This window comes from Pempheris klunzingeri, chromosome 7 (genome assembly GCF_042242105.1).
Source record: "Pempheris klunzingeri isolate RE-2024b chromosome 7, fPemKlu1.hap1, whole genome shotgun sequence".
NCBI lineage: Eukaryota > Metazoa > Chordata > Actinopteri > Acropomatiformes > Pempheridae > Pempheris > Pempheris klunzingeri.
The window spans coordinates 4,327,543-4,399,371 of record NC_092018.1 but is presented as its reverse complement, the minus strand read 5'-3'; the positions used below and the strand labels follow the sequence as shown (position 1 = coordinate 4,399,371).

Genomic DNA, 71,829 nt, shown 5'->3' with positions numbered 1-71,829 from the left:
CTAGAGTGGAGAGGAGCAGAAAAATCGTCTGAAGATTTCGGGAACAACTCGCTCTCATGCCCACAGCGTGTCACTCAGACTCATAATTCATACAGAAAAACGTAGGACTGCTCGGGCCGGTCGCAACGATGCGACTTCGGACACACAGAGACGCACGCAGCAGCCCCCACGAGCCTCCAAGCGACGGAAACTCACAGGAACTGCTGCATTAAGTGCCATGTTAACTGGCAGCTCAAATCTGAGGAGGGAGGGAGACGCAACCACTTTTGTAACCTGCTCTAGCTCTCTCATTTCACAAGTTAGAGACCTGAGGAAAGAACTGAGTGTTCAGGAGACCCTCTGAAGTCCATAGGTCCACATGTTATGGCTCTGACACTTACTGGGTTTGAGTAAAACCGGCATTTTCAGAGGCATGTCACAGCTGAAATCTCCATGAAAAGAGCTGTGTCTCCCCAGAGTAGCTCCGCAGGCACTATCGCCATGACGACCCCACAGCTGCAGCTGGTTAGTGACCTACAGAGCCACTGAGCGTGCTCAGTTGGTGGGAATCAGGTGATAGCTTTACTGTCACTCTCTCACACAGAGACACAGACAAACAGAGACACAGACATGCTCAGTTGGTGGAAATCAGGTGATAGCTTAACTGTCACTCTCTCACACACAGACAAACAGAGACACATATACACACACACACACACAGACAAACAGAGACACATACACACACACACACACACACACACAGACAAACAGAGACACATACACACACACACACACAGACAAACAACTACAGGTGTTGACTGACAACAAAGTCACAGGAAGTCTGCCCGAGTCTGATTTCAAAATAAAAGCCCTGTGCTTCTCAAAATAAAGTTCACCAGATACAGAAAAACAACTACACATGTTGACTCGCAACAAAGTCACAGGAACTCTGCCGAGTCTGAATTTCAAAATAAAAGCCCTTAAAAAAAAATTAAATTTAATCAGATACAGATAAACAACTACACATGTTGACTCACAACAAAGTCACAGGAACTCTGCCGAGTCTGAATTTCAAAATAAAAGCCCTTTGTTTTTCGAAATTAAATTTCATCAGATTTTTCATCTGTACATCTTTCAACTTCCTTTTTCATGTTAAACCTATTCAGAAATGCAGAATATTCAATGCTTTTCAGTTCAAAAGTCAGCTATTCACTTTTCACCCTTTCACATATTCAGATTAGTACTTTATTCTTTCATTCAGGTATTCAATGATTTTCAGTTCAAAAGGGAGCTATTCATTCTAGCGTAAGCCATTCATTTTCACCCTTTCATATATTCAGATTAGTACTTTATTCATTCATTCAGGTATTCAATGATTTTCAGTTCAAATGGAGCTATTCAGTCTAGCGTAAGCCATTCAACTTTACCCTTTCATATATTCAGATTAGTACTTTATTCATTCATTCAGGTCTTCAATTCTTTTCATTTCAAAAGGGAGCTATTCAGTCTGGCGTAAGCCATTCAACTTTACCCTTTCATATATTCAGATTAGTAATTTATTCATTCATTCAGGTATTCAATGACTTTCAGTTCAAAAGGAAGCTATTCAGTCTGGCGTAAGCCATTCAGCAGCCAGCAGAGAGCGGCAGAGAGCATTCACACCGCAATTTCTTCAGAAATTGCACTTTCTAGTTATTATTTTTCTTCCGTCATGTTTTTTTGCCGCGCTTCTTCATCCACAGCTTTCAAAATAGAAAATTCATTCAAAGTTCAAAACGTGCGCTTCAATCGGGAATCGATTGCTATGACTTTTCTCATCCGAAACTTCAAAAATGTGCCATTAATATCCATTTTTCTGCCAAAAATTCCTCATAGAAATGAATGGGAAAAAATTTCAAAACTCCGATTTTCTCACCAAACTTCAAGCCCTCACAGTTCCTACATACATTCAGCCAGAAACTTCATTCAAACTCTAAAACGTTCAGCCTCTCGACCTCTTTCAGACCATACTTCAACCTCCTTCATTCCATTCACCGTTTCATCACACTCGTCTTTCAAAAAAAAAAACTTTCTCACTCCATTTTCAGATTTAACATTAGTGTGTATGTGGCGGAATGTTCAGAGCTAGAGTGCGTGATGTCATCGCTAGAGTGGAGAGGAGCAGAAAAATCGTCTGAAGATTTCGGGAACAACTCGCTCTCATGCCCACAGCGTGTCACTCAGACTCATAATTCATACAGAAAAACGTAGGACTGCTCGGGCCGGTCGCAACGATGCGACTGCGGACACACAGAGACGCACGCAGCAGCCCCCACGAGCCTCCAAGCGACGGAAACTCACAGGAACTGCTGCATTAAGTGCCATGTTAACTGGCAGCTCAAATCTGAGGAGGGAGGGAGACGCAACCACTTTTGTAACCTGCTCTAGCTCTCTCATTTCACAAGTTAGAGACCTGAGGAAAGAACTGAGTGTTCAGGAGACCCTCTGAAGTCCATAGGTCCACATGTTATGGCTCTGACACTTACTGGGTTTGAGTAAAACCGGCATTTTCAGAGGCATGTCACAGCTGAAATCTCCATGAAAAGAGCTGTGTCTCCCCAGAGTAGCTCCGCAGGCACTATCGCCATGACGACCCCACAGCTGCAGCTGGTTAGTGACCTACAGAGCCACTGAGCGTGCTCAGTTGGTGGGAATCAGGTGATAGCTTTACTGTCACTCTCTCACACAGAGACACAGACAAACAGAGACACAGACATGCTCAGTTGGTGGAAATCAGGTGATAGCTTAACTGTCACTCTCTCACACACAGACAAACAGAGACACATATACACACACACACACACAGACAAACAGAGACACATACACACACACACACACACACAGACAAACAACTACAGGTGTTGACTGACAACAAAGTCACAGGAAGTCTGCCCGAGTCTGATTTCAAAATAAAAGCCCTGTGCTTCTCAAAATAAAGTTCACCAGATACAGAAAAACAACTACACGTGTTGACTCGCAACAAAGTCACAGGAACTCTGCCGAGTCTGAATTTCAAAATAAAAGCCCTTTTAAAAAAAATTTAATTTAATCAGATACACATAAACAACTACACGTGTTGACTCACAACAAAGTCACAGGAACTCTGCCGAGTCTGAATTTCAAAATAAAAGCCCTTTGTTTTTCGAAATTAAATTTCATCAGATTTTTCATCTGTACATCTTTCAACTTCCTTTTTCATGTTAAACCTATTCAGAATAGCAGAATATTCAATGCTTTTCAGTTCAAAAGTCAGCTATTCACTTTTCACCCTTTCACATATTCAGATTAGTACTTTATTCTTTCATTCAGGTATTCAATGATTTTCAGTTCAAAAGGGAGCTATTCATTCTAGCGTAAGCCATTCATTTTCACCCTTTCATATATTCAGAGTAGTACTTTATTCATTCATTCAGGTATTCAATGTTTTTCAGTTCAAATGGAGCTATTCAGTCTAGCGAAAGCCATTCAACTTTACCCTTTCATATATTCAGATTAGTACTTTATTCATTCATTCAGGTATTCAATGATTTTCAGTTCAAATGGAGCTATTCAGTCTAGCGTAAGCCATTCAACTTTACCCTTTCATATATTCAGATTAGTACTTTATTCATTCATTCAGGTATTCAATGATTTTCAGTTCAAATGGAGCTATTCAGTCTGGCGTAAGCCATTCAACTTTACCCTTTCATATATTCAGATTAGTAATTTATTCATTCATTCAGGTATTCAATGACTTTCAGTTCAAAAGGAAGCTATTCAGTCTGGCGTAAGCCATTCAGCAGCCAGCAGAGAGCATTCACACCGCAATTTCTTCAGAAATTGCACTTTCTAGTTATTGGTGTGAATGCTCAAGCATTCACAACATATGTTCTTGTACTTTATTATTATTATTATTATTATTATTATTATTATTATTATTATTATTTTTCTTCCGTCATGTTATTTTGCCGCGCTTCTTCATCCAGAGCTTTCAAAATAGAAAATTCATTCAAAGTTCAAAACGTGCGCTTCAATCGGGAATCGATTGCTATGACTTTTCTCATCCGAAACTTCAAAAATGTGCCATTAATATCCATTTTTCTGACAAAAATTCCTCATAGAAATGAATGGGAAAAAATTTCAAAACTCCGATTTTCTCACCAAACTTCAAGCCCTCACAGTTCCTACATACAGTCAGCCAGAAACTTCATTCAAACTCTAAAACGTTCAGCCTCTCGACCTCTTTCAGACCATACTTCAACCTCCTTCATTCCATTCACCGTTTCATCACACTCGTCTTTCAAAAAAAAAAACTTTCTCACTCCATTTTCAGATTTAACATTAGTGTGTATGTGGCGGAATGTTCAGAGCTAGAGTGCGTGATGTCATCGCTAGAGTGGAGAGGAGCAGAAAAATCGTCTGAAGATTTCGGGAACAACTCGCTCTAATTCCCACAGCGTGTCACTCAGACTCATGATTCATACAGAAAAACGTAGGACTGCTCGGGCCGGTCGCAACGATGTGACTTCGGACACACAGAGACGCACGCAGCAGCCCCCACGAGCCTCCAAGCGACGGAAACTCACAGGAACTACTGCATTAAGTGCCATGTTAACTGGCAGCTCAAATCTGAGGAGGGAGGCAGACGCAACCACTTTTGTAACCTGCTCTAGCTCTCTCATTTCACAAGTTAGAGACCTGAGGAAAGAACTGAGTGTTCAGGAGACCCTCTGAAGTCCACAGGTCCACATGTTATGGCTCTGACACTTACTGGGTTTGAGTAAAACTGGCATTTTCAGAGGCATGTCACAGCTGAAATCTCCATGTAAAGAGCTGTGTCTCCCCAGAGTAGCTCCGCAGGCACTATCGCCATGACGACCCCACAGCTGCAGCTGGTTAGTGACCTACAGAGCCACTGAGCGTGCTCAGTTGGTGGGAATCAGGTGATAACTTTACTGTCACTCTCTCACACAGAGACACAGACAAACAGAGACACAGACATGCTCAGTTGGTGGAAATCAGGTGATAGCTTAACTGTCACTCTCTCACACAGACAAACAGAGACACATACACACACACACACACACACACACAGACAAACAGAGACACATACACACACACACACAGACAAACAACTACAGGTGTTGACTGACAACAAAGTCACAGGAAGTCTGCCCGAGTATGATTTCAAAATAAAAGCCCTGTGCTTCTCAAAATAAAGTTCATCAGATACAGAAAAACAACTACACGTGTTGACTCGCAACAAAGTCACAGGAACTCTGCCGAGTCTGAATTTCAAAATAAAAGCCCTTAAAAAAAATTAAATTTAATCAGATACAGATAAACAACTACACGTGTTGACTCACAACAAAGTCACAGGAACTCTGCCGAGTCTGAATTTCAAAATAAAAGCCCTTTGTTTTTCGAAATTAAATTTCATCAGATTTTTCATCTGTACATCTTTCAACTTACTTTTTCATGTTAAACCTATTCAAAATAGCAGAATATTCAATGCTTTTCAGTTCAAAAGTCAGCTATTCACTTTTCACCCTTTCACATATTCAGATTAGTACTTTATTCTTTCATTCAGGTATTCAATAATTTTCAGTTCAAAAGTGAGCTATTCATTCTGGCGTAAACCATTCATTTTCACCCTTTCATATATTCAGATTAGTACTTTATTCATTCATTCAGGTCTTCAATGCTTTTCATTTCAAAAGGGAGCTATTCAGTCTGGCGTAAGCCATTCAACTTTACCCTTTCATATATTCAGATTAGTACTTTATTCATTCATTCAGGTATTCAATGACTTTCAGTTCAAAAGGAAGCTATTCAGTCTGGCGTAAGCCATTCAGCAGCCAGCAGAGAGCATTCACACCGCAATTTCTTCAGAAATTGCACTTTCTAGTTATTATTTTTCTTCAGACGCGTTTTTCGGCTCGCTTCTTCATCCAGAGCTTTCAAAATAGAAAATTCATTCAAAGTTCAAAACGTGCGCTTCAATCGGGAATCGATTGCTATGACTTTTCTCATCCGAAACTTCAAAAATGTGCCATTAATATCCATTTTTCTGACAAAAATTCCTCATAGAAATGAATGGGAAAAAATTTCAAAACTCCGATTTTCTCACCAAACTTCAAGCCCTCACAGTTCCTACATACATTCAGCCAGAAACTTCATTCAAACTCTAAAACGTTCAGCCTCTCGACCTCTTTCAGACCATACTTCAACCTCCTTCATTCCATTCACCGTTTCATCACACTCGTCTTTCAAAAAAAAAAACTTTCTCACTCCATTTTCAGATTTAACATTAGTGTGTATGTGGCGGAATGTTCAGAGCTAGAGTGCGTGATGTCATCGCTAGAGTGGAGAGGAGCAGAAAAATCGTCTGAAGATTTCGGGAACAACTCGCTCTCATGCCCACAGCGTGTCACTCAGACTCATAATTCATACAGAAAAACGTAGGACTGCTCGGGCCGGTCGCAACGATGCGACTTCGGACACACAGAGACGCACGCAGCAGCCCCCACGAGCCTCCAAGCGACGGAAACTCACAGGAACTGCTGCATTAAGTGCCATGTTAACTGGCAGCTCAAATCTGAGGAGGGAGGGAGACGCAACCACTTTTGTAACCTGCTCTAGCTCTCTCATTTCACAAGTTAGAGACCTGAGGAAAGAACTGAGTGTTCAGGAGACCCTCTGAAGTCCATAGGTCCACATGTTATGGCTCTGACACTTACTGGGTTTGAGTAAAACCGGCATTTTCAGAGGCATGTCACAGCTGAAATCTCCATGAAAAGAGCTGTGTCTCCCCAGAGTGGCTCCGTCGCCGTAGCGACCTCGCAGCAGACCAGCAGAGATTTGAACTGAACACACTCACTCACTCACTCACTCACTCACTCACTCACTCACACACACACACACACACACACACACACTCAGTCACTCACTCAGTCACTCACACACACACACACTCACTCACTCACTCACTCACTCTGCAGCTGATTAGTGATCTCTGACCCCCACAGAGACACTGACATGCTCAGTTGGTGGGAATCAGGTGAATCAGACACACACAGACACACACACACACACACACACACACACACAGATACACACACACACACACACACACACACACACACACACACACACAACATTGGATTTAGACAATAGCCATACACATGTCCTTCTAACTACAGCTGCAGCCTCCAAAATGTTTGCCATAAACTAAACTGGAGGCTATACAAATCATGTGAACACTGAAAATATGTCATATTTCATTAAGAATCAGATTTAGTGAGACTTTAAGATTTCTGTGACAACGCTGGAACGTCCGACTGTCTTTGAACGCCCCTCGCAGCAGCCCTGCACGGGTCGTCGGACCCGTAGTGGTACTTCTTCTCTCATCTTCAGAGGTAGGTACACGAGGCTCCTCACTGTGTGATTTTTTAACAAATAAACCCGAACTTTGTGTGGTTTAGACTATTAATAAGCTAATTACTGATGTGATAACCTATGTGGAGTTCACACATAGCAGGACATAGAGCAACTGTTGTAAATTGTAACTTTGTCACTCTGATAACTGATAGCTGTTAACTGCTAACCGTCAACGGTTAGCTAATGCCATGCTGTAAAAAGCACAGTCATTGTCAGATGGGTTAGCTAACGTTAGCTATGACGCTAATGGCTATCTAATGCGAACATTAGCGTTTTTTAAGGCTAGCCGTTAGCGTCATAGCTAGCGTTAGCTATGACGCTAACCGTTAGCATGGCGCTAACCGCTAGCGTCATGCTAACGGTTAGCATCTGACAATGACTGTGCTTTTTACAGCACGGCATTAGCTAACCGTCAACCGTTAGCAGTTAACAGCTATCAGAGACAAAAGAGCCAGTACTGAATATAGCAAGGATTCAAGGAACTTTATTTGGCATAGCAACACACATTTACACATGGGGAGGTATGAAATGATGTTCTCAGGTCCTGTTTTAAGCCAAGATAAACATGATATAACAAATAAAATGTAGAAAATAGAGGTCCTATATAAAGTAAAATAGAAGTATTTGCTGCAGGTAGGTGTGTGTGTGTGTGTGTGTGTGTGTGAGGGGTGTGTGTGTGGATCTACAGAACAGCACCAGAGTTCAGCAATCTAACAGCTTCCTCAGCCTGCTGGTCTGCCTCCAGGTGCTCCAGACGCAGCCGCCTGCCCGAGTGGAGAGGGCCGAAGAGAGTGTGTGCAAATAATAAATATGAATAAATAAATGAATAATAAACATTGTGTGTTTTTGATGTCTGTGCTGAATTGAAATATGAACTGAGTTTATGTCCATTCTTTCACTCATGTATTAAAACAATGACACCTGCCACAGCTACGATTTAGCAATACGTGCTAGCTGTCTAATACATGTGGTCAGAGTGAGAGGTTTGAAATGTATTTTTGTCTTTTAGACAAGAAACCGCTCCAAGAGCCTGTCCTGAGGTGAGTAAAACAGAATCTGACCTGATGATGAGTGATTCTCTTGGCTGTGGATAACTGATTAGCTGTCTTACATCTATTGTAGCCATCTATCCAGCAAAACTGTTTGATCATAGTGGGAGACTTAAGCCACCTCACCTTTTGAGATTTTTAAATCACTTGGCTAAACATACAGTTAAATGGTATCCAAGTGTAATTGTCAATCATGATTTTAGTGAATGATTGTTGTTTTCTCTGTGATCTACAGTCCGAGAAGAACAAGCAGAAGAAGACGACCTGTGTCCCGTCGGCCCTGTGTCAATTCCAATTCCCCCAACCCTCTATCCTATCCTCTGTCCTGCTACATCTGCTGTCTCTGCCTTCTTTCCCTCTCCCTTTATTTCACACTATTTTCAATCTTGAAAAAAGCCCTTTTTGATGAATGGTCTCCATACCTACCTGGACTTGAAACCTTGAAAACCTTGAAAAACCTTGAAAACCTTGAAAAACCCTGAAAACCTTGAAAAACCTTGAAAACCTTGAAAAAACCTTTTTTGAGAAACTGTTTGAAAGAATTATTGTTCAATACTCTTGAACCACTGAAAACTACCTGAAAACGCTGAAAACTACCTGTCATCATGCCCAGAAAAGGGAAGAGATCTCAAGCTCAAAAACTACGCTGGCAAAAGTTTGGTGAGTCTGAACCCTCTGTACAAAACGAACCCAACCATGAACCGACTGTGTGTACTCATCCTCACAGTAACATTGATATGAATGTTCCTGAACCATCTCATGCTAATGTTTCATGTGTGTTAGCCTCCCGCAGTCAGAGGCATCATAAATATGCTGAATCAAACAACAGTCAGTGCACTTGTAACTCTGCATCATTTCTAGCTGTCTTGCATGAGAGACAGCACCTACAAACAACAGATCTTGATCTTGTTTTGGACAGAGGCCATGTAATGTATCAACTTACTATGGCTCAGTTGAAGGCTGAAGGACGAATGGTTCACAATTACTTGAACACAGAGGAAATTCCTGAGATTGTGTTTGGATACAGTGAGCAGCATTTAATAAAGTGCGAGTCCATGTTTGGTATCTTTACTGCTGATACAGGAGATTACCCAAACCTTCCCAACAGACTTCAGTGCCTGTCATCAGAGGTAAACTACGCTTTGCTGATAATGAGTTCTCTCTGCATTGCTGTTTTCCGTGACCAACAAGGAAGGTATGGATTTTTTGACCCTCACTCCAGGCAACCTGATGGCTTACCCCCCCATGGTCAAGGTGATACTGGCACAGCTGTGATGTTTCTATTCACCCATTTGGATGATCTGATAGCAAAGATTGTCACATGTTTCAGAATGGCAGGTACCAGTCCAAACACTCCATACGAGCTAATGCCTGTGATGTTTAACACTCTACATGAAGTCTCTGTGGATGACAATGTGTCTCATGTAAACGCTGATGTTGAACAAGACCGTAACACTGAGTCCGGTGTTACACAATGTGAAATCGAGACGTCTTTGCCATCATGCCCAGCACCCTGTTCTGATATTACACCAGATGAAAGTGATGTTGGTAACACTAGCACTGCAGTGGAATGTCCTACATCAGAGACACCACAGTGTAACAATGATCGTGTGCTGAATCTGTCAAAACTTAACAAACAACAAAAGCGAAAGTTTCAAAGAAGAGCTAAAGAACTGGAAAATAAAGAAGCTACACATGGTAAAAATGCTGAAAAAATCAGACGTAAGGAAATTCAAAAATTGAAAAAAAATCTTAAACAGCGGGAAATATATGCTAAAGATGCAGTTCTTAACAGACAGAAAAAAATCTATGAAATTGAACGTTACAGGCAAAATGTTGAGTGCAGAAAGAGAAAGATATCCCACATGACAAGTTGCTATCGACAAGACTCCAACTTCAGGCAAAGACAGAGATCATATATACGGAATCGTTACAGTCGAGACAGTGGCTTTCAAGAAAGACAGAGATCATATATAAGGAATCGTTACAGTCAAGACACTGGTTTTCAGCAGAGACAAAGATCGTATATAAACACTTGCTATCAATTGAATGCTGGGTTCAGACGAGCCCAGAAATTGTACATCACCAGCCGCTATGCAAAGGATCCTGCATTCAGATCCAAACAAAAAGAAACAATGAGACAACTCATGAGAAACAGAAGTGTAATGACTAGAACCGTGCGTTGTGCATCGTGCGTCAGAAAACAGAGAGCTTTCTGTCCTCTCCACATGTCACAGAGCGAGGATCACAGGATCACAGGACCTGGCTGACATTAGCCCAGGACCAGGATCACATGAGCCCAGGACCAGCATCACATGAGCCCAGGACCAGGATCACATGAGCCCAGGACCAGGATCACATTAGCCCAGGACCAGGATCACATGAGTCCAGGACCAACATCAGAGGATGTGGACTCCTGTGCAGCTGGACTACAAGTCTGTAAGTACACTACAGGGAACTGTGGGGAGGGTTAATGGATAAAGCTTCATATGTGTGTGTTTACCCTATTGTGACATCTATCCTGAATCATCTTCACAGCTGCTGGGGAGAGTCCTCAGCGCCAGGAAGAGTTCAGCTCAACACAGCCGCTGCCTGATCGCAGCCCTTCATCATCCAGCACATAGCACAGGACCCATCGCTGGTGAAGCAGAGACGGGTTCTTTTCAAGGACATACAGCTCTGAACTGAAGACATGCTCAGCCGTCCTGGTAGGGGATCCCTCTAAGACTTGGCCTGCCTAAAGGTTTCTCCCTTTTTTTACCTAACACAGGTTTTGAGGAGTTTTTCCTGACATGCTTGGAGGGTCTAAGGCTGATGATGTCATTGAGATCAGGTCATCAGACCTGACTGATGCCTGAATCCAGCAATCTTTGTCTTTTGTTTTTGTTTGTTTTATTTTGGATGCATCCTGTGGTAAAAGGTTGTTTCCTTGTTATTAGAGTGATTAAGACTGACACTGATCTTCACTGTGAGACAGACCAACAATAGTGAAACACATACACACCCACATATGCATCCCAGCAACACATACATATATAGATACATACATACATGCAGACACACAAGCACACACACTCACTCACCTCACACAGACATACAGACACTCACACACGTACACGTACACACACACACACACACACACACACTCACTCACACACACACACACACACACACACTCACTCACTCACTCACACACTCACTCTCACACACACTCACACACACAAACAAACACACACACATACATACACACATACATACACACACATACATAAAAAACACACAAACACACATACATACAAAACATCAACACACACTTTCTCAGGTTGTGAATGATTGCAATCCAAAAAGTTTTGTTCACAGATCATGTATTTGTCATTTGTCTGAGCAATCATGATATTCGAGTCTTTCTGTAATCACATACTGTAAATCCTGTGTCTCCATCACCTATGCACACTTTTGGTTTACATGGTCTGCAGGAAAGCATTAATCTTTTTTATTTTAATCTTTTCGTTCTTTTTTGGCTGGTTGATTTAAGTTTACATTTTCTGTTTTGTTCTTTTGTTGATTTTTATACTTACACATATTATACAATTTCTCTGTTCTGATACAATGTTAATAAAGACATTGAACCTTTTTCATGTTCAACCTATTCAGAGTAGTAGTTTCTTCATTCATTCAGGTATTCAGTTCATTCAGGTATTCAATAATTTTCATTTCAAAAGGGAGCTATTATATCTAGCGTAAGCCATTCATTTTCACCCTTTCATATATTCAGATTAGTACTTTATTCATTCATTCAGGTATTCAATGATTTTCAGTTCAAATGGAGCTATTCAGTCTAGCGTAAGCCATTCAACTTTACTCTTTCATATATTCAGATTAGTACTTTATTCATTCATTCAGGTATTCAATGACTTTCAGTTCAAATGGAGCTATTCAGTCTGGCGTAAGCCATTCAGCAGCCAGCAGAGAGCAGCAGAGAGCATTCACACCGCAATTTCTTCAGAAATTGCACTTTCTAGTTGGTGTGTATGCTGAAAGCATACACAACATATGTTGTTGTACTTTATTATTATTATTATTATTATTATTCTTCAGCCCATGTTTTTCGGCGCGTTACTAGCCCCACGCCATTCAAGATAGGGCAACCGTTCAAACAGGAAAACGTGCGCCTCAATCGGGAATGGTTCGGAATGACTTTTCCAAGTAATCGGAAAGCACGTTTTGGCGCAGCGCGCCAAAACGTGCGCCAAACCTCCCATAGAAAATGAATGGGAAATATGTTCAAAAGTCACATTTCGTCATCAAACTTCAAGCCCTCACAGCTCCCTCATACGTTCAGCCAGAAACTCCATTCAACCTGTAAAACGTTCATCATCTCGACCTCTGTCAGTACACCATTCAACCCCGGTGGTGGCATTCACCGTTTCACCACGGTCGCCGTTCAAAAAAAAAAAGTTTTTCGCTCCGTTTTCAGATTTAACATTAGTGTGTGTGTGGTGGAATGTTCGGGGCTAGAGTGGGTGATGTCATCGCTAGAGTGGAGAGGGAGAGAAAAATCGTCTGAAAATGTCGGGAACAACTCGCTCCCACGCCCACAGCGTGTCACTCAGACTCATGATTTATACATCAAAACGTAGGCCTGCTCGGCCCGGTCGCGATGGTGTGACTTTGGACCCACAGAAACGCACGCAGCTCCCGCTACGAGCCTCCAAGCGACGGGGAGTGAGACCAACTGCCGCATCAAGTGCCATGTTAAATGGCTGCACAAAGCTGAGGAGGGAGGCAGACGCAACCACTTTTCTAACCTGCGTCAGAGCTCTCATCTCACAAGTTAGAGACCTCAAATTACACGTACGTGTTCAGGAGACCCTCCTCTGTCCACTGGTCCACACGCCAAAGCTCTGACACTTACGGTGCCCATGTAAAAGCTGCATTTTCGGAGGCCTTTTAGAGGCCTGTCACAGCTGAAATCTCCATGAAAACAGCTGTGTGTGTGGACCAGCTGGCTAGTCACCATGGTAACCGGACCGCTGGAGGATATCAGCTGATTTGTGACCTTTGACCCACAGAGACACCGAATTTCAAAATAAAATGCCACAGATGGTAAATTGGTGCAGTCTGGAGGATATCACCTGATTGGTGAACTGTCACTCACTCACTCACACTCACTCTCTCACTCACACACACACACGCACGCACGCACTCACTCACTCACTCACTCACTCACTCGCACATCCTTCAACTTCAATTTGTGCTGGTCGAAGACCAGCACAAATTGATGTTGAAGACACAGACAGACAGACAGACAGACAGACAGACAGACAGACACACACACACACACACACACACACACACACACACACACACTCACACTCATAATGATGAGAATTTGAATTTAATATTGATAAGTAAGTTGGTTTAAAAGGTCCAGACTTTGAGTGGTGACATTTCCTAGTTGACTTGAACGCACCATGAAATGAGGTAAGAACACAGGGAGTGCTGCAAACTAATGAGGTGGGGCAGCGGGGCAGGACAGCAGGGCAGTTTGGCATGAGCAGGGCAGCGGGGCAGGACAGCAGGGCAGTTTGGCGTGAGCGGGGCAGGACAGCAGGGCAGTTTGGCGTGAGCGGGGCAGGACAGCAGGGCAGTTTGGCGTGAGCATGGCAGCGGGGCAGGACAGCAGGGCATTTTGGCGTGAGCAGGGCAGCGGTGCAGGACAGCAGGGCAGCTTGGCGTGAGCAGGGCAACAGACAGCATACACACCGCAATTTCTCCAGAAATTGCAGTTTCTAGTTGGTGTGTATGCTGAAAGCATACACAACATATGTTGTTGTACTTTATTATTATTATTATTATTATTCTTCAGCCCATGTTTTTCGGCGCGTTACTAGCCCCACGCCATTCAAGATAGGGCAACCGTTCAAACAGGAAAACGTGCGCCTCAATCGGGAATGGTTCGGAATGACTTTTCCAAGTAATCGGAAAGCACGTTTTGGCGCAGCGCGCCAAAACGTGCGCCAAACCTCCCATAGAAAATGAATGGGAAAAATGTTCAAAAGTCACATTTCGTCATCAAACTTCAAGCCCTCACAGCTCCCTCATACGTTCAGCCAGAAACTCCATTTAACCTGTAAAACGTTCATCATCTCGACCTCTGTCAGTACACCATTCAACCCCGGTGGTGGCATTCACCGTTTCACCACGGTCGCCGTTCAAAAAAAAAAAGTTTTTCGCTCCGTTTTCAGATTTAACATTAGTGTGTGTGTGGTGGAATGTTCGGGGCTAGAGTGGGTGATGTCATCGCTAGAGTGGAGAGGGAGAGAAAAATCGTCTGAAAATTTCGGGAACAACTCGCTCCCACGCCCACAGCGTGTCACTCAGAGTCATGATTTATACATCAAAACGTAGGCCTGCTCGGCCCGGTCGCGATGGTGTGACTTTGGACCCACAGAAACGCACGCAGCTCCCGCTACGAGCCTCCAAGCGACGGGGAGTGAGACCAACTGCCGCATCAAGTGCCATGTTAAATGGCTGCACAAAGCTGAGGAGGGAGGCAGACGCAACCACTTTTCTAACCTGCGTCAGAGCTCTCATCTCACAAGTTAGAGACCTCAAATTACACGTACGTGTTCAGGAGACCCTCCTCTGTCCACTGGTCCACACGCCAAAGCTCTGACACTTACGGTTCCCATGTAAAAGCTGCATTTTCAGAGGCCTTTTAGAGGCCTGTCACAGCTGAAATCTCCATGAAAACAGCTGTGTGTGGACCAGCTGGCTAGTCACCATGGTAACCGGACCGCTGGAGGAAATCAGCTGATTTGTGACCTTTGACCCACAGAGACAACGAATTTCAAAATAAAATGCCACAGATGGTAAATTGGTGCAGTCTGGAGGATATCAGCCGATTGGTGAACTGTCACTCACTCACTCACACTCACTCTCTCACTCACACACACACACACACGCACTCACTCACTCACTCACTCACTTACTCACTTACTCACTCACTCGCACATCCTTCAACTTCAATTTGTGCTGGTCGAAGACCAGTACAAATTGATGTTGAAGACACAGACACAGACAGACAGACAGACAGACAGACACACACACTCACACTCACACTCATAATGATGAGAATTTGAATTTAATATTGATAAGTAAGTTGGTTTAAAAGGTCCAGACTTTGAGTGGTGACATTTCCTAGTTGACTTGAACGCACCATGAAATGAGGTAAGAACACAGGGAGTGCTGCAAACTAATGAGGTGGTGTAAACATGAACATGCAGGGCAGCGGGGCAGGACAGCAGGGCAGTTTGGCGTGAGCAGGGCAGCGGGGCAGGACAGCAGGGCAGTTTGGCGTGAGCAGGGCAGCGGGGCAGGACAGCAGGGCAGTTTGGCGTGAGCGGGGCAGCGGTGCAGGACAGCAGGGCAGCTTGGCGTGAGCAGGGCAGCTTGGCGTGAGCAGGGCAGCGGTGCAGGACAGCAGGGCAGTTTGGCGTGAGCAGGGCAGCTTGGCGTGAGCAGGGCAGCTTGGCGTGAGCAGGGCAGCGGTGCAGGACAGCAGGGCAGCTTGGCGTGAGCAGGGCAGCTTGGCGTGAGCAGGGCAGCTTGGCGTGAGCAGGGCAACAGACAGCATACACACCGCAATTTCTCCAGAAATTGCAGTTTCTAGTTCTTATTCTTATTCTTCCGCCGCGTTTTTCGCCGCGCTTCTTCTTCCACAGCTTTCAAAATTTCAAAACCATTCAAACTTCAAAACATTCAACCTATTCGGGAATCGAGGGGTATGACTTTTCACGTCCATGACATTCAAAACTTCCGAAATATTCAACGTTTTCCCCGGAAATTTCCCCATAGGAATGAATGGGAAAAATTTAAAAAATTCCCATTTCTTCAACCAACTTCAACCAACTTCATGCCTTCACAGCTTCCTCATACATTCAGCCACAAACTCCATTCAAACTTCAAAAAATTCAACATCTTCTCCTCATTCAGCACATCATTCAACCCACTTCATCCCATTCACCCTTTCACCACATTCACCTTTCAAAAAAAAAAAGTTTTCCACCCCTTTTTCAGATTTAACATTAGTGTGTGTGTGGTGGAATGTTCAGTCCTAGAGTGGGGGCCAGCATAGCTAGAGTGGAGAGGAGCAGAAAAATCGTCTGAAAACATCGTGTTTAGCTCGCTCTCACGCCCACAGGGTGTCACTCAGACTCACGATTCATACATCAAAACGTAGGCCTGCTCGGCCCAGTCGCAACGATGTGACTTCGGGCACACAGAAACGCACGCAACCCGCGCTACGAGCCTCCAAGCGACGGGAAGTGAGACCAACTGCCGCAAAAACTGCCATGTTAACTGATGCACAAAGCTGAGGAGGGAGGCAGTTGGTCCGTCACCACGGCAACCGGACAGCTGGAGGAAATCAGCTGTTTTGTGACCTTTGACCCAAAGAGAGACACAGATTTTCAAAGTGAAATGCCTCAGATGGCAAATTGGTGCAGTTTGGGGAAAATCAGCTGATCAGTGTGAACTGTCACTCACTCACTCACACACACACACACACACACACACACACACACACACACAGACAGAAATCAGCTGATCGGTCAACTGTCACTCACTCACACACAGAGACATGCAGACAGACATACAAACAACTACAAGTGTTGACTCACAGCAAGATGCTCAATTGGAGGACATCAGCTGATTTGTGACCTTTGACCCACAGAGACACACACACACACACACACACACACACACACAATGACAGCCAGCCAGATTTTCAAAATAAAATGCCTCAGATGGTAAATTGGTGCAGTTTGGAGGAAATCGGCTGATCAGTGAACTGTCACACACACACACACACACACACACACACACACACACAGAAATCAGCTGATCAGTCAACTGTCACTCACTCACACACAGAGACATGCATACAGACAAACACACAACTACACGTGTTGACTCACAGCAAAATGCTCAATTGGAGGACATCAGCTGATTTGTGACCTTTGACCCACAGAGACATCGATGAAAACTGCCATGTTAGCTGATGCACAAAGCTGAGGAGGGAGGCAGACGCAACCACTTTTGTAACCTGCTCCAGAGCTCTCATCTCACAAGTTAGAGACCTCAAACTACACGTGTGTGTTCAGCAGACCCTCCTCTGTCCACTGGTCCACACGCCAAAGCTCTGACACTTACGGTGCCCATGCAAAACCTGCACTTTCAGAGGCATGTCACAGCTGAAATCTCAATGAAAACAGCTGTGTGTGGACCAGCTGGCACGTCATCACGGCAACCAGACAGCTGGAGGAAACCAGCGCGCACGCACACACACACACACACACAGACAGAAATCAGCGCGCACGCACACACACACACACACACACACACACACACAGACAGAAATCAGCTGATCAGTCAACAGTCACTCACTCACACACACACACACACACACACACACAGACAGACAGAAATCAGCTGATCAGTCAACTGTCACACACACACACACACACACACACAGAAATCAGCTGATCAGTCAACTGTCACTCACTCACACACAGAGACATGCAGACAGACATACAAACAACTACAAGTGTTGACTCACAGCAAGATGCTCAATTGGAGGACATCAGCTGATTTGTGACCTTTGACCCACACACACACACACACACACACACACACACACACACACACACACACAATGACAGCCAGCCAGATTTTCAAAATAAAATGCCTCAGATGGTACATTAGTGCACTTTAGAGGAAATCAGCTGATTTTTCACCACTCAAACTATTCCTACATGGATTCTGTACATCTTTCAACTTTGCACCTATTCAGATTAGTAGTTTATTCATTCATTCAGGTATTCAATGTTTTTATAATTCAAAAGGCAGCTATTCATTGTGGCGTAAGCCATTCAGCTTCACCCTTTCACCTATGGAGATTAGTAGTTTATTCATTCATTCAGGTATTCAATGATTTTTCAATTCAACATGCAGTTATTCAGTGTGGCGTAAGCCAATTAATAGTTTATTCATTAATTCAGGTATTCAATGCTTTTTCAATTCAAGAGGAAGCTTTTCAGCGTGGCGTTAGCCATTCAGCAGAAAGCATTCACACCGCAATTTCTTCAGAAATTGCATTCTCTAGTTACAACTGTCGTGTTGCTTGTAGCTTGCTAATGCTAACGTCCTCGTTTAGCTACATTTTCCGGGTTGCTGTGAACTTTGGAGGGGATCTAAACGGGTTGACCGCGGTCTAGGACTGCAACAGCTGGTCGGTAAAAATAAACGAGTTTAATTTTCGAGTCGTTGTGTCGGAGATATGTGTCAGTGAAGTGGCAGGGCGCTAGCTGCACCAGGACCCTCTGTTAGCTGGGCGCGTGCACGCTGTAACGGACTTCAGTGACAACACGAGCGTGCACCGCCGGTCCCGACGGTGGTAACGGAGGCCGGTTGCTGAGATACTGCTTTACAGACCTGAACCACCTTTATATGGATATATTTGTGTACTTTGATTTTAGCCTGCAGTATCATCAGTTGTGGAAAATTCAAAGTAAAGCAGCAAGTAACATTAGGGGGTTGTGCAGCACTTTAGTGAAGTTATTTGTATTTCAGGTGAAATAAAGTAATCTACAGCATCAGTTAACAGCTATTTTTTTGTTTTTTTTCACCCAGGCAATCTTCACTGCGACCTTGAGGAATGATGTTCCACTGTAAATTTGGTATGTGTGAGTATGTGTCTGAGACTGTTAATCTGTTTATTCAGCACACAAAGCTTCACAGTAACACTCCCCATTACAACTATCAATGTGGTGTACCTTACTGTACTCAGATGTACCGCAAAGCCACTGTACTGAAAAGCCACATGTATAGAGACCACAAAGGATCTTATAGTCGCAAGCCAATTGACACATCCTTAAAGTGTGTGGCTCAGTCTTGTACATTCAAGTGTGTTACAGTAACCTCTTTTGTAAATCATTTGAAGTCACACTCAAAAGAAGGATTCAAAATCAAATGCCCATTCAGAGGTTGTGACTGCAGCTTTACAGTTGCATCTAGTTTTGCCTCACATGTTTCCAGGAAACATGCAAATAGACGTGTAGAAGATCTAGAAGATTCAGTTCTAGATACGTCTGGTCCCACAGAGCCTTTGAGCCAGCCTGGGCCTAGTGACTCAAGCTCTGATATTTCTGAAGCACAACATGAACCAGAAGTGCCATTTGCTGTTGATGAATCTCTGTTTTTACAAAACCTTACACTTCTGTACTTAAAATTACAAGCTAAGCTATTGTTACCGGCCAGTACCATACAAACAATCATTGAGGACTTTGAAAATGCCCATGAAATTGGCCTGTCCCATTCGCTTAACATTCTGAGTGAGAAATTGAAGGTACTTGGAATTCCTGAGGCCAGTATAAGCAGCATCATTAATGAACTGAACAGAGGGGATTTACTCAAGCTCTATAACAGGGGACTTCTGAGCACAGACATAAAGAGAAAGACTGCTTTTAAAAAGAGTTTCAACTATGTTGAGCCTGTGCCTTTGTTTTTGGGAAATGATGAAAATGGCGAAGAACGCTTTGCCCAGTATATACCTGTACAGGAGACATTGGCTGCACTGTTCAAAAGTGAGTCTGTGCGAGAACAGTATGCTGCAACACGCTTACAACCCTCTACTGTGGACGTCTATCAGGATATCAGGGATGGAGAAGGAGTTCAGAGTAATCCGCTGTTAAAAACTGAGCCTTCCTCGGTTGGTTTGATGCTATACCAAGATGCATTTGAGGTCGTTAACCCGCTTGGTTCAGGAAAAAAAAAACATAAAGTGTTAGCTGTTTACTCAACTCTGACAGACATTTTGCCACACAACAGATCCACTATAAATCAGATGCAACTTGTCCTTCTATGTAGAGAGCAAGACTTTAAATATTTTGGGATGAACAAAGTTTTTGAACAACTGATTAAGGACCTCAAAGTTCTGGAGGAGAGAGGTATTGAGCTAATTGATGGCAGTGCTGTAAAATGCACGTTGGTTAGTATTTCAGGAGACAACTTAGGATCTCATTCGGTTGGGGGCTTTGTAGAAAATTTCAGTCGAGCTGATCATTTTTGTCGCTACTGTGAGGTAGACAGAGACACATTTATGAAAGAACCACAGCTGTGTGGTACCCCGAGAACAGCACAGTCCTACCAAAGTCATTTGCAAGGTCTAAAAACTAGTGACACCAACTCTGTATGTGGCATCAAGTCTGACTCTCCTTTTAACCAACTTGCTCATTTTCATGTTTGTCAGCCTGGCCTGCCACCATGTCTAGGTCACGACTTGTTTGAGGGTATTGTCTCTTATGACCTTGCTTTGTTTATCAGTCATTTAGTCAAAGAGAAGCATTTTACTTACCTGCAATTAAATCGGTGTAAGAACCAATTCAAGTACCAAGGAAATGATGGCAGCGACAAACCGGCAGACCTCTCTTCTGGCAGTGAGAGATTAAGTGGGCATGCAGTTCAAAACTGGTGCTTGCTTAGATTGCTGCCTCTCTTGGTGGGTGATAGGATTAAAGATCTTTATGACAATAAGGTATGGCAACTCATTTTGCAGCTGAGAGAGATAGTGGAACTTGTCTGTGCACCAGCCATTACAACAGGCCAAGTAGCATATCTTAAAGTCATCACTGAAGAGTACATATACTACAGAAAAAAGCTCTTCTCTGGTCATCCCTTAAAACCCAAGCACCATTATTTGTGCCACTACTCAGAGCTCATCATACACTTTGGCCCACTTATTCGCCTGTGGACTCTAAGGTTTGAAAGCAAACACACGTTTTTTAAGCAGTGTGCCCGAAAATTACACAACTTTAAAAGTCTTTGCAAAACTCTGGCAGAGAGACACCAACTTCTGCAAGCATATTTGAGTACAGGCAGCCTTTTCCCTCCATCTATACAAGTAGAAAATGGCACAGAGTTTTATGTGAATGATTACAATGACCGGATCAGGGCATCTGTAGCCAGTTATAAGTTTGAGTCACAGTCTGCGGTGGCTTGCAACAGTGTCACAATGAAAGGCACTGTGTACAAAAAAGGGATGTTTGTTATACTTGGGAACAATGATGAAGAACTTTATGTTGGGAAAATTAACCTGGTCATTGTTCTCCATGATTCTGTGCACTTTGTGACAGAGAAACACACTTTTGTTAAGTTGAGAGATATGGGCATCTATTGCGAATTAGGAGTAGCCCAAGAGGATTATGTTTGCATTAAGCATGAAGATTTGCTTGACTACTATCCTCTTCCAGTTTACAAAGTATATGACTTGTCACTAATTGCTCTCCACCATTCTTTCTCTGAGGCAGTTTAAACAACCAGGTGACAAGAGCAGACAGGACAAAGAGGCTGTAGACAAGCTGTTGAGGTAAAAAAAATAATGCATACCTAAATGGGCAAAAAGCTGTGTTATTAACCTGAGAAAATCAAGTGGTTCTCTTTTTGATATGTTTTTGATATGTTGTGGTAATAAATCTCAGAAGCATGGAGACTTAAACATAGCAAACAGACAAGTAGGGAATACTGTACACTGCAGTAATTGATTCATGTTTGACACTCTGGTCTTTTAGATTATGAATCGTGAAGATATAAAGGAAGCAGTCTTATCAGTTTTAACGGACCTCTCTGTTGAAACCCTGACTTCCCTGCTGGAAGGGTTTGAAGATCTTGGTGTGGAGAGCAGGGCAGACCTTGCTTTAGTGCAAGAGAAGGATCTGGAGCAATTCCTTAGACCAATCCAGTGTCGTAAACTGCTGAATGGCATTAAGAATGAAGGTAAATATATATTTTTCCATGGGAAAGTTGAACAAATGCGACAACAAGTTTAAATACCAGTACAAAGTTTTTGTAGAATTTTTATTTTTATCTAGGCATTCGGGGGTGGTCACGTTGCACCATTTGAGGATTTAGCTTTTTACAAACTGAAACTTTCAGCAAGAATCTTGCACATCTTGCCCTTCCTTTATCTGTTCAGAATTTTTTGTCCTCACTTCCAGGACTTCAAGCACTGGAAATAGAATATGTTGCTGCCTCTCCATCTACTCAGTATCCCCAATCATCAAGTTCCGAAAGCACTTTGAACTCTTCTCCAACACTGCCTGGCAGGCCATGGTATACAGACTTCCGGGTCAGATGGGAAGGGATGCCAGCAGCAATTCGAAAGGCAGTGGCAGATCAAACAAGACCATCACCAGGGGACAGAAAAGATATGGTGAAGGCAGTGGTGGACCAAATGTTAGAGCATGATCTCAACCCAACCCGAGCAATGTGTCACAGCATTGCACGCAGAATTGTAAGGGACTATCCCAAAAGTTTTGCTGATGTCGGAAGAAGAGGAGACATCTTTGGGGATGGCTGTCACTCTCTTCTTCTGCAAATTAAAACAAGAGTGGAATATAAGAATAGAAAAAACAGTCTTGCACGACGACGCAGAGAGAGAAGGCCCCGCACTGTAGTGGCAGAGGGGGCCAGAATAATGCCAAGAGGCCCTGTGGACCAGTATGGATGTGTCAGGTGGTGTCCTGCAGAACTTCCTGCTGGAGAAACCGAGGCAACCTTGGATGAAATCAAAAGGCAACTGTGTAACATCTACTCCGAGGAAGGGATGAGCGGGGCAGAAAGAGCTGAACCTCTGATGGAGAAGACATACGTAATCCAGCGCCGATACCTTAACAGTGTGCCTGCACCAGCCATCACAGAGATTAAGGAGGAATGGCCTTTTCTCTTCTCCCAAAGAGGCCTTTACTCCCACTTTGGTCTGCTGACAGATGTCTCCATCCTTATTAAGATGCAAGAGGCCCTGAACAACAAAGGCAGTACTGTCATTCAGTTCTGCCAGGAACTCAACCGTCAGCCAGGTATCGAGGAAATCCTGGCAAACTACGAGCCAGAGGCTTCAGACAAGGCTGCATGTATCCTCCTGCTCCTGATGGCATATTTCAAAGAGCCAGAGAACGCCATTATGCTTAAGACTGATGTAAGTTGTTTAAAAGATAAAAAAAGCAGGTTGTGATTGCATTAGACAGTACTGTATGATATCTTTGACACTTGCATACATTTAATCACACTCATTCACATGTTGACACATAATGTTTTCTATGATTAACTTCTAAATCAGTGAGACCAGTGGACTATCTCTTATGTACCATGTTGAAACTTTGCTACTATAGATGTATGCTATGTCTTATTTTACAGCCGTGTGACACTGCTGCTGATGTGCAGAGGACAGTGGCATTACCGAGCACCCCCTGCTTAATTGTCCAAGGTACGGTATATCTGGATTTTATATTGACATTTGTAGCTGTAAGCTAGAAATGATATTTTTAAATAACTTGCTGATCAATGTTTTGACATGTTTTTTTCTAATATTGTAGCATGTCTCCATCTTTCTGATACTGATATTTAAAAGTAGTGCCATTAGCTGGTGTCCAGTCAGTGGTTTCAGATATTTCAGATAGCTTTTTTCCATCATTCCAGGGGAGTACATTGACTTAGATTTTCTTTGCTGTTCATTTCAGGTGACATGATGAAGCCAAGGGCTTGGATGCTGTGCATCGAAGGACAAGTGGTGATGGGACCACATGCCAGATTCATCAATGGTATAGCTGCACTTTTTGCGAGCTACTACAGCTTCAATCTGCAGTATCCTGAGGATGGTTCATGCACTCTGGAGTTTATCCAAAGGTATTGTAACGCTCTTCAACTTTTTCCTTTTGATAGCATGGTAAAGAGAGCACACAGCCTATGAGCTGCCGGCATATGCTCCTTTTTGGTAACACAACCTCATCAATTTTAGCACATCATTGTGTCAGGAATTTTTCATTACCACTATATTCCCTACCAATATTGGTCACCACTGTCACCACATGCACCTTTCTAACTTGGGTGTCAAGTATATGACTTGGTAGCTTGCTTAATTCCAGGTGTGGAAAGAGGGCTAAAGTACTGCTCACATGAAAGTACCATTATGTCGCTCATGCCCTTGATACATCCTGTTAGGAGTCTGTGTTAGGGGTGAATTTTATTTCTAAAAACATCAGTAAATGGTAACAGCACCGCTGAGACACTGAAGCAGAAGCAGCAACACACACACACACAGAGGCAAGAGTAGGGAGCTCGATCAGCTGTGCTGCCATCATTTACCCATATTTTACTATTCAGATTATTACTAAATATTTGACATACATACATATGACTTCATGACTTCAAAAATAATCTTCAATAATAATCAGAAATAAAATTCACCCCTAACACAGACTCCTAACAGGATGTATCAAGGGCATGAGCGACGTCACATAAATAAAAAGGTACAGGTCATCTCCATAATGCTTATAACAATCTGAGCCTGTTAGTAGCAAAACAAACACTTTTATTTGCATACTTTTGACACAAACAGAAATTGCCCGGACATCCCAGTTCAAACTTACTTTTGGTTTCAGGCAAAAATTAAACTTAATTGTGCCGATCAGTCTGATTTTGGTTCCTATCATTCAGTTGCACTACTGACCAATCCTAAATACAGCCCAGGTTCAAAAATCCATAAGTTATCCATTAAAGTACGAAGTACTTTTAACCCACAGTGATGAGGTTAGGGGGAGTAAGATGTACCCCCCAATTTTGTAAAATCATATTTTTTCCTAACTAATTGTTAATATAAAATAATAAAAAATAAATAATATAACCAAGAGCATTATTGTGTGAAGTGATTTCAACACTGCACCTATCCAGGGTGAAGTTATTATAAAAATATTTTTGCAGCATCTTTTGTCGGTGTTGCATTTTGTGGATAGTCCCTGTACACTTCAGTCCTGGCTGGTTGTGCAGAGGCTTGTTATTACAAGGCAAAAATAAAGACTTAATTGATTGTAATGAGTACAAATGGCTAGCAGCAGGTAAAATGTTCTCTAAAAAAGATGTAATACTTGTTTTTCATGGAGCTTTTAAAATTTAGACTTGAAATATATTGAAATCAGATTTATATTAAGCCGAATTAATTCTTAGCTCCACCCAAACCAGTCTTTTTTTCAGGTTCTACAGGCATTTTTACCTCCGTCAAGGAGGTTATGTTTTTGCTGTCGTTTATCTGTTTGTATGTATGTCTGTCTGTCTGTCTGTCTGTCTGTCGGTCTGTTAGCAAGATAACTAGAAAAGTTATGAACGTATTTTAATGAAATTTTCAGGAAATGTTGATAATGGGACAAGGATCAGATGATTATATCTTGGTGATGTTCTGGATTACCATCTGGATCCAAGAATTTTTGGAATGATTCAAAGGTGGAAATGGGCTGCTTGGCAGAGGTCTGCACTCTCCGAGTGCTTTTCTACTTTAAATTTCCAATCAGAGAGACTGGGGTTTTGTCACCCTTTAAATAAACTAAAAAAGTACAAGTACACAGAAAGCCATTCAATTACAGTTACATAAGTAAATGTCATTTGTTACTTTTCACCTTTGTTAATTCTTTCTTTTTTAGTGTTTTTCAGTGTTTCCATGTGTGTCTCTATTTCTACATACCTGATCTGCTTACTTGTATCACTCTTATTTCTTGCCTTGGTGTAGGTTTACGGGAAAGTTTAAGTTTAAGGGAAAGGGGCACCACTGCATGTGCCTTGGATAAATTATGCAATATATAAATTGGTGTAAAACTTAAAGTTGTTTTCTTTGCCTATTGTTTACAGGTGCTTCTTGGGAATCAACCCTGAGACCGGCTCAAAGGGCAAGAAGCGGAGTGGTGTCAACCCACGTGTGAGCACTCTCTTGAAAAAACTTGTGGACTTTGAATGGCTGTCAAAGTAGAAATGCAAAAATTTGATTGTTCTGTAATGTTCAAAAATGTTTTTAAATGTTTTTAAAAGTACACTTTCAAGTGCTTTTATAGTTTTTTTTATGTTTAAAAGTATTAAAAGTTTAAAATGGCCATTGTTTTTGTTGTCATTTTTACTGAGCAGATCCAAAGCATGTTTGTAAGAGTAAAAAACTGTAAAATCACAGTTAACAAGTAAAATTTACAATATGTTACAGTATTATTTAAATTGTAATTTCACAGTAAATTACTGGCTACCAAATTGCCGTACTTTTACAGTAAAATGAACTACAGCAAATTACTGTAATTATACAGGTAAATGCTGCTATATCACAGTAAAGTCAAAGTCACAGCAACTGTGAAATTACAGTAGACAGTTGTAGTTTTATTGTAATTTGTTGTGAAATATTTACAGTAAGTTACTGTAAACTATTTACAGCAAGTTACTGTAAAAATATTTACAGCAAATTACTGTGAAAGTAATGCAATTAGTAGCCAGTAATTTACTGTAAATTTACAACGAAAAATTTTACAGTGCAGCTAAGCCCACAGGGGTAAAAGCAACTGTGACGCTGGTTTTTTGCTGGTTCCTGTGTTTTGCTGGTCTCTGTGCTCCTGCTGTGTCCCCTGGTTTTTGCTTGACTCCCCGGGTGTTGTGCCTGCAACCCATCTGCAATTGAGAGTCTGCCTAGTCCATACTCGTACACACACACACACACACATACATCTACTCACGCACACACACACACACACACACACACACCTCCACTCACACCCACATACACACACATACACACACACACTCACACACACCCACATCCACCCACATACCTACATACACACACCCACACACACACATCCACTCACACATCCACACATACACACACACACACACTCACACACACACACACCCGCACACACACACACACACACACACATACACACACACACTCACACACACCCACATCCACCCACATACCTACATACACACACCCACACACACACATCCACTCACACATCCACACATACACACACACACTCACACACACACACACCCACACACACACCCTGAGACACCGTTAGTCTGTGTCTACAACCTCAGGCTGTTTACTTGTATTTGTGTATCCACGCACTCACCCCACTAAGTGTAGCCACCTATAGAGACCTGACACAGCAACACCACCAGCACACACACTCACTCGCACACACATCCACACACACTCACACCCTCGCACTCACAGCCTATACACACACTCACACACTCACAGCTTGTAAATATACGCATATCCACACTCACACACACTCCCCTCCACCTCCACCCATACACACACCCATCGCACCTGAAAGCATGTCAAGGGAGGCCCCTCTACCCACCACGGTGGGACAGTTGAAGGAGCGCCTGGTGACAGGCCTTCAAAGCGAGGCCCCCTCAAAAGACAAAGCTAAGCAGTTGAAGAGACTGGAAAAAATGTGGAAAGAATGGGAGCTCATTGGCTGTCTCTCCAACCGGATGGATGGCCCTCTTCCCCTCCCCCAAGACAGACTGAACATCATAAATCATGAGAGGGCTCAGGCCACACTGCGTTCCACTGAATGGGAGCAAGCAGGCAAACCCACCTGGGGGCGCATAAAGACCAGGTACAACAAATCTCATGACAGGCTGCTGCTAGCAGGGAGAGCTGTGGCACACATGAAGCGGCTTAGCCCACCAGCACGGACCAAGGCAGCTGAAGTCTCATCACATGCTGCTGTCCCTCACAACCCTGCTGTCACACCCCTCAGCCCCAACTGTCTTGGTCCTACAGCCACGCCCGCCGCTCCGCCACCTCCAGGCATCTACCCTAACCTGCATGGGACACTCCCTACACAAACACTGCCACCTCCATATGCGCCCTTCAGCCCCAGCAACCCGTTCACATCAACAGCAAAGGCCTGTGCCCCCTGTACCCAGGCCCCCCTGTTCCACATTGTGAGTGGACAGGTACAAGTGGAGGAGGAAGAAGATGCTGCTGCATCCCAAGTGATAAGGAGGCCTAACAAAGACAAAAAACGACTCTCAACCATAGAGTCCCACATGGCTCAAGACACACGCCACTCCCACCTACTCCAGGATGAACCAGGCCTATGGGAAGACCTGCTGAACACACGCCCCCTCTCCACAAAGCCCCAGAACCAAGCCACTACAACCGCACCCCCACCGGCAGCGCTGGCCTCTAACACCAGCACGCACCTCTTTGACTTTGAGGACACCGAGCTGCACCCAGACCCGGACAACTGGACCCCACATGAGATGGCACCTGTAAGTGGGACAATGACAGGTGTGTTCACCGGACATCTGGTCCATGATCAGGACACACCCATCGCAGGAAGAACCAGACAGCGGACCACCCTTAGGCCGCCCACTGAGCCCCCTGAGTGTCCCATCCTGCAGGTCCCACTCCTCGCCACCAACCATGGACAGAGAGTGTACGCCCCGTTCCCTCACCGTGACCTGGAAGGCATGGTTGACAAGCTGCCACCACTGTCTGCTGGAGCAGGCCCCTGGATCACTGCAGTAGAAACCCTCACTGCAGGGGACGCTCTCTGCCTGGGGGACATACGTGCCCTCCTATCTCGGAGCGATGGACTGCCCACTTGTGAGCAGGTCATGAAGAGTGCAGGCCTGGGACCACGACATGGACCTGAGGTCCCTCTCACCCAGTGCAGACAGCTAATCTGGACCGCCCTGAGGCAGCTGTTCCCCACCAGGAGAAATCTCCGTGCCCTTAGAGACCTCATGAAGGACCCCCTGGAGACCATGCATGAGTACTTCAAAAGAGCGGCCAGCCTGTGGATGGAGCACACTGGAGGCCACCATGACCGGGAGGACACCACACAGTCTATGTGGCGGGACCAAGTCATCAGAGGCCTGCCAAAACCTGTGCAGACTGTCCTGGACGACATTGTGGATCTGGAGTCAAAGAACACGCAGGATTGGAAACAAACTGTCACTTTCTGGTACGACCGCCACAAAAAGAAGGTTGATCAGGACGACGAAGAGATGAAGACCATGCAGAAGCGTCTCATCAAGGTCCAACTGGCAGAAAAAGACAGGGATGCATCACAAGCTAAACCCAGACATGCTAAACAAATGACTGTGTCGGACTCTACAAGCCAAGAGATAACACAGGCGGTTGAAAAGGCCCTGAAAGAGCAGCAGGCCGCAGCTGCTCCTGTAGCTGTCACACCATGCATGCCACCGCAGCCACAGCCGGCACAAAACACTCAGGACTGGAGGCCCCCACAATACGGCCCCCGCCCCAGAGGCAGAGGAGGAAACAGAGGATATGGAGGCCGTGGAAGAGGCTACTCACAACCAGGATGCTTCCACTGTGGAGACCCGAACCACTGGATTAGAGACTGTCCACACACCAATAACGGCCAGGGACCTCCATACGCTGCACGAGCACACCACAGACCCAGAGGCTCCCTCAGGGGAGGACAGTGGGAGAGCACGAACATGAGACCCCCACCACATGGCCACCAGATGCCCACAACAGCATGGTCTCCAGGTGACTGCTGGGAGGGTCCCCAAAACCAATAGGGGTGCCCAGAGTATGCCACAGGTCCCGTAATTCCATCAATCGCTGAGCCAATGGTGACCTGCAACATTAACGGTGAAGACTACACTCTTATGGCTGACACAGGAGCCACTGCCTCCTGTATCAACCACGGAAATCCACCATTGTCATCAAAGCACATACAACTATCTCCTTTCCCCTGATGAAGCTTACTCTGACGCCTGGGATAGTGAAAAGGAGGGGCTACAGGAGGAGATACTAATCACTGACATTTTTGTGGGAAAGGAGGGAGTTGCTGCAGCCTGCTCTCTCACCCCTGAGCAGCTCTCCTGGTACTCACTCTCAGAGGAGGCGGCACCTCATGTCACTTTGGCCATTGGTGTTGGCTACGAAGCAAGATCACTGGGCCCCATGGTTAAAGCTGCTCTCCTCAAGACCTGGGAAACCACTGCCTCCCCTTTTCTGTTCAAGTCCTCTGACGGTAATATGTGGAAAATTTCCCACCTCCACAGTGACACAGGCCTACTAGAGTCACAGGACCTGGACAGAGACCATGGCAGAGAGAAAACAGACCATCCAGACGCACATGAGATGCTAAAAACTGTTCCTGCGCACCTCTGGACTTCGGATCCCTATGATGTGGGACTGGCAACCCACCACCAGGTGTCCATAAATCTAAAACCTGACCAGGTGCCAATTTGGAGACCACAATACAGGCTGAAGCCTGTACAGATTGAAGGCATCAGAGACACTATTGTTGGACTACTGAGAGCTGGTGTCCTGCAAGAGACTACATCACAGTGGAACACGCCCTTGTTGCCCACTGAAAAAGCTGAACATAAAGGATGGAGGATGGTTCACGACCTCAGAGCCATCAACGACGCCACTGTCCCCTCAGAGCTGTCTGTGCCAGATCCCTATCTGTGTCTACAAAATCTGAACCCATCCCACAAGTACTTCACAGTAATTGACCTGGCCAATGCCTTCTTTTGCCTCCCCCTACACCCTGACTCTCAGCATATGTTTGCCTTCACATATGCGGGGACTCAATACACCTACCGCCGGCTGCCACAGGGCCTCAGGGACAGCCCAGGTCTGTTCAATCAGGCCCTGAGAAAGGATCTGGAGAAGCTCCGCCTCCCAGAGGGCGTGGTTCTGACTCAGTATGTTGACGATCTTCTGCTTGCCGCTCCCACGGCTAGCTCCTCCCTAAGTTCCACCCACCTGCTCCTCAGTAGACTGGCTGAGTGTGGCTACAAGGTGAAGAAAGAAAAAGCGCAAATCTCCAGGCATACAGTCACCTTCCTGGGCAGGCTCATCTCTGCTAACTGCCTCACACTGACAAACGCACAACGCAGCTCCATCCTCTCGCACGGCAAACCTACAACTGTGCAACAAATGCTGGCATTTTTGGGGCTGACAGGATACAGCAGGAGCCACATCCCCAACTATGTCAACCTCACACAGCCCCTCAGAGACATTGTTGCGGCAGCTGGCAACAGGAACCTCACAGCCTCCCTGTCATGGACTCAGGCAGCCGAAGAAGCTTTCACTAACACTAAACAGGCCCTTGGACAGGCTGCGCACCTGGCTACACCTGACTACGACAACCCCTTCTACCTGGATGTTTCTGAAACTAACGGCATTGTAAATGCAGTTTTGTTTCAGAAAAAGGAGGGAGAGAGGAGACCACTGATGTACCACAGCTCAAAGCTAGACAACATGGAGCTGGGACAGACAGGATGTGGCAGGCACATGGCAGCACTAGAAAAAGCCATCTCAAAAACTTCACACATCGTCATGTGCCATCCCCTGAAAGTGAACACAAATCATGGAGTTGTGGCCTTCTTAGGCTCCAAGGCGTTCACATTCTCACCCACAAGAAAATTGAAAATCTCAAAAGTTCTCCAACAACCACACATCAACTTTGTGACAACGCCAATAAACATGGCTGAAGGAATGAACACGGATGAACACCAACCACATGACTGTGAAGTCATCGCAAGCACAGACTTAAAGATCAGGCCCGACTTGGAAGGAGAACCACTGCTTGACCCAGACATCACACTGTTCACAGACGGCTGTTGCTACAAAGGAGACAAAGGAAATGTGGCCTCTTACGCAGTAGTGGAGCAGATCCAGGGAACGCACAGAGTCCTGGACGCTGGCATCATACCACAGCCAGCCTCAGCACAGCTAGCAGAGGTGGTGGCTCTAACAAAAGCACTACAACTATGTGCTGGCAAGAACGCGAACATCTACACTGACTCCGCCTACTGCCATGGAGCCATCCACGTAGACGGCCCCCAGTGGGTGAGAAGAGGCTTCCTCACAACTGCCAGAACACCAGTGAAGCATGCATCAGCGCTCCAAGAACTGATAAGAGCAGCCCTAACACCAGAGAGACTGGCTGTAATGAAATGCCGGGGACACCAGAAAGGAGACTCACACATAAACCGAGGAAATGAGGCAGCGGATGCCGCAGCAAAGAAAGCTGGAGGCTACGTCGGACAAATGTTAGCTCTGCGCATGGAACCTCTCCCAGAGCTCACCGAAAAGGACATCAAAGACATGCAAAAGAAAGCAGGACCATATGAACAAAACCAATGGCAAAGACAAGGAGCTCAGAAAAACAATGATCTGTGGAGAGCACATGATGGACGCCTTGTAGCTCCTGCTGAACTTTGCTACCTGCTACTGAAACAAGCTCATGGACCTACACATGTCAACAAAAAACAGACACAAAGAAACATTGAACTGTGTTGGTGGCACCCCCACATGACCGCGCTAGTGGATAACTACATACATGAATGTGACACATGCAACTCACACAATGTCAGGGCTCCATTTCGCTGTCCTATGGGACATTTTCCAGTACCAGATGCACCATTTAAGGACATCACCATTGATTTCACTGACATGGGAGCAGACAATAGAATTAAGGGTTTCAGGTACCTTTTGGTCATGGTTGACAGATTCACTAAGTGGGTGGAAGCAATCCCCTGCAAACAGGAGACGGCTTCCACAGTGATCAAATGGCTAAAAAATGAGCTAATACCAAGATATGGAGTCCCCAGACGGATCCAATCTGATAATGGTACCCATTTCAACAACAAAGAGCTGGCTAAAGTTGAAGCAGCTCTAGGCATCACACACAGGTTTGGTTCAGTGTACCACCCGGAGTCACAGGGGCTGGTGGAGCGAGCTAATCAGACTCTGAAACGAAAAATTGCTAAAGTGTGTCATGGCACCAAGCTCACATGGTTGGATGCCCTCCCATTGGCATTAATGTCTATGAGGAGTTCTCAAAGCAGCAGAACACACTTGAGTCCACATGAGCTGCTGACAGGTCGGCCTATGCCCGGTCCTCCCAGTGAGGCGGGGCATACGCCCCTGTTGGATGTGTGGCAAATTGACTGTGACGACTACATGAAATCTCTGACTGACCTTACTCGAGCTTTGTCTACACAGGTCCAACAGGTCGAGCAGAGACCAGAAGCAGCTGTTGTTCCGCCTCCTGCACAGGTACAAGTGGGTGACTGGGTACGGGTGAAGGTCCACAAGAGAAAGTGGTCGGAACCCAGGTGGACTGGACCGTGGGAGGTAACTGAGCGCACCTCACATGCGGTCCAGGTAAAAGGTAAAGCAGGAGCAAATTGGCACCACCTCACACATTGTGTACCAGCAGACCCGCCCTCTCGGACTTTACGAGAGGTTAAAAGTGATTTGGCTGATTTTTCCAAAACATAGACACATCTCATAACCAAGCATGTACTACAGCCCGCTTAGGGCAATAAGAGCCTCCATACAAGACAACCCACCACTATGGGGCGCGCTCGCAATCATTGTCATTATGGTGGGATTTCCCTTGATGTGGTGGGAAATACTAATGCCAAAGCACCACGTGGTTCTGAATGTGGCCACTTCAGACCCATGTCCCACCACACCAACGCAATCCACAGCTGTTGTAACACCCCTCCCACTGTCTCCACAGGTGATCCCTAAACGCAGAGTCACCAGGAGAGCCAGAGGATGGTCTCCCAGGGAGACCATCACCTGGTACCCCCCGGCAGTGAACATAACCTTCACTGAAGGAGTGACTGAAACGGTAATGGTAGATTTCTGTTCTGTGGTCCCTTGTAGAACTGTTACAGCCGCGAGAGCCCTCCTACGGTCAGTTAAGTATGTGTGCATGGTGTACAGCAACAGCAGAGCAAGCCGACTGTGTTCTGTCTGGTCCCAGGCAGTCTGGACAACCAGTAGAACAGACTGGGGATACAAAATTCCTAACAGGGACGATTGCTATGACCTAAAGGGAAGGATGACAGTGGTAAGAGGACAGGTGCCTAGCAACTGTGGTCTAACCTCATGTAACCCTCTCCTCTTCACACTGCGCAACCCACAAAAATGTGATTCTCGTTTATATACTCTGGCTGCCTATGTTTCAGGCAAAGATCCAAAAGGATGGGTTTACTTCAACATAAGACCCAGATCGGCGTCGACAAGGGACGACAGAACAGGTATTGCCAATCACACTCCCGGGCCCCAAATTCACCAACCAACCAACCTCGTTACCTATCTCAATGCTACCACTCTTAGGCAATTGGTTGCCGTGGAGACAGGCTTCACAGAGGCTAATGCATGGTTGGACTGGGTGATGTATTCGGCAGCAGAGTTGAAAGTCAAAAATTGTATTGCATGTGCTCCCGCCAGGCCTGTGTTGGGCACTGTACCGTTCAGACTCACTGTGTATAATGACCCTGTTGGTTTTGATTGCATGCTTCAGCTGTTCACCTCTCCCAGCCTGCCGAATGACATCAGATGTCGCACCCTGCATTACCTGCTGCCTGCCTCTCCAACAACAGTTATCCCGCCTCCCTTCACACCGTTCGCAGCCAACTACACGTGTTTCCGGCGGCAGGCAGACTCTGGCGTGGAGGTAGGAACCCTGACTTGGTGTAATGTTACGATTGATGTTAACACCGCCTCCACGTCCATCCCATTAGGCATGAATGGCATGACCACAGCTAGAGCTGACACTTGGTGGTTTTGTGGCGGGCGGACCTTGCTTCCTGTGTTGCCTAAGAACTGGGTGGGGACCTGTGCTCTGGTCCAGCTGGTTATGCCTTTCTATGCTCTGCCTCTAACTGAATCTGCCTTTCAGAACCTGCAGAAGGAGGGGGGCTCTTCCAGCCCCCGTTCTAAACGCTCCATTGTGCCAGGGAGTTTCAATCCATCCATCTATATTGACGCCATTGGGGTCCCTCGGGGAGTCCCAGATGAGTATAAGGCACGCAATCAGATAGCTGCAGGTTTTGAGTCAATGTTTTTCTGGTGGTCTACCGTCAATAAGAATGTTGATTGGATTAACTACATTTACTATAACCAGCAGAGGTTTGTGAACTACACCAGGGATGCAGTTGCAGGTCTACACGAGCAATTGGACAAGACCAGCCTGATGGCCTGGCAAAACAGGATGGCGCTGGACATGTTGCTAGCCGAACAAGGTGGAGTTTGTAAGATGTTTGGTTCTGCCTGTTGCACGTTCATCCTCAATAACACTGCTCCTGACGGTTCTATCACTCGAGCCCTGCAGGGGCTCACTTCTCTGTCTGAAGAGCTGGCTGACAATGCAGGGATTAATGACCCTTTCAGCTCCATGCTAGACACTTGGTTTGGTAAATGGAAGGATCTGTTCATGTCCATTCTTGTCTCCGTAGCTGTATTCGGTGCTATTCTCGTGTTGTGTGGCTGCTGCTGCATCCCCTGTGTTCGCACACTGGTAAATCGCCTGATAGTTACTGCACTCGCCAAGGAGACTCCTCAGCCCCCACCTTACCAAATGACTATGCTGACAGAGGAGGAGGACTGCCTCGATGATTATGTCATCGTGTCCCAGCCCTCGCACACCTCTACTCTGGGGCAAAAGGAGGGACCTGGGTTTTTTTGATTACTAGTCTGGTGGATTCACACCCAAAGGGTGTGAAAGGAGGGATTTGTGGGGAATTTTATTATTACTTTTGATCACTACTTTTAAAAGGCCAATTATACAATACTGAGCCTCAAATTTGTACTAACTGCGCTAAATATATATGTAACTGAGTAAGTACTAACAACATCATATATAACCAATTACAGAACACTGGATTTGAATTAACACTATTAATGTATTGATTAACGTTATCACAAACTGTATGACCTTTATTTGAACTAACTACATGACCTGTGAGTGAACTAATAACACTATATAACCAATCATTAGAATCATTTGTGTTGCTAACACTGGAAGCTCAGTTCTTACTGACAATGTATGTACTATGTTAATCAGCAGGGAGAGACTTATTAATGCAATGCACCGTCACAGGGAAGAGCCATACCCCATAGTTACTAAAGAGGGGAACAAGCACTGGCCCCAGGTTCTGAAGGGCCAGACACATGATGATTAAGTGGGCTGTATATGGCAAGAAAGTACAAGCACGCTTACATGCACTACAATACACACCTCATAAACTCCCTCTTACACCATATACTGGAAGCTCCAAGGGCAAGGCTAGTGGAAGGCTATCATTGTAACAGCAGGATGAGATAGCTGCAGGGGAGGATGCTCTCAGAAAGACTCCATTGTAAAGAAGCTCCCACATGATAGGGAAAGGTCTACGGCTGCTGGATCAAGGTCGTGATGCCAAGAGGCTGGGACCAGCCTGTGCACCAACGAAGGGAGGGCCAAGTCTAAACCGCGGTTACTCCCCAACTAGACAACCAATCAAAAATAATTGTATTCATGCTGGAATGTATATACTGTTACTGCATATGTGGTTCGGGGCTCACTCTTTGACCTGTTGGCTACAGACTAACAGCTTGCTGACTGTGGTTTTCAGAGCTCAGACTGAGTCCTTGGCCAAGATCAATACTTATTCACACAGAAAATAAAACACCTCAAATGAGAGAAGTTGCCTGTCCTTCATCGAAAAAACGAACACGCTGACAGAAGCCACCGATGAAAACATTGTCGTCGGGAATGTCCTGATGCAGCCATGTCTCCAAAAAGCACACCAGACTACACTCCCGGTGCTCCATCTGACTCCTGGCTAACGCTGTTAGCTCCTCCATCTTGTTTACCAGCGATCTCACGTTGCCCATAGTAACGATGGGGAGACAGGGTTTATGTTTCTTTTCCTCCATACGCCTCCGTTGTCTCCTTCTGGTTTCTCTCCTCCGCTGGTTCTTCTTTCCTCTGCAACCTCGGTGTGTTTTCCTCCACAATTCTTCTGGAATTTGTGAAGATCTCGTGGTCAAGATGCCAGCAGGTTTCAGAGCGATCAGCTGATCACTTGAGTAGCCAAAACGGCTACCAACGGCCAAATGTTTACTGCATCCGGCAGAGTTAAAGTAGTACTTTCACAGCAAAAAGATGACAAGAGCTCTCTCCACCAGCATGTATTGGAGAGGGACCGTCTTAAAAACATAATACCAGCAAAAAAGTAAAACAAATGAAGCAATAAGCCCCAAGAGGTTACAGTGAGGTTTACAGTGGGTTTGAACTAAAATCACTGTAAACCTCAGTAAGGTTTCATTAATTACAACACACAGCAACAAAAACTACAATCATTTACTGATAAATAATAATTCTTCCACCAGACAGTGTCCTTCTTCAGCGACATCAGACGTTAAGTTTTTTTGGTTGCTAGGCAACAGACAGCTTTCAAATCATAATCAAAGACCGGAAATATACGTTTTATGACGCCATCTTTGTCACGGCAACGTAACAGATGGACACGGTGAACTATGTGTAGTATTTTAACTGGATTATTTTTAGCAAGGGTTATTTGGGACATTTTTTTTAACGTTTTATGGGTGTTACGTTCATTTATACGTTATTGTACGTCGCGTTACTCTGGAGGAGATCGATCTATTACCATGTAGACAGCAACACTTAGACTGAGCAGGTCGTTGGGGGACACGGGACTCGAACCGCGATTGCTAACGGATATTTTGGCAGCTTGTTACTATTTATAGTTCATATTGGTTTCACGGAAACCGATGTTCGATGTTCTAATTGTTCTGATTTCCGCGATTTGACCAATGACGTCCACAGCTCTGGTCCCGTCACAGCCAATCAGATGGCTCCGTTGTTCCAATTCCGAGAATCCAACTTTTCACCGACCAATAGGAGAGCCGGGTTGTTCCAATTTATAGCGACGGCAGCCATTTTGGATTAACGTTATTTACCGTCTGACCGACAGCAGTGAGTGAGTGAAATGTTAGTATATTTTAATGAAATGTTCACGTAAAATAGTGTAAAAAGTCACATATCTGAGTGATTGTTTTTAGCAACATAACATGAACTTATAGCTTTTCAGCTCCTGATATGTTTTATAGTTTGGAATTGATTATATATTCGCTATTTATCATTGCTGTTACTTAACCAGCTAACGTCCGTGCTGTTTAAACCGTTTTATTCAGCTCTTGTGGGCTGCTAACATTAACACAGTGAGTAATGTGTGTGTGAGCGCTACATGATGCTGTCTGCACAGTTTACTCCTCGCTACTCCTCAGCGTACCCTGACTTTGTGGAGGCAGTCAGGTTCCACTGTGTGTTTGAGGAGGTGCAGCTTGGCTTAGTTGGCTTCAGGGACTGGAGACCCTGAAGAGACTCAATCAGTCTGGACCCTAAAAAACGTAAGTCCAACCAGACCAGACCAGTTCCTCCTCTCATGTCGCTCCTTCCTTAAACTCTCCCCCGTCTCTCACAGTGAGTCTCTACCAGCACTCTCTGAACTTTGACCAACCCCCACCGACTCCTGAGGGAGTCACAGTCCCTCCAGGAAGAGTGTCGGAGGAGGGGCGTTGAGTCAGCCTTTTGTTCTGGCGCCTTTAGTCATCCAATCGCCATCGTCTGACGTAATTTCAGCCATGCCTAAATCTCCCATGATGCCTTTGTAACCCTCATGAGGCCAAACTGAACCTGAACCACCTCAAACTGAACCAGACCGGGTCACACTGAGCCATCATGTCTGATTAAAGATAAATAACCAACAGCACAGCAGCCAAACATTTCTTTCTAGTGTTTTGTTGTATTGATTAGAAACTATCTCAGTCCTCACGTCCCTCCCTGTGACCTCCAACCCTGAGAGAGAGGAAGCTCCAATGGTGAAGCCTTTAAATAGAGGTCTGGGACAGGAGACGGTTGTGTTAGTTCACTAACACATATACTAAAATTGGAACGATACAGAGAAGATTAGCATGGCCCCTGCGCAAGGATGACACGCAAATTCGTGAAGCGTTCCTCATTTTTCACCATTAGCGTCTAAAATCATAAATATTTTATTTCTTTAAATCATATTATTTAGAATATTTGGGAGAAACAGCACTACAGCGGCCGGAGGCGGTGCAGCCAATCGTGTTGCTTATCGCTACCAAGATTTAACCAATCGGATTTTAATTCATTTCAGAGCAGTCACTCTCAATATTCTTATGTGATATTCATCTCTTTTATTTACAGTTTCTCCTGGCATTTTTCAAAAAAGAACAAAGTTATAACCAAGTATGCACTTAAATTCTTCCCAAAAAGGTTTTAGTCCTGGACAGCACCAAAGAATATGACTAACATGGGCAGATGTTCTGTCACAACACTGTCTTGAGAAATGGTTAATCTGCTAAACCAGTGTTAGCACATCTGAATTTTCCATGTGTGTTCTCTTCATGATTAAGAGGCTGTGGTTTTTATATGTATATACAGTTTATATATGTTCATTCATTCCTTCATTATCTCATTGTTTAATAGGGAGCAGAATTTGCCTGCCTGCTGTTGGATCCCTGCTCTGCTAGAGCCTGACCAGCGCTGGATTGCCAAGGCCCCGTTTGGTTTAATCACCAAGAGCTAAGCGTGTATGTTTTGTTGAGCAAGACTGATAATGCTGCATTCAATTACATCATTACTTGTAAACTCTGTATGCCAAACACCACTGTGGCAAATCCTCGTGTTCTGTCCCTTAACGCAGCAGAGATTGTCCTGCTGAAACAGAGACTGAAGCTGCCGGCTTTGGAGCCATTTCTCCAGGTGTCTAAACCACCTCCTCGACCTCTCCTGCCTGTGTCTGCACACGCCTCAACCTCCTCAGTCTGGGCCCCAACCTCTCCTGCCTGCCTCCCAGTCTGTGGCTCCTGTGGTTCTTCCCACACCTGCAGGAGCTTCGATGACAGATGTGCCATAAGCCCGGGGTTATGGCAAAAAAAAGAGAGATGCTCCCACCTATTATATTATTATATCAAATATTAGGTATTTGCTCACAAGCTAAAGTACTGGACAAACCATGGAACTGGGTGAAAAACGATGACCGAAGTTATTACAATTCATGCTGAGGGTGACATGAATGTCTCTGTACCAAATATTGTGCCAAACCATTCAGTAGATGGAGAAATATTTCACTAGTACACTGAAAATGAGGACCAGCTGGTGGCACTAGAGGAAAAATCAGGATCATATATATTCTATTTATCTGTCCTCTATTTTATTTTTATTCTATTCTGCTCCATTACATTATGTTCCTGTTAATTGGTTGGTTGTGTATATACTTATTGTTAACTTGTATTTCTTTGATTATAATGAACACCCACTTATTGATAGCACATTACACACTGTGTAACGGTGTTACTAACCTTAGCAGCCCAAAAGAGTCGAATAAAACGGTTTAAACAGCACGGACGTTGGCTGGTTAAGTAACAGCAATGATAAATAGCGAATATATAATCAATTCCAAACTATAAAAGTAAATTTGACATGTTTGGAGCCGAAAAACTTCGGCTAGAAGTCGACGTTACGTTGCTAAAAACGAGCGCTCGGAAAGTCAAACGCCGTAAAAAGCCCCCAGTTATCTCTTTCTGCCTGAACGTCACAGAAACACATGAGTTTTTACACTATTTCACGTGAATATTTCGTCAAAATCTCGTACTAATGTTTCACTTACCCTCTCGGCGCTGTCAGACTGACGGTCAAGGCGGCGGGTCTTGCGTCAGGAATTGGAACAACCCGGCTCTCCCATTGGTCGGCGCAACAGTTGGATTCTCGAAATTGGAACAAGGAAGCCACCTGATTGGACAGGAACCGGAACAACTGGAACAGAGAATCAAACGCAAATTCGTGGAGCGTTCCTCATTTTTCACCATTATCGTCTGAAACCCTAAATATTTTATTTCTTTAAATCATATTATTTATAATATTTGGGAGAAACAGCACTACGGCGGCCGGAGGCGGTGCAGCCAATCGCGTTGCTTATCGCTACCAAGATTTAACCAATCACATGCGGCCCCCTGCCAAGATTTGACCAATCAGATTTTAATGAATTCTCTCAATATTCTTATGTGATATTCATCTCTTTTGTTTACAGTTTCTCCTGGCATTTTCCAAAAAATAAATAAATAAATTATAACAAGTATGGACTTAAATTCTTCCCAAAAAGGTTTTAGTCCTGGACAGCACCAAAGAACAACTTTTCACCGACCAATAGGAGAACCGGGTTGTTCCAGCGACGGCAGCCATTTTGGATTAACGTTATTTACCGTCTGACCGACAGCAGTGAGTGAGTGAAATATTAGTAGGTTTTAATGAAATATTCACGTAAAATAGTGTAAAAAGTCACATGTCTGAGTGGTTGTAGTTTGGAATTGATTATATATTCGCTATTTATCATTGCTGTTACTTAACCAGCTAACGTCCGTGCTGTTTAAACCGTTTTATTCAGCTCTTGTGGGCTGCTAACATTAACACAGTGAGTAATGTGTGTGTGAGCGCTACATGATGCTGTCTGCACAGTTTAAGCTCCTCTGTCATGATGGTCCTGGTGATGTTACAGCCAGCAGGAAAGAGGCCTTTCTCTCTCTTATCAGAACAACCACTTTGTTTATCTTATGTTCATTTCAAACATACAAAGGTGTCAGAACATCTGTGATTCTGTTATTAAACTGCTCAAATGAATCAGACACTGTGTCTCTGTCATATTACAGATTGGACTGTAAAGACTGTAAGTACTGTGTATCATTCCTTCATCTTCATTAGTACTTCATATCTGTGTTTGTTATCTTAAAGCGCTCCTAATGGGACCCTCGTCCTAAAGGCCACTGATGCCGCCCGAGCACTTGGCACCTTACAAGGTCAAAACGCCTGGGGAGATGGAAGCGGAGGCCCGGGCCCACGTCACCTCTGAGGGTGGCGACCTCACCAACGCCACCCTCGTCCTGAGCCGGTGGAAGGTCCAGTTTGAACGGTACCAGGGAAAGACCTTCCACTGGCTCCTGGAGAACGACGTGGGCTACGCCGTCAACCTGGTGGCCTCCTACCAGAAGGAGCGAGGGAGGACAGGGTCTCAGTCCCCGCTGATGGCCAACAAGGTGGAGTCTCACACACACATAATAATAATGAATAATGAATCAAAGAGGGACGACAGCTTTAACCTCTGTGTGAACTAACTGGACGCCTTCACCCGCTACTCCTCAGCGCACCCTGACTTTGTGGAGGCAGTCAGGTTCCACTGTGTGTTTGAGGAGGTGCAGCTTGGCCTAGTTGGCTTCAGGGACTGGAGACCCTGGAGAGACTCTATCAGTCTGGACCCTAAAAAACGTAAGTCCAACCAGACCAGACCAGTTCCTCCTCTCATGTCGCTCCTTCCTTAAACTCTCCCCCGTCTCTCACAGTGAGTCTCTACCAGCACTCTCTGAACTTTGACCAACCCCCACCGACTCCTGAGGGAGTCACAGTCCCTCCAGGAGGAGTGTCGGAGGAGGGGCGTTGAGTCAGCCTTTTGTTCTGGCGCCTTTAGTCATCCAATCGCCATCGTCTGACGTAACTTCAGCCATGCCTAAATCTCCCATGATGCCTTTGTAACCCTCATGAGGCCAAACTGAACCTGAACCACCTCAAACTGAACCAGACCGGGTCACACTGAGCCGTCATGTCTGATTAAAGATAAATAACCAACAGCACAGCAGCCAAACATTTCTTTCTAGTGTTTTGTTGTATTGATTAGAAACTATCTCAGTCCTCACGTCCATCCCTGTGACCTCCAACCCTGAGAGAGAGGAAGCTCCAATAGTGAACCCTTTAAATAGAGGTCTGGGACAGAAGACTGTTATATACTAAAATTGGAATGATACAGAGAAGATTAGCATGGCCCCTGCGCAAGGATGACACGCACATTCGTGAAGCGTTCCTCATTTTTCACCATTAGCGTCTAAAATCATAAATATTTTATTTCTTTAAATCATATTATTTAGAATATTTGGGAGAAACAGCACTACGGCGGCCGGAGGCGGTGCAGCCAATCGCGTTGCTTATCGCTACCAAGATTTAACCAATCAGATTTTAATTCATTTCAGAGCAGTCACTCTCAATATTCTTATGTGATATTCATCTCTTTTATTTACAGTTTCTCCTGGCATTTTCCAAAAAAGAACAAAGTTATAACCAAGTATGGACTTAAATTCTTCCCAAAAAGGTTTTAGTCCTGGACAGCACCAAAGAATATGACTAACATGGGCAGATGTTCTGTCACAACACTTTCTTGAGAAATGGTTAATCTGCTAAACCAGTGTTAGCACATCTGAATTTTCCATGTGTGTTCTCTTCATGATTAAGAGGCTGTGGTTTTTATATGTATATACAGTTTATATATGTTCATTCATTCCTTCATTATCTCATTGTCTAATAGAGAGCAGCATTTGCCTGCCTGCTGTTGGATCCCTGCTCTGCTAGAGCCTGACCAGCGCTGGATTGCCAAGGCCCCGTTTGGTTTAATCACCAAGAGCTAAGCATGTATGTTTTGTTGAGCAAGACTGATAATGCTGCATTCAATTACATCATTACTTGTAGACTCTGTATGCCAAACGCCACTGTGGCAAATCCTCGTGTTCTGTCCCTTAACGCAGCAGAGATTGTCCTGCTGAAACAGAGACTGAACCTGCCGGCTTTGGAGCCATTTCTCCAGGTGTCTAAACCACCTCCTCGACCTCTCCTGCCTGTGTCTGCACACGCCTCAACCTCCTCAGTCTGGGCCCCAACCTCTCCTGCCTGCCTCCCAGTCTGTGGCTCCTGTGGTTCTTCCCACACCTGCAGGAGCTTCGATGACAGATGTGCCATAAGCCTGGGGTTATGGCAAAAAAGAGAGAGATGCTCCCACCTATTATATTATTATATCAAATATTAGGTATTTGCTCACAAGCTAAAGTGCTGGACAAACCATGGAACTGGGTGAAAAACGATGACCGAAGTTATTACAATTCATGCTGAGGGTGACATGAATGTCTCTGTACCAAATATTGTGCCAAACCATTCAGTAGATGGAGAGATATTTCACTAGTACAATGAAAATGAGAACCAGCTGGTGGCACTAGAGGAAAAATCAGGATCATATATATTCTATTTATCTGTCCTCTATTTTATTTTTATTCTATTCTGCTCCATTACATTATGTTCCTGTTAATTGGTTGGTTGTGTATATACTTATTGTTAACTTGTATTTCTTTGATTATAATGAACACCCACTTATTGCACTGTTTTTTATTTGTTTATAATAAATTTCTATTAAGATGACACAATATAGTTTTTTAAATTGAAATATAACAATCAGCATACCACTTGGGTGAGATACAAGTTATTGTAATTCTTTAAGCAATATTATTTCATATTCAATCAATCAAATGACATAACATTTACCATTTGATTGCTAAATGAATCATAAAGGTAAGCTCTTATCTATTTATTATTACATTACTGGCTTAAACACAACAGACAGTATTAACACATGGGTTGGAGAGTGCTGCTAATAAAGATGATTAATTGTGAAGTAAATCAGAATCAGAATCAGAATTACTTGAATAATCCCCAGGGGGAAATTGCTTTTTGTTACACACAGCTCCAAAAGAATAAGAATAAACTTCAAACACGAAAGTATTGATAATGATAATAATAATAATGATACAAATAATACCAATACTACTACTAATAATAATAATAACATATAACAACATGTACACTCCGAGTGAGGAGCTGTATTATATAACAATAATAATAATCAGGTGAGTCCAGAGTCCAGGGTCCTCTCCTCTGGTGGAACAGTTCACGCTGGTGACATGGTTGTAGACAGAGATAGCAGTGGGTGCACTCTGGTGTAGAGTCTGTACCCGGGCTATGACGGAGTGGATGACGTCACACGCCGAAGTCGGGTTGGCAGAAGGAGGAATGTAAACAGTCACCATGACAACATGTGAAAACTCCCGTGGCAGATAATATGGACGAAGACCAACAGCAAACAGTTCAATGTCCGGGCTGCAGACGCGCCCCTCGACAGCAACATGAGCAGGACTGCTCCACCTGTTGTTCACCAGAACGGACCCCCTCCTTTCCGCTTACCGCTCCTGGTGCAGTCCCTGTCGGCCCGAACAGTTTGGAAGCCACCAATGGAAACATTGTCGTCGGGAATGTCCTGATGCAGCCATGTCTCCAAAAAGCACACCAGACTACACTCCCGGTGCTCCATCTGACTCCTGGCTAACGCTGTTAGCTCCTCCATCTTGTTTACCAGCGATCTCACGTTGCCCATAGTAACGATGGGGAGACAGGGTTTATGTTTCTTTTCCTCCATACGCCTCTGTTGTCTCCTTCTGGTTTCTCTCCTCCGCTGGTTCTTCTCTCCTCTGCAACCTCGGTGTGTTTTCCTCCACAATTCTTCTGGAATTTGTGAAGACCTCGTGGTCAAGATGCCAGCAGGTTTCAGAGCGATCAGCTGATCACTTGAGTAGCCAAAACGGCTACCAACGGCCAAATGTTTCCTGCACCCGGCAGAGTTAAAGTAGTACTTTCACAGCAAAAAGATGACAAGAGCTCTCTCCACCAGCATGTATTGGAGAGGGACCGTCTTAAAAACATATTACCAGCAAAAAAGTAAAACAAGTAAAGCAATAAGCCCCAAGAGGTTACAGTGAGGTTTACAGTGGGTTTGAACTAAAATCACTGTAAACCTCAGTAAGGTTTCATTAATTACAACACTGTCAGCGTGTTCGTTTTTTCGATGAAGGACAGGCAACTTCTCTCATTTGAGGTGTTTTATTTTCTGTGTGAATAAGTGTTGGTCTTGATCAAGGACTCAGTCTGAGCTCTGAAAACCACAGTCAGCAAGCTGTTAGTCTGTAGCCAACAGGTCAAAGGGTGAGCCCCGAACCACATATGCAGTAACAGTATATACATTCCAGCATGAATACAATTATTTTTGATTGGTTGACTAGGTGGGGAGTAGCCGTGGATTTATGCTTGGCCCTCCCTTCGTTGGTGCACAGGCTGGTCCCAGCCTCTTGGCATCACGACCTTCATCCAGCAGCCGTACCTGTAACAAAGTATCCTCCCTAGTGACCTTTCCCTATCATGTAGGAGCTTCTTTACAATGGAGTCTTTCTGAGAACATCCCTCCCGTGTAGTTATCTCATCCTGCTGTTCCAGTAACGGCCTCCCACCAGCCTCGTCCTTGGAGCTCCCAGTACTGGGTGTGAAGTAGTTTATGAGATGTGTAGTGGTGCATGTAAGCGTGTACTTTCTTGCCATATACATCCCACTTAATCATCATGTGTCTGGCCCTTCAGAACCTGGGGCCAGTGCTTGTTCCCCTCTTTAGTAACTATGGGGTATGGCTCTTCCCTGTGGCGGTGTATTGCATTAATAAGTCTCTCCCTGCTGATTAACACAGTACATACATTGTCAGTAAGAACTGAGCTTCCAGTGTTAGCAACACAAATGATTCTAATGATTGGTTATATAGTGTTATTAGTTCACTCACAGGTCATGTAGTTAGTTCAAATAAAGGTCATACAGTTTGTGGTAACGTTAATCAATACATTAATAGTGTTAATTCAAATCCAGTGTTCTGTAATTGGTTAAATATGAGGTTGTTAGTACTTACTCAGTTACATATATATTTAGCGCAGTTAGTACAAATTTGAGGCTCAGTATTGTATAATTGGCCTTTTAAAAGTAGTGATCAAAAGTAATAATAAAATTCCCCACAACACACAGCAACAAAAATTACAAACATTGACTGATAAATAATAATTCTTCCACCAGACAGTGTCCTTCTTCAGCGACATCAGACGTTAAGTTTTTTTGGTTGCTAGGCAACAGACAGCTTTCAAATCATAATCAAAGACCGGAAATATACGTTTTATGACGCCATCTTTGTCACGGCAACGTAACAGATGGACACGGTGAACTATGTTTAGTATTTTAACTGGATTATTTTTAGCAAGGGTTATTTGGGACATTTTTTTAACGTTTTATGAGTGTTACATTCATTTATACGTTATTGTACGTCGCGTTACTCTGGAGGAGATCGATCTATTACCATGTAGACAGCAACACTTAGACTGAGCAGGTCGTTGGGGGACACGGGACTCGAACCGCGATTGCTAACGGATATTTTGGCAGCTTGTTACTATTTATAGTTCATATCGGTTTCACGGAAACCGATGTTCGATGTTCTAATTGTTCTGATTTCCGCGATTTGACCAATGACGTCCACAGTTCTGGTCCCGTCACAGCCAATCAGATGGCTCCGTTGTTCCAATTCCGAGAATCCAACTTTTCACCGACCAATAGGAGAGCCGGGTTGTTCCAATTTATAGCGACGGCAGCCATTTTGGATTAACGTTATTTACCGTCTGACCGACAGCAGTGAGTGAGTGAAATGTTAGTATATTTTAATGAAATGTTCACGTAAAATAGTGTAAAAAGTCACATATCTGAGTGATTGTTTTTAGCAACATAACATGAACTTATAGCTTTTCAGCTCCTGATATGTTTTATAGTTTGGAATTGATTATATATTCGCTATTTATCATTGCTGTTACTTAACCAGCTAACGTCCGTGCTGTTTAAACCGTTTTATTCAGCTCTTGTGGGCTGCTAACATTAACACAGTGAGTAATGTGTGTGTGAGCGCTACATGATGCTGTCTGCACAGTTTAAGCTCCTCTGTCATGATGGTCCTGGTGATGTTACAGCCAGCAGGAAAGAGGCCTTTCTCTCTCTTATCAGAACAACCACTTTGTTTATCTTATGTTCATTTCAAACATACAAAGATGTCAGAACATCTGTGATTCTGTTATTAAACTGCTCAAATGAATCAGACACTGTGTCTCTGTCATATTACAGATTGGACTGTAAAGACTGTAAGTACTGTGTATCATTCCTTCATCTTCATTAGTACTTCATATCTGTGTCTGTTATCTTAAAGCGCTCCTAATGGGACCCTCGTCCTAAAGGCCACTGATGCCGCCCGAGCACTTGGCACCTTACAAGGCCAAAACGCCTGGGGAGATGGAAGCGGAGGCCCGGGCCCACGTCACCTCTGAGGGTGGCGACCTCACCAACGCCACCCTCGTCCTGAGCCGGTGGAAGGTCCAGTTTGGACGGTACCAGGGAAAGACCTTCCACTGGCTCCTGGAGAACGACGTGGGCTACGCCGTCAACCTGGTGGCCTCCTACCAGAAGGAGCGAGGGAGGACAGGGTCTCAGTCCCCGCTGATGGCCAACAAGGTGGAGTCTCACACACACATAATAATAATGAATAATGAATCAAAGAGGGACGACAGCTTTAACCTCTGTGTGAACTAACTGGACGCCTTCACCCGCTACTCCTCAGCGTACCCTGACTTTGTGGAGGCAGTCAGGTTCCACTGTGTGTTTGAGGAGGTGCAGCTTGGCCTAGTTGGCTTCAGGGACTGGAGACCCTGGAGAGACTCTATCAGTCTGGACCCTAAAAAACGTAAGTCCAACCAGACCAGACCAGTTCCTTCTCTCATGTCACTCCTTCCTTAAACTCTCCCCCGTCTCACAGTGAGTCTCTACCAGCACTCTCTGAACTTTGACCAACCCCCACCGACCCCTGAGGGAGTCACAGTCCCTCCAGGAGGAGTGTCGGAGGAGGGGCGTTGAGTCAGCCTTTTGTTTTGGCGCCTTTAGTCATCCAATCGCCATCGTCTGACGTAACTTCAGCCATGCCTAAATCTCCCATCATGCCTTTGTAACCCTCATGAGGCCAAACTGAACCTGAACCATCTCAAACTGAACCAGACCGGGTCACACTGAGCCATCATGTCTGATTAAAGATAAATAACCAACAGCACAGCAGCCAAAAATTTCTTTCTAGTGTTTTGTTGTATTGATTAGAAACTATCTCAGTCCTCACGTCCCTCCCTGTGACCTCCAACCCTGAGAGAGAGGAAGCTCCAATGGTGAAGCCTTTAAATAGAGGTCTGGGACATGAGACTGTTGTGTTAGTTCACTAACACATATACTAAAATTGGAACGATACAGAGAAGATTAGCATGGCCCCTGCGCAAGGATGACACGCAAATTCGTGAAGCGTTTCTCATTTTTCATCAACTTCTGACTTTGTCTTCATTGTTTAAACTTAAATTTTTGCTTTATGTGAAACAGCAGCAGAGCACAGGCTCTGATGGTTAACTCTGTAAAACTCTTTATATCTGGAAAACTACGACAAAACCGTATCATATCTGGACTTAAAGGGCTTCACTGTACTCAAGTATTGATCTCAAAGGTTTTTATTCACTCTGGGCTGTAGAAAAGAGCTGAGAGGAGGACTGGGGCTCTGCTTTCTGGTTATATTTCTGGTCTGGTCTTAGTTTGCGTGACTTTCTCTTCTTTTGGTGCTCAGGCTGCCGACTCCTGTGCTCCTCTGCACATCTCTCCATGCTCCACTGGTTTGTCCTGGGTATTTGGAGGTCTGCAGGTAAACGTTCCGTGGAGGCTTTCTTGTGCTCCAGTCTGCACAGAAAGAATAAAACACAAAGTTAGTTTCCAGTTTCAAAGCAGTACAAAAGGCAGTTTAGTTCAGTACAGTAAGATCCTGAGATACCCAACTCCCCCCCAAAGAGTCGCCCTTAAAATGAAACCAAATAATTACAAACTAATATTAAAATGGTCTGGGAATTATATGCCGTTTGCACTACAACTGCAAGATATAATTCCATCTACGTCCATGTTAAACACACCATGTAGCCAATACTAAAGTGCCCGCTGAGTGATTGTGTCTCTGCATCTCGATCTTTATTTAAGTAGCTGCTGATTCATTAGAGAAAAAAAATAATAGTCAGATGTTTCCTCTTCATACTTGACGTTGTCTAATGAAGTCAGGAAATGGTGCCATACTTTTAAATTTATACTGATACTGCCTGTAATTATCTCCACAGACTCTCTTTATCGTGTCCATCTCCAAACAATAACAGTGGGATAAAATAATGCTGCTTTGCCATGAAGTGAAGCCAACTGTGAGCTGTTCGACTTCAGGCAGACTTTCCCTCGGCTGCAGTCGGCTGCTCTGGTCTCCTTTGAAGGCAGCTCATCCCAGACAAACCCTCTCACCGAGTGGCTCTTTGAGACCAGGTTCATGTGGCCAAACAGCAGAGTAACCCTGAGCAGTGTCTGCAGGCTCCACCAATCAGGCGGCGGTGTTCAGGCTGAGGACGGAGAGCGAGCGGTTGGTGTTCAGTCTGTCTCTCACCATGTCGTCCTCTCAGCTGCTCCTCTGCTGTCTCACTGCTCTGTCTCTCATCTGTCCGCAAGGTAAGACAGGTGCAATCAAACAAAGCTTCACTTTACCTGCTGTAAACACATTTATTTTAATATCTCTGTGTATTTGCTTATTCTGTGATGTCATCTAGAAAATGTCAGAAATATTAACAGATGTAATTTTTATAAGAATAATCTTTAATTAATTAACAAACTGATGAACTTATTGTTTCACGGCTCTTTAATATAGTCTTTTTTTCTTGTTTTAAAATGATGCAGGTGTTGATGTTTGACAGTTAAAGGATATGCGGTGCCTTTTTAAAGATGTACATCTAATGTTTAATATCAACTATCAAAAATAACTGATCACATCTCTCTGTACAGAAGGATTCGTTGTTCTCTCTGTACTTCTGTCTGACTGTAACTCTGCTGTTTCATGTTTATTTTTAATTTGTGACCTGCAGCTGTTCTCAGTCTAAATGTTAATGTGATTCAGTGTTAGCATGAGCAGCTAACAGAGCACTGACCTCTGACCTTTACAGACCCATCTGGCTCTAATATCGTTCTGCTTCACATGAACTTCTTTGTGTGTCACGTGGTTCAATCATGTTTATATTCATTCCAAATATACAATTCAAGTATGTCCCACCTTCAGTTTTATTACAGCAGACGAGGTCGCACCAAAAGACGGGAGAACAGATTGGTCTAAAGTGTGTGCGCGCGCGTGTGTGCGTGTGTGTGCGCGCGTGTGTGCGTGTGTGTGCGCGCGTGTGTGCGTGTGTGTGTGTGTGTGTGTTAGGAGGCTGTCTGCAGTGTTTTGGTTGTAATGTAGGTGGCGGTCGTGGGCAGGGGTATGTGGAGTTGGGCTGCAGCCATCCAGAAATGATCAACTGCAGTCGAACAGAGAGAGGATTCAAACTGCGGTTCTGCATCACAACATACAGCAGTCAGTCCATCTGTCCGTCTGTCTGTCTGTCTGTCTTATTATTATAGAGTCATGAAGTGTTGCTCCCCAGTCTGTATTTCAGTTACTGAAGACAGGAACTCCAAACTGTCCTGGATAATGTAAACAGACTACAGGTTTATGTTCTGACCATCAGTTTGAATCAGCCTATTTACACGTTTCTAATTACTACAATACCCATGAGTCTCTGCTGCTGTTACTGAAAACAAAAATTACATTACTTGACTAGCTGACCCAGAACCTGGATCTGAATCAATTGAAGCTGCAGATTATACAGTTTTTCTCAGCAGTGAGTGTGAGCTTTAGTTAATGTGAAGCTCTGTGATTGGCTAGCTGTTAGTGAAATGCACCCTGGGATATTGTTGACTTGCCTTCAGTTTTTGTTTCATTACTTTGTTTCTTGGGTTTTCAACATTAGCATTTGTAAATTATTTAATAGGATTATAAAGCACATCTAAAACAATACAACAAAACATGGTAGAAAACAGAATTGTAACTAAAAACAAATCATAAATGTATTTTGAGTCAGTTGTTTACTGGTCACCATCCCCCCTCCTCCTGTGTCTACAGAGTCTCTGGACCTGGTCTTGTCTCGGGGTTGTGCAACGTCTCGTCACTGTCAGCAGACGGAGCTTCCTGGAGTCTCGGTCGCTTGCTGTGATTGGCCGCTGTGTAACGCTGGGAGGAGGTGGGCTGGGTCAGTCTCTACTGTCATCATCAGCTTCATTGCCAGCTCCTGGTTTCCTCTGCAGGGACACTGAGAACTGATCTTGGGTCAGTACTGGACCACAGGAGGCAGAACACAAACTGCTCTCTGGGTTTTTATTCCCAGTTTGTTATTGTTGTGTTTTGAGTTGCCATCAAAACCAGTCTGATGCTGGCCTGATGAAGCAGATACTGTTATTGATCCGGGTCCCACCTGCAGGATATGGCATCACTTCTAGTTTGAAGCCTATCAGGGCCCAGTTTGGAAAGTTGAAACAGTGAAGTTGAAGTATTAGATGTGTTACACCCGGCCTAGGGGAAGCCTGAGCGCAACACAAAGGAAGTGACTCCTCTCTATTAACTGATCGCTTTCAGCTTCAGGGTGAGTTCAGCCAAAACAAAAAAAAAAGACATCTTATGAAAAACAACTAAATTTCCTAACTGAAGAAAAAGAAATGAAAGGAAACACTGGGCTCTTACTTGTCTCCCTGACAAAAATACAAGAGAAAATGGGATCAAAAGAAAAAGGCTTCTCACCCCTGCAGCTACCTGGTGCTGCTTTTAGTTTACATTTACAATCATCGCACTAGAGAGTAGTTCATTCTAAGTCAACTCGAAACACAACAAGAGGACACAACAGGGTCCAGTTGGGAGTCGAGAAGGAGTGGAGTTAGTCTCAACAGGTGCCATTTTAAAGTGGGTGCTATCAGGGCCTCAGCCAATCAGCAGCATCCACCTGCAACTCAGAACACTGGATAAACAGAACAGCACCACCTTCAGGAAGGGAGGAGACACAACAAACACACATGATGACCTGGGCCATAACAAGGGCGATACTTACAAATCTGAAACTTTACCAAGTGTCATAACTCTAATGTGACATGAACAGTTTAGGAAATTAAGACATCAAACACACCATCAACATAATGAATAATAATAATACATGTAATAATACATATATATTATATATTATATTATATATACTCATTCATTCATCCATATAACCATATATTATGTCTACTGTATATAGCATCTGTAAACATCCTACTCTGTATATTCTGTACATAATCTTTATATATTTTTGCACTTGCTGCTAATATGTCCTACGTTTCAGGCATAAACATGCTGTTGGATCATATTTTGAGACAGGTGCTTTGTGATGTAAACATTTTTTTCTTTCTGACTTGCCTCTGCATTACTTCATTTTCCTCTTTAGAGGAAGAGATCATGGGGAACTATGATAAAAGTATGTATTAATGTGTGTGTGTGTGTGTGTGTATATATATATATATATATATGTCTTTACATAACTAGATTTAAATGCGGTCTATATTTTACACATTAAAACGATATTTTCTCTATATACATTTTGTTTATTAATCATTTTTGACCTTCTTCACTCGCCGTATGACTGTTAACTTTCTGTTACGCATGCGTAGTAGGAGCTACGTACTCTCTCGTTTTCTTTTAATTGTAGCTAGCTGAAGCTAACAGGTTAAAGTCTCCGTCTGCAGTTGTGTCGGTTTTTCCTCGTCCAGGCCCGGTGCAGACCCGGTTCTAACCCGGTTTTACCACCATACCTGTTCTGGTTCTGACCTGGAACCTGTGCTGACAGCAGAGGCAACAGTTAGCGCTGTTAGCATCGTCAGCTAGCTTTAGCTCCGCTCCATTCACTGGCAATCAAAACTGAGCTAACAGAAGCTAGCTGCAGCTAACGGTGGCTAGCAGCCCGAGAGCTGAACAACATGGCGACAGAAGAGAAGAAACCAGAGACAGAAAACATCAAACAGTCTTCGTCCTCCTCAGGATCCGGCAGTAAGGTGAGTCCTCGGACTGAGGGTGGTCCAGACACCCAGACAGCTGATCAAGTTAGTCTGGTTAGCTGGTGACTGGTCAGTTAACCAACAAGTAACCTAGTTCACTTCGCTTTTTATGGCTGAAAAAAGACCTAAACCTGATCAGTATGTTTGTGTAGAACCATCTGCACAGTATACAGCAGATCTTCATGCATCTAAGACCGATTTGTAATATGTGTCAGCTCTGAAAATGGTGGTTTTATTTTACTCATTGATGAATCAAGAGTGAATTCAGTTTTAAATCTTTCCTTGCCTTCTGTTTTCTCAAAAAAATAACTTCATAAATCTAACAGTTGGTTTTAAACCGTCACTTTGGTTAAAGGTCAGGTTCACATTAGTTTCAGATCTGGTTTAAAACAACAGTCAGGTGTCCACATAAACATGAATGATTGAAACAGATATTTCTTGTTTCAATCATTCCTCCAGTTGACACAGACCTCTGTATAATGTGACTGTAGTGAATGTGAGGACTAAATCCACTGTCTTTAGTACAGGTAATGTTTTAGTACAATGTTTTCTCCATGTATTATTGTTCCTCCACCACATTTCTACATGGGAACAGTCTGATAACACAAAGTGTAAACAGTAACTTTGGAAGACATCCACCATTTCTCTTCTGATGTGGTCCGATCAAAGTAAGACAGTAATTTGGCCATTATAGTCGTCAAAACACCACAGATACACCTGCTCACCGATTATATTTGATCAGAATTTGAATTCTTTAATACTTGGATGGTTACTGAAATCCATGATGATAATGTGTGTCTGTGGTAACTGTATGTGTGTGTTTCTAGTCAAATCCAGCCAAACCAAACTACACGGTGAAGTTCACGCTGGCCGGTCACACCAAGGCTGTCTCTTCTGTCAAGTTCAGCCCTAATGGAGAGTGGCTCGCCAGCTCTTGTAAGGACAACAGACCACACACACACACACACACACACACACACACACACACACACACACATAAAGACACATTTATGCACACTTAACATCATAAGTATCTCCTGCTGTCAAAAAACACAACAAAATAAAAGAAAACAACAATATAATTAGAGATTAAAAAATCAGATCAGAATGGTTAGTTGTACTGGACAGATAATCTACTCGGATTAAAGGTAAAACAAACAAAAAATCAAGAAAAAAAATTCTAAATTCCTACTGACAAACTTTATTTATCAAGTATATATTTGAAAGAAATTAGTTTTGATCCAGGTGTCAAAACAGCAAAACTAAGAACTACGAGAACAGAATTAAATGTGACATGATGTAATTACGCTAAAAATATATGAAGAGTCTAAGTCTAAGTAATAGAAGCAAACATAGATGCACATTACTGTAGCTTACTGTATATGTTAATATACAAACACACACACAAATACAGTATGAACAACTTGGGTTTTACATCCTCCACCAATCTCTAATTAGTCTTTTCATGAAGTTTGTGTGCAGTTTCACCGCCTCTAAACTTTTGAGCTCTGCCTGAACACACAGTCGAAGATGTGTTGTCGGTGGTACGTTCAGGGACACTCGGACATTTGAAAACTGACAGTTGGTTGTGTTGCACTTAAAACAAGCTTGACTCATCTGACAGGTCAGAGGAGGTCGATGATGAGGTCTGATGTCTGTCAGTTTAACATGAGACGATGTGTTTAGGGTTTGTCCACGAACACGTTACACATTGAGTGTTGATGAGTTACTAGGTCCATGCTGTGTTGCAATGAGGTCGCAGTAACCATGGTAACATCTCTGTGCAGCTGCTGATAAGCTGATAAAGATTTGGGGAGCTTTTGACGGAAAGTTCGAGAAATCCATCGTTGGACACAAACTGGTGAGACGCCAAAGTCCTGATCCTGCTCTGAACCCAGTCTGGATGTAGACGGGTTCTGGTTCTGATCCTTGTTCTGTGTGTGTGTGTGTGTGTGTGTGTGTGTGTGTGTGTGTGTGTGTGTTTAGGGGATCTCTGATGTCTCCTGGTCTTCCGACTCCAATCTGCTGGTTTCTGCCTCTGATGACAAAACGCTCAAGATCTGGGACAACAATTCTGTAAGACACGCACACACACACTGAACTTAGTGTCATTGCTGTGTAAACGAGCTCTCTGATTGGTTACTCTGTGTGTTTACATGCACTTTAACTCCAGAGCGTCACTGACACACAGCGGTTTGGGTGTTTGGTTTGTTTTATTTTTAGCCTATAGGACAGAATTACACTCTGGGTGATCCTTAAAGGAAGTAAAATGTTTCCTTGGATTTTGTTAATTCGCTGTGGGCTATAACTTCAGTTTTTTTGTATTTGTGCATTAAAAGTATGTTGAATTGGCTATTAGCAGTTCCTGCTTGCAGTGTATCCAAGGATGTACAGACAGCTATCTATTGATTACTTTGATAGTGAAAAGAACTTTAAAACATGATTATTCTCAGGCAAGTTCTGAAGTCACAAGTTTTCTTTTTTCTGTGATTTCTAATTGGATTTATGGACATTTATGTTTATGTATCCTCAAGAAGTGCAACTCACACTGAATCTGAAAAGAAGTGTTTCATACCTGAGTTCAGATTTCTCTGAGTTATGACTCAGAAAAGTACTACACCAACCGTTTCAAAGTATCTTAATCAGCTCTGACTGCTCATCATGTTGGTGAATGTCCTGTTGCTGCATGCATCTGTCCCCTTCACCTCACACAGTATCTTCACCTTACCTCTCTCCCTCCACACACACACACACCATCAAACAGTGTCAGTTTAACAACCTCTCACCTGGATTAATGATAATAAAAAAACATTTGCTGTGCTTTTGGACTTGAACCTTTATGTGGCTGATTTTATTTGTAGAGTTTGGGACGGGCACCACAGCTGTTTGTTTGAAATTCGATGTAAGAAGTTTTGCTCTCACAGTATTTCATGTGTATTTTGATATCTATAAGTCCATGTTGGCTAAACACTTGCATACGCACACTTGATTTTCTCTGGGAGAAGACAAAGAACTGCTGTGACAATGAATCAGAGTAGAGCTGATAGTTCTGAAAGTGTGTGTAGTTTGAAGTGTCCATCACAGCTCAGCATGTTCATGTTAGCAGACATGCTGTGTCACTGTAAACATCTGTCTGTCTCTTCAGGGGAAGTGTCTGAAGACTCTGAAGGGTCACAGTAACTACGTCTTCTGCTGTAACTTCAACCCTCAGTCCAACCTGGTGGTGTCTGGATCGGTACGCCGCTTCTCCAGAATAAAACATAAACCCTGAGTTTCTTCTGAATCCTGCTCACACACTACATTAAACCTGCCTGTCCGTCTGCCTGTGTGTCCGTAGTTTGACGAGAGCGTTCGTATCTGGGATGTTAAGACGGGGAAATGTCTAAAGACTCTGCCGGCTCACTCCGATCCCGTCTCTGCAGTAAGTCCTGACCTCTGACCTCTGACCTTTGGCCGCCTCTTGCTCGCTTCACATTGTTTAGAAATGGGACGTTTAATTGAGCCGATTGTTGATTGAGTCTTTGTGTTTTTCAGGTTCATTTCAACAGAGACGGCTCGCTCATAGTCTCCAGCAGCTATGACGGCCTCTGGTACATCCACACACACATATACATCCACAACACACACACTTTTCTCATTCTGGAAAATTAAGAATGAGTACATTGTTTTATTTTATTCTTTTTGTCCTGTCTGTCGGCAGTCGTATCTGGGATACGGCATCAGGGCAGTGTCTGAAGACCCTGATTGGTGAGTAATATTACAGAATGTCCCTTTAATAGACATTTAGCTGATTACAGTATTTTAAAAATTCAACTGAAATTAAATAGCAGGATTTCTGTCTGCTACAGCATACACATCTCTCTGTAAATCACTTGTTCTGTTACTTTGGTTCATGATGGGGCCCCTTAGTTTTGCATTAACTTGACAGAATACCATTCCTTATTTTGATACAGCCAATCAAATCTTGCACGCAGGCACACTGAGCAACTTGCTACATGTCCTGCACCTCAAGCTTGTTGAATAAATGATAAAACGAACCTTCACCTGTGGACGAAAAATGCACTGCTAACGTCTGTTTGTAGGCTAAATAGCTGATTAGCAGGTGAATGTGCCAACATCACATTGGTTAGACGCTGATGTGCTTCCTTCTCTTCAGTAACATTATGCTGTCTGCCTGTGACATGTAGGCTCCAGTGTCGTTTTTGTTTACTTTGTTTCTTCTCTGGTTGTTTGTTTCCCCTCTAACCAGCTGAGACATAACAGAATAATAATTTCAGTAATGAAAAAACTATTATTACATTTTAAAAAACAGACGGACCACAAAATGGATGACTTAATATGAGTTCAGTTGGCTTTGACACATCTTTTCCATCTACATAAAGAATAATAACGACTTGTGTAGTTAACAGGCCTTTGATCTGTAGATTTGACAGTAATCTGTGTCTGTCTCTCCTCAGATGACGACAATCCTCCAGTGTCTTTTGTTAAGTTTTCTCCAAATGGAAAGTACATCCTCGCTGCTACACTGGACAAGTCAGTACCACAACCTGAACAGCAGGATAATGATGAGTCTGTTAGCAGCTGGACAGATTATAATTATTATGACTGAACTCTAACAACTACTAACAGTTAGCTGCTCTGTGTTTGTTTCAGTGTTTTTAATGAAGGTAACTCTGTATTCTGTCATTAACAGCACATTGAAGCTCTGGGACTACAGCAAAGGAAAGGTACGTCTGTCTGTTTATCAGTCTTTCTCACTGTTTTTCCGTCTGTCTGTCTGTCTGTCTTCAGCAGTATAACTTTGTCTCCTCTTCCGGTATTTTCAGTGTTTGAAGACGTACACCGGCCATAAGAATGAGAAGTACTGCATCTTTGCCAACTTCTCTGTCACAGGAGGGAAGGTAAGAGTGACTTTCCTGTGTCTGTGTCAGGTGGTTTGGCCTCTTTAGGAGACCAGCAGCAGGTCCTGAGTCTGTTCAGTCTGATGGGAGAGAAGTGAATGTGACCAGTTCTTTCATGTCACAATCACCGTAAATATTGGACCCATTTTTCACAAACCACACATCTTCTGAGCCTTCTGAACCTAAAAAAAACCACTTTTCAGACAGATAAATCACAAGTAAATTAACTTTGTGAAAAACCTGGCTCTGTCTCAGCAACACAGACATCTTTTCTGAACCGTCCACGGCGGGAGGCTGTTGAAGTACAGCATTATTGACTAACAGTATAAACCATGTGAGTTTGAACACTAGTCGAAGACAAATAAAATAGAAAATAAAATGTTCTCACTGTACTTTGAAGTCACTCTTCACCTGCTTATTTTCAGTTATTTTATCAGCCTGTGTAGTCCAAAGCTAGTTAGCATGTAAGCTAACTAGAGCTGACAGTATATCAACCTGTCGTTGAACAACTGCGTCATCTTTGTTATTAGTGTGTCTATATTTTGTGTTTCATGTGGTTTGACCTTTGACCCCTGTGTTTCAGTGGATCGTGTCAGGCTCTGAGGACAGCATGGTTTACATCTGGAACCTTCAGACCAAAGAGATCGTTCAGAAACTGCAAGGACACACAGGTATGACCTTTAACCTCTCAACATGACTCTGACCTCGTCGCCTCGGTCAACCACTTTGTCTCCTAGTCTCTGTCTCCATCTACTACTATTTATCTTTTTGTTTCTGACTTTGTCTCCTCGTCTTTATATTTGTCTTCTTATCTGACTTTGTTTCTTATGCTCCATCTTCTAGTTGCTTACTTCTTCTTCTACTTCTAATTTCTAGATTCATCTCTGACCATCTGTCTTCACCTTTCTTTTAGTTTTCAGTCTTTTAGTCCTTCTGTCCTGACTGTTAAAATGTAAAGTAAGTCATGTATGCATGGACGTTAGCTTCATATCTCAGAGGAGGTTCTGGTTTTCAAAGCTTGTGCCTGCTCTCAGGTCAGTGCAGGATACCTGCAACACCTTGTCACAACAGGAAGTAGAAGAAGAAGCTGACATTGTCTCTAACTGAAGTATCCGTGTGTCTCTGTGCAGACGTGGTGATCTCGACCGCCTGTCATCCAACAGAAAACATCATCGCCTCAGCTGCTCTGGAAAACGACAAAACAATCAAACTGTGGAAGAGTGACTGTTAGACTGAAGGAGTCTCTCCAGAGGCTGAACTTTCCTGAACTGTCCTGGTTTAACTTTGTGTGTCGCAGTCACATGAAGAGAAGACACACAGGTTATTACTGATAATCCACACGCACACACAACCACTTTGATCTCATTCGTCGGACGTGAACACACACGTACGCACGGCCATGAACACACAGTCAGACCAGGTCCCACTGTGTCCCAGTTTCACATCGAAAGCCACTTCAGTCTGTTCACACTGTTAAAAAAGACTCAATCCAGTTAAAAATGCAGACTGATGTGTTGTTGGAGTGTGTCTCCTTGATTTAAAAAAAAAAAATCATATGAAATATCTTATTTTACCATAATTCAAGGCTTATAGATCAGTGAATCAGCTCCTTCAAAATACATCATGTTTTATTGATGACAGAAAGTCCTTAAGGCTGAAACCCACTGGGCTGATCTGTAGTCAATACTTTACACCCACCAGGTGTCAGAGAAACCTCGGCGCCTTGCTAAAAGATACGCAGCAGATTAGGCAGGCAGGAAGTCAGACAGACGAACGGCAAAGAGAAGCTGGTCAGTTTTCAAAATAAAAGCCTTTAAAAGCCTTTAAACAGCCTTTCAACCATATATTCGAGCGGCACGTCAATATTGTTTAATAATCGCTAGCATCAGGCCAAATGTTAACCGGTCAGTCTGACATGCTCCTGAAACGCTTCCAGTGGGTTTTACAACCGCACTGAGGACGGAGCAAAACTGGACCACAGCCCAAATGTGACGCAGACGTCCCTGAGGAGAGCCTTTGGCTTTTATTTTTAGTATCCTCTGTTGTATTTGATCATATTTTAATAAGTCACAAAGTTTCTGATCTGTGTATGTTCATCATGTTAGTTTAATGTTTAAGGAAATAGATGGAAGACTTGTTTTAAAAAAATGGAGTTTCTCATTTAAGTTCATTTATTTATGTAGTTTGTGTTATTGGATGTAATTATCCAAATGGCATCAAGAATAAGAAGAAATGCTAATGTAATAGATATTTTAAAAAGTCAGAGGAGAATAATGTGTAAAATCCATTAATGAGTTCCTGATGGCACAACTTGTTCATACATTATTGTAATCATATACATATTATTGTCCTACAGTATGGGCTGAAAAACCGCAAACTTATCCTTTAAATAAGACTTTGAAATAATTCTAATTTAAAAGCGCTTCATAAAATTTTGATTCCCAAGAAAATATAACATCAAATTTGCTTTGCAACAGTTTGAGTGACAGTTTTTTTGTAGAAACTGTAAAAGGGCCGCCGACCTCTGACTCCTGTGTTTATGGCTGTGCTGCGTTCACTGACTCTCTGTCCTGGTGGAACATTTGATACAACAACAATCAGCAGCTCTTCATCTTCATCTTCACTTCTCTCAAATCCTGAAACAGTCAGCTGACGGAGAAATCAAATGATGAATATGGTTGGGAAGGATTTTTTCATTTATTTGTAAATAAAGATTTTTGACTATGAGCTGTGTGTGTGTGTGTGTGTGTGTGTGTGTGTGTGTGTGTGTGTGTGTGTGTGTGTGTGTGTGTGTGTGTGTGTGTGTGTGTGTGTGTGTGTGTGTGTGTGTGTGTGTGTGTGTGTGTGTGTGTGTAGACTGAGTTGGTTTACGGCAAGTGGAAAGTACCAAATATTGTTGCATTCATACTTTACAGAAACTTCGAACTCTCTTTATATGACATCAAAAGTTGGGTTTAACCATAGATTGTATACAAGCTTTTCTATATTTTATCAAGTCTATTGGTTTAATCTTATATTGTTAAAAAAAAAAACGGTGTCCTGACAGTTTGGAAGCTGCTTTTTACATCATTTTTTGTAAATATAGTTTGTAATGTGCAGGTTTTCTTGTCACCGTGGTTGTAATTTTAATGAATCAATTTATCAGCGCCTGTAAATGTTGCTGCAGTCAGAAGAACAACAACTTCTTCTGTCCACTCTATAGTAGAAAGTTTGGTGCAGGGTGTGTCGGTACTCTGTTACATCACTATTGGTGTGGTTATTTGGGACTTTATTTGGACTGCTGTCCAGTTGTTTTCTTTAAACAGTGAAGTTTCTTCAGCTTTAACTGGTGGGATATGCTGCATTAATGTACCTATACTATGGCACAGTGGCTTTTTGAGAACTGTTTGACTTTACACTTAACTAAAAATAGACTTGAAACATTTCAGTTCAAATAGATGGACATCGTTTTTTATTCAGTTAAACAAAACGGATGCAAAGTTTTTCATCAACTCCCATTTCTTCCTCTGCAGTCGTCATCACCTTCCTCATAGCTGAATGATGAGACCAGAGTTCACACAGAAAACTGCTGATTTCTGCAACCACTTGATTTTCAGTCTCTGATGTGTTTCCGCCGTAATGAACATCCGAACGTCCTTTAGTCACTTTACAATTATCAGTTTTCAGACTCTGAGCTGAAATCTGTTCAGTAGCTTTTCCAGACCGATGCGTTACCGATTCTCTCCACAAGAATCGGTAACACATCAGCTGCCCGCACTGAACTAAACATAGAAAACCTCCTGATGAAACCATCTGAGTGAATCTGAATTCTCCACAGTCGAAACAGGATTTTTCCTAAAACCTTCCAGCACTATTTTATCAACATGATACCTGAGTTTCAAACCTGAAGACAGAGTTTTAAAATGTGTAAACACAAGCAGCCGAACAAGAACTTTATCTGAATAAAATGCAGCTTGAAACAGATGTGATGATGAGGATTAAAATCAGTTTTAAGCTTTGATACTGAGCACAAACACTGGATATCAAACTGCAAAGAAACTAAAGATATGTTTCATTTAGCAGCAGCTTCCCGTCATCTCTCCCTCTCTTCATCAGCTGTGTGACAAAATAATCTGAACTATGTTACGTTTAATTTAGTTTCACTCTTGTTTTTATGGACAAAATTAACTGATGACTTAATTTGCTGATGAAGACTAAAAAGTAGTAAGCAGACCTTGAGTAAAGAGACTGTCAGTCTGTGATTTTGAATGTCAGCAATTAACTTTAACGTTCCTGTCCAGCTGATGTTCCTGGTTTGTCTCTGTGTTGAATCTCCGGGTCCAAACTGAAATTTTGATGCAAAAACTTTGAGCGTATAAAATTCGAACAGGAGAAATTTATACCAAGTCTGAGAAACACCAACACACTCTGTTCTGTTTTTGTGCAGCTGCTCAGTGAGAAACCTAAAAAACCCTGAGACACAAACATTCAGTTGCTCTCCAGTTCAAAAAACCAAACCTTCGTCTAAAACCACCTCAAAATGTCTCTGTAGTTTCAGCTGTAGATGTTAAACGGCAGCTTAAAGAGAACAAAGTCGAACACAATCTGTTAGCTAACTGTTAGTTTCCTTCTCAGGTTCTACGTCCGTCCACTCAGATGAAAGCAGCATGAAACTGAGCGGCGATCACTAACACTCTCACTGTAAGATGTAAAAGAGCAGGGAGTCAGTTTGTCTTTGTTTCCCCTCAGACTGGACCAGTCTGACGCCACCTAAACCAGTGACATCCAGTGTGGCACACCGATAAAGGTCTGGAAGAGTCCGGCAGGAGCAGTCCACATGTGACTAGCGTTGTATTAAATCTGTGTCTAAACCAGTTGAAACAAGGAGCGTCCAGCATGCGTCATCGGAGCGGAGAGTGGAGGCCCGACGGACCCGTCCGAACCAGACTGGAAATAGTCAAAATGGACTCGCAGTCCAAAAAACATGTCCAGTGTTTGCCATCATAGGTGAGCATCCAGGGGACAGGCAGACAGACCGGTCTGCGGCCCAGCTGAACCAGTCCAGATCAGTCCAGACCGGTCCGGCCTAAACCAGCGGAGTCCAGCGCAGCGTGCCGATGGAGATGAGGGTCTGGCAGGTAGCAGAGTCCAGCCAAACGGACTCCACCAGGCTGAAGTGCAGGAAGCCGAGAGCGAATCCACAGCAGACGTCTGACAGGTGATGTTTACCCAGCAGCACTCGGGACATGCCCATGAGGACGGCCCACAGGTAGAGCAGGATCCTCAGGGGCACCTGGAGAACAGGCAGACTTTATTACTACAATGACCAAGTTGAGTCTGGAGGGAACTGATGCAGACCTGGTTTAACCTGACTCAGGATAGCACAAGGTCATTTTTAATGATGGCTGGCTCATAATTCTCACTGGTTAATTGTAGAGTTGGTTAATTGGCTCTTGCATATATACACACACACACACACACTATATATAATTACATACATACAGTATATAGACAGAAACATGAATGATCACCATTGATTTATTGTTAAGCTGCTGTTTACCTCCTTTGATTCTAAATGACTGAACGTGATTCATTGTATTCCAGTTTGAATCAGTCAAGCTTAGTGTCACCTCATTTTGTAAAACTGTTTTTAAAGTTTTAACCTTTAATAGATATTGGAGCTGCAACAATTAGTTGAAATAATCAGTTAGTTAACCAGCAACAGTCCTAATAAATAATTAATAATGATGGTCATACTGAGTAGTTCACTGACCGCCAGCACCAGGTGGTGCAGCAGGAACTTGGAAACCATGACGGCTCGGCTGGCGTGAGCTGCTGGGAAAGAATACATATCCATGGCAATGTAGTCCAGAAACCCCGGAGGGAAATCCCATGGGCCTCGGCGTTTGACCAGCTTCTGCATCCCGGCGACCGTCATCATATCCAGGATCAGAGCTGCAGGAGACAGAGAGACAGGTAAGGTGTTGGACAGCAGAGAGAGAGACAGGTTTTTTGACTCAAATTCACAGTGAAGTTTCCCCACTGGATCTGTGTGATGTGGCCAAAATGGTATTAGGATGAATCAGTCAGAATCAATAGTTTTCATGATGAATAACAGATCATTAAAATAATAATAATAATTTTTAATACATACTTTTATATATCTCTATTTTTACTTTTGTGTTTGAAGTTTATTCTTATTCTTTTGGAGCTGTGTGTAACAAAAGCAATTTCCCCCTGGGGATTATTAAAGGAATTCTGATTCTGATTATTTCTATCAAGGGGTGATTTCTCCTCCTGAGTGGTTGTTTGCATAAAAACACATAATTCAAATGATTAGGAAGATAATGTTTTTTATTGGTGCTGTCAAAATTCATGCTGATCTGAAATATTTAACACAATAATAACTAACGCTCTAAAATTAGTTTTCTATTGCTGTGAAAACAACAAATTTCTCCTTCAAACAACCACGTTTATTCATGTTTCCTTACATTTGAACACCTCATCACAATATTAGAAATTTCCTTTGCCGAATATTCATTTTTACTGAATAGAGCTTGAACACATCATAATGTGACTCAAACGATAACGAGGACACTCTAGAAACTGTGACCCTGTTCCAGCTAAGATCCGGTTCTGATCCTGGTCTCTGTTCTGTCCTGACTTCTAAGTCGACTTGAGTAAGATTCACTTTTCAAAATGCATCTCTCCCAGGCTGAATGGGTGTTTTAATTATTTCAAACATGTATTAAACATTTGTTATATTTAGTTATGGTTATTACCTCCATATGATTAGTTATCGTTTTATCGCCCAGTCCAGTTTAATCTCTTACCCAGCAGCAGGTTGACGAGGACTTCCTGTCCGGCCAGCGTGTTGCTCCTCCAGAGGCAGATCAGAGTCCCAATGATCCAGGGGAGTGCGTGTCCGCTGAGGGCCAGCAGGGACACCATGGAGCGCAGCGGGGCCCCGGGGCCGTGGGCCCTCACGCACACGCCCAGACGCTTGGACAGGCTGATGTCGATGGCCAGCAGAGAGTTGATGGCGATGCCTCGGAACGACGGATTCAGCTGCATACAGTCCTGCTCCGGCCAGCGAGACCCATCCTTCAGCCCCCCGTCGGCTGCTGAGCCCCCCTCAGAGGAGTCCCTGGACCCCCTGAGGACAAATGACCAGACAGTGTTAGAGTGTTTTCTGTTGTCTCCACCTGTCTGTCCTCTTCTCCTTCTACATGGAGAAGAGGAGGTCTTCTTGTCTGTGACCAGACCTTTGAATCCGCCCACTCCGCCGAGCCGACTGCCTCTGCTCTCTCATCACGTCATGAAACCGCTGACTGTATATGAGAAGTTAGGCGAAAACCAAATCCCCCTCCTCAGTGGAAATCAGTGAGAGCGGAGGTAACATCAGACTGATGATGGACAAAGACGAGCTGACAGTCCTGTCTGATGTCAGGGGAGAGGTCTTGTGGTCTTTAATCATATTCTAGAAGTTAATTATATGTCTTGTTTGTAAAGATAAAAAGAAAAAGGCTCAATATTTCCCTCTGAATGTAGTGAAGAAAATACAGCTCTAACTGCAGACCATCAAACCAAAGTAAAATAACTAACGTCTTGTTGCTTTTACAACACCTGCGTGCACCTGCTCCTGAACATGACGTCACAGATGTTTCAGATTTTTGGGGTAACAGGACAGAGTCAGTGGCTTTACTTTTGCTGTATTGAATGCTGTAAAAAAGGAACCAGGATCAATAGTGAAGTGATAAAAAGTTACTGAACGTGTAATTTAATGACCCATAAGAAGGCTTTAGTGTGAAGTTACTCTTTAAGGACCTGCAGGTGTCCTGAAAACAAGCTCAGCTCTTCCTGCAGGATGTAACTGTGCCACAACCTTAAAGTGGATTCTGGATCAGGAACACGGTTTCTACCGAGTCCTTAAATTAACTGAGACCAACAGCTGCAGGAAGTCCAGACATTCATCTGTGAACCATTGACAGTCCTGAACCTTTAACGCTCTGGTTCCAGGATCAGGATCAGGATCAGGATTAGGGGTCTTTTTGGACTCTAAATGTCAGCTGTGATTTCAGGGGTGGAGTCTCTGAGTCTTACCTCACTCCGGCGTCCTCCTGCTGACTCTGCTGTCTGACGGAGGCTCTCCTCGGACCACCGCCTCCTCGCCCCTCCCCCGCCGCCTGCTCTCTGCGGGAAGGCTGGTTCAGGGACAGAAACTCAGGCCGGTTCAGGACGTCGTTCCGGTCTCTGGCCCGGCACCGGGCCTGGCTGCCGGGCATGACGGAGGACGGTCCGGAGGTGCTGGTGGTGCTGGTGGTGCTGGTGGTGCAAGACTGCGAGGCTGCAGGAGTGTGACAGATCAGGTCTGAGACTCTGAGGGACTCTGCTATAAATAGATCAGCTGGCCTTCTTCTTTTGCTGTCAGCTGTTCAGAGAGAGAGAGAGAGAGAGAGGCTGGAAAAACACTGAACACACACACACACACACACACACACACACACACACTATAATACAGGCCAACAGACTACAACTCCTCAAACTACCACTGCTTCGAACAGAATACCGTTCCTCGGTTAAAGATATCCAGGAGCTGTCACTACTCCAGGATCCTCCATAACTCCTTAGATAACCTCTTTACTTGCTCCACTACTAACTCCTCCCCAATCAGCTGTGAGCAGTTTAAACATTTCTTTACAAACAAAACTGATATTAGTCATTGGATCAAATCTTTCACACCATATCAAAGATTTCTCACTGGCGACCGATGAACCTCCTGCTTTTACTCATCTCCCTCCCAGTCTCTCCTCCCGCCATGACGCTCACTTGCTGTCAGATTGACATAAATTACAACAAAGCTCTTTAAACAGTCATTTGGAGAAGATGGTCGTAACATAATGGTGTTTTTTTTAACAGTGCTCCAGCCACAGGTTCAGTCCTGTCAGAGTTAAGAAGCCTGGTCTTGGTGCGATTATTCCAAATTATAATTTTAGGCTAATGTCTACGCGCTCTTTCTTATCTAAGGTTTTACTAAAAGGTTGTTTTTAAATCTGATTCTGTCCTTGTTAAACCAAAACAATATTATAGCTGTGATTCGTTGACTATTATCCGTCATACTGGCCCAAACAAGACTGACTTGTAAACACATAAAATAAAAAGCACTATAACATACACGTCCGAATTGATTTCAGTGAGGGTTAAAGGTTTATGATCTACGCTGAGTAGGAAAAAAACATTTGGGGAAAAAACTCTTGCCTGATCCAAAATGGCGCCCACATTGATTGACCCAAAGGCCAATGTGGCGTCTATGTATTGTATGTCTGTGTCTGTGAAAGATACGGCACAGACACGTCTCCTAAAGGCCATCACGCAGGCGAACATGTGGAATAATCCTAATAATCTTCCTAAGAACAGTTAGCAGCATTAGCATTGTAGCTGCTAAATACATAATAAATAAATCCTAAATACAATGCTAGTCTAGCGAGTCATGCGAATAAACGCCTTTAAAAGATGTGACTGCACTTAAAAACACAGCAGGAGCAACAAAAACGTGACAAATACACTTCTGCATCATCACACGTGACATGAACACAGCGACAGTCAGTGAGAACGCCTGTATGAGGTCACAGTGATGTCACAAACTGCAGGTGAGGGTGTTTGCCAAACAGGGAGGCTCTGATGGAGGACACTGTGCAGCTGCATTATGGGTAATGTAGGATCCAGTGTTTTTGGACTATGTTGTTTTTAATCTTTCTCTCACAACAACAACTACTGTGTGTGTTCATGACTCTCTGAGGCACCAGAGGACGATTTAACAGAAGCACGCTGCTTAATATCAAACTACCTTCATCACGTGAGGTCAGATCTATTTCAGGCTCCATTTTGTCTCTTAAACTCTGCAGAGCTTCACGGCAACAAACAGCCCAGAGAGTGTGTTGGTTCAGAAACACAGTGTTCATATAGAATATCATCTGCCTGCTAAACTGGACCAGACTGGACACAATCCAGGCTAAATACAGAACACACACACACAAGCACGCACACACACTCTGACTTGGCTGTCAGCAAGATTTTAGGACGAGTTCAGATTCCTTCTGCATACAAATCAGTAGATTTTAAGGTTTTATTTGTTTAAGTGTTCGATTATATTTCCCATACAGTCCATTAAAGGTTGAAACTGATGATTGTTTTATAATTCAGAGTGTAAATCTTGTCTTTGCTGACCTCCAGTGGTTTCGCCCGACATTTGTGATGACACAGCTGTGCAGATGACTTCTGATTGATTGGAACTACAACTACTACTTCTACTCCACTACATTTCAGAGGGAAATATTATACATTTGGGGGATTTATAATATAATACTTTTCCATAATTATAGTGCAGCAAACTGTCTCATTCTTCCTTGCCTCTGAGCTAGACATACATTTTTAGAACATGCTTTAATATTGTTTTAACAGAAGTTTTAAAAATATTAATATCTAATCTACTAAAAAAATATATCTTTACTCCAAAAACGTTTAGAAAAATTGGTTGCAGGACTCAATCACGCACTTGTAAATATATATTAACTAGCAATATAGTCTTTTTACGTATAATATAATAAAGTATTTGTAGTATACTTGTAATGAAGTATCTTTGTGGTGTGGTACCTCTTCTGGTTTCACTGAACTCGTTAAAAACATTTCGCTTTAAGACAGCAGCGCTCACCTCAGAGGAACCTTTGTTACTGTGTTGTTTGTTCCTACCCGGACTGGTCTGCAGATGCACCGTTGCTATTGGATGCAGGAGCGGCTTCACTTTTCCTCACAGCATGCTAACGATGCTAACAGCAGCTAACCTGTCAGAGAGAAGCCAAAGGGATAAGTCAGACGTCACGGTTTTAATAATGACGTTTTAACGGTTTGACGCAGTGACGCAATCGCGTCGGTAAACCGTAGGTGTTTATTTCGGGAGCTAACGGAGCTAACTGAGCTAGCAGCAGGATTAACGGTAAAGTGTGGTGGTCAGCAGTCTGAGCAGCTAGCTGGCAGGAGGCTAACAGCTGTTAGCTCCTCCGTTAGACTCTCCGGTAGTTTAACGGCAGGAAAAAAACAGCAGACGTGGTGACGGTGTTGTACGGGAGCCGACAGAGACACGAGGAGGAGGTCAACAGCCTGATGAACCAGCTGGTACTAAAGTTAAACTCGGGCTAAACTCAGAGTGAGTCTGAAACACTCACACAGCACGGAATTAAAGATAAACCGGGTTAACACTACAGTTTATATAGCAGATTTTATTTAATTTTTACTTCCGATCAAAGGTTAAAAGCCTAATGATGAATAGTAAATTAGCTGAGGACAGTTTAACTTGTTTAAATCAGTAGTGACACCTGAACGTCTCACCACTTTCACCTTTTTGTTACCTGTTAAATCTAAATCAGACCTGATTCATCCTACAAGAAACTTCAAGACAAAATGAGAAGGACAGACACATCATAGACAACACCTGTCCTCTGCATCCAACATTAACCCTGTATTTAAATCTAAAAACTCAACAAATGTCCTTAAAACATCAGTCTGACCTCCATCTCCTTTTCCGTCCTCAGGTTGGACTCCGATGGTCCTGGTGGTTCACACACAGACCAGGTTTCAGTGTGTAATCTGGATTAACAAATGCTTTAGAAATGGATCCAGTTCAAACTCGCAGCTCTCTGATCTGGTTTTGTTCAATCAGGTTTTACTGAAGAATCAGACGACCAGCTGGACTCTTCAGGTGTTTGAACATGTGTGAGATGGACCAGGACCTGAGCCGGTCCAGACCAGGACGGGCCGGTCTGCTTTTGGACGTTTCTCCTGTCACTGTTTATGAAGCGCTGACGCCTCCAACATGTCGGACTGTGATCCAGGTGCTGTAGAGGAGCAGACGGCTGCAGAGGGGCGTCATCGTCATGGTCCTGGTCCTGGTCCTGGTCCTGGTCGCCCCCCGCTGGCAGAGAAGGCCATGTCTGAGGCCTTTGCCCGGCTGCGGTATCGGGACACGTCCCTGCTGATCTGGCAGCAGCAGCAGCAGGACCTGGAGGCGGCCCCCCCCTCCACCTACCTGAGCCGCAGCCAGTCGGCCTGGTACAGCAGCAATGGGAACCAGGCGGTGCTGATCCGGGACAAGAAGGGCCTGGGGGACACAGAGGGACAGTCCAGGATCTGCAGCGTCATGTAGACAGGAACCAGAAACCTGTGCGGACCACAGGCAGACACAGAGTCTGTGATTCAGACTGAACTCCGTTTATTTTTGCCTGGATTTAAACATGAATATTTCCTACATGAGTCAAACACGAGTTATTTCTACAGGAGTTATGAAGAGATTTTTGAAAAGAACTCTTGTGGCTTTTAAAAATGAAGCCACGGCTACTAATGGAAACTCTCCAATAGTTCACAAGAAGAAGCACAGAGGAAAAAAAATTAGAAAACGTAATATTTATTTTACAGAACCACATCTTTTTTCCCTTATTTCCTCTCAAGCTAATTATCTCTGGACACTTTAGATTTATCTTGTGACCCCTTTGAGTGTCTGGAACCACCAATTTAATCCCAGGCGAATATATAATTATTATTCATCTATGAATGGAAACTTTACTCTCCATCTCCAAATATATGCTGAAATGTGACTAAACACATTTACTAACTTACTAATTTTAAGTATTTAAATTTGTGCCATTTTCTTTTCCACTCCACTAAATCTCAGAAGAAAATATCGTACCGTTTACTTCACGTTTATCTGACAGCTGCAGTTTTAGGTTATTTTACATCAGTAATAAACTGTTTTTTTTACTTTAAAGTACCTTTTGCTGTTGATACTTGTTTGTCCTTTTACTTGAATGCAGGATTCATAATATTTCTTACAGAGCAGTATTACTACATTTACTAATAAAATGAGTTCAGTAGAAGTTACACTAGAAATTAGCTGGAACAAAATAATTGTATAATTGTGAATATGTATAT

General features: G+C 43.6%; 4 protein-coding genes and 3 non-coding genes across 7 annotated transcripts; 6 read left to right on the top strand and 1 right to left on the bottom strand.

Annotated features, from left to right (window-relative positions):
• Positions 1-22,120: 22,120 nt before the first annotated feature.
• LOC139203567 (uncharacterized) lies at positions 22,121-26,340 on the top strand. Its single transcript, XM_070833380.1, has 5 exons — positions 22,121-22,322; positions 22,544-23,523; positions 23,742-23,811; positions 24,065-24,230; positions 26,223-26,340. The coding sequence occupies exons 1-5, from the start codon at positions 22,121-22,123 to the stop codon at positions 26,338-26,340; spliced, it is 1,536 nt and encodes a 511-aa protein (XP_070689481.1).
• A 12,756-nt stretch (positions 26,341-39,096) lies between these two features.
• On the top strand, positions 39,097-39,202 carry LOC139204542 (U6 spliceosomal RNA). The gene has a single exon (XR_011584428.1). It is a non-coding gene; the product is annotated as a U6 spliceosomal RNA (small nuclear RNA).
• Positions 39,203-43,019: 3,817 nt separating this feature from the next.
• On the top strand, positions 43,020-43,121 carry LOC139204545 (U6 spliceosomal RNA). The gene has a single exon (XR_011584431.1). It is a non-coding gene; the product is annotated as a U6 spliceosomal RNA (small nuclear RNA).
• Positions 43,122-49,218: 6,097 nt separating this feature from the next.
• On the top strand, positions 49,219-49,324 carry LOC139204544 (U6 spliceosomal RNA). The gene has a single exon (XR_011584430.1). It is a non-coding gene; the product is annotated as a U6 spliceosomal RNA (small nuclear RNA).
• A 4,259-nt stretch (positions 49,325-53,583) lies between these two features.
• Positions 53,584-61,596, top strand: LOC139203732 (WD repeat-containing protein 5-like). Its single transcript, XM_070833585.1, has 13 exons — positions 53,584-53,965; positions 54,796-54,904; positions 55,756-55,829; positions 55,955-56,044; positions 57,114-57,203; positions 57,306-57,389; positions 57,503-57,558; positions 57,669-57,715; positions 58,426-58,501; positions 58,662-58,695; positions 58,795-58,869; positions 59,453-59,540; positions 60,000-61,596. The coding sequence occupies exons 1-13, from the start codon at positions 53,891-53,893 to the stop codon at positions 60,098-60,100; spliced, it is 999 nt and encodes a 332-aa protein (XP_070689686.1). The 5' UTR covers positions 53,584-53,890; the 3' UTR covers positions 60,101-61,596.
• A 701-nt stretch (positions 61,597-62,297) lies between these two features.
• Positions 62,298-67,252, bottom strand: LOC139204412 (inactive phospholipid phosphatase 7-like). Its single transcript, XM_070834435.1, has 4 exons — positions 66,952-67,252; positions 65,682-66,004; positions 64,622-64,803; positions 62,298-64,141 (listed from the first exon to the last, which is right to left on the bottom strand). The coding sequence occupies exons 1-4, from the start codon at positions 67,131-67,133 to the stop codon at positions 63,935-63,937; spliced, it is 894 nt and encodes a 297-aa protein (XP_070690536.1). The 5' UTR covers positions 67,134-67,252; the 3' UTR covers positions 62,298-63,934.
• A 2,719-nt stretch (positions 67,253-69,971) lies between these two features.
• Positions 69,972-71,067, top strand: LOC139204486 (putative uncharacterized protein BRD3OS). The gene is made up of 3 exons (XM_070834519.1): positions 69,972-70,051; positions 70,437-70,476; positions 70,565-71,067. Exon 3 carries the CDS (start codon positions 70,718-70,720, stop codon positions 71,045-71,047), a length of 330 nt encoding a protein of 109 aa, XP_070690620.1. The 5' UTR covers positions 69,972-70,051; positions 70,437-70,476; positions 70,565-70,717; the 3' UTR covers positions 71,048-71,067.
• Positions 71,068-71,829: the final 762 nt, after the last annotated feature.

Bases quoted from the DNA above. Each gene is read 5' to 3' on its own strand.
- LOC139203567 (XM_070833380.1), top strand. From the start codon at position 22,121: ATGAATCGTGAAGATATAAAGGAAGCAGTCTTATCAGTTTTAACGGAC. The intron at 22,323-22,543 runs GTAAATATATAT...CCTCACTTCCAG, and splicing joins GAATGGCATTAAGAATGAAG to GACTTCAAGCACTGGAAATA. The intron at 23,812-24,064 runs GTACGGTATATC...TGTTCATTTCAG, and splicing joins CCCCTGCTTAATTGTCCAAG to GTGACATGATGAAGCCAAGG.
- LOC139203732 (XM_070833585.1), top strand. From the start codon at position 53,891: ATGGCGACAGAAGAGAAGAAACCAGAGACAGAAAACATCAAACAGTCT. The intron at 57,390-57,502 runs GTAAGTCCTGAC...TGTGTTTTTCAG, and splicing joins ACTCCGATCCCGTCTCTGCA to GTTCATTTCAACAGAGACGG. The intron at 58,870-59,452 runs GTAAGAGTGACT...CCTGTGTTTCAG, and splicing joins TCTCTGTCACAGGAGGGAAG to TGGATCGTGTCAGGCTCTGA.
- LOC139204412 (XM_070834435.1), bottom strand. From the start codon at position 67,133: ATGCCCGGCAGCCAGGCCCGGTGCCGGGCCAGAGACCGGAACGACGTC. The intron at 66,005-66,951 runs GTAAGACTCAGA...ATTTGTCCTCAG, and splicing joins CAGGAGGACGCCGGAGTGAG to GGGGTCCAGGGACTCCTCTG. The intron at 64,142-64,621 runs GTCAGTGAACTA...CCTGTTCTCCAG, and splicing joins TGCACCACCTGGTGCTGGCG to GTGCCCCTGAGGATCCTGCT.
- LOC139204486 (XM_070834519.1), top strand. From the start codon at position 70,718: ATGTCGGACTGTGATCCAGGTGCTGTAGAGGAGCAGACGGCTGCAGAG.